The following is a 72,089-nucleotide window of genomic DNA, read 5'->3' on the forward strand; positions in this document are numbered from 1 at the left end:
GATTTTACTAGAAAGTAAGAAATTAAATCAAATAAAAGGAGTGAACACAAGAAATAAGTCTGAATGATGGCAAAGAATTCGGTGACTATAAAAATGTGTTATTTGGCCTTTTAAAGTGATGAAGAAAATGTTTCTGCTGTCCTCTATAACTACTGCTGCATTCAGTCCTCTCTTGCATAGGTTTCCCTCTGACACAGCACATACATTTAAATTCAGAAACTAAAGAATCAAGTATTTATGTATGATTAATGGTCAGAGAAGTTTTTCTTAAACTTTAGGGCATGTAAGACTTATCTATATTTCGTAGAAATACAGATTCCCAAAGATTCTGATTTACTTGTTGTAATAGATATGTTACAGCCTGTAGATCTACATTTTAACACTACATTTTAACATTAACAGCAGAAATAGAACTAACAATCATAAATCAATCAAACTGCCATAGAATTTCAAAAGTATTTTGTATAGCATGGAAGAAAAGAATGTGATTTCCTGAGATATGAGGAATATTTCAAAACACTCTTCTTGTCTTCAAAATCTTATTTAATGTGGGAATTAGAAAAGTAAAATAAACGCAGAATTCCCTTACACAATTTGATGATGCATATTAGGTAAAGGGTTTTCCATGAACTCAAATTTTCTCTGCAACAGTTCAATAGATATAGAAGTGAGACCATTCATATTACGTCTGCATGATGAGGGTGTTTGGGGCAGCACACTTCAATTGTCATTCGGGATGCCTGCATCCCATCCCAGTGTACTTGATTCCAGTCCCGGTTATTTTGCCCTGACCCAGACTTCTGCTAACACGCACCCGGGGAGGAAGCCAGCAGAAGACAGCTCAGGTATTTGGATCTATGTCACCTATGTGAGAGATCCACACTGAGTTCCAGGCTCCTGGTTTCAGACTGTCCCAGCCCTGACAGATCTAGGCATTTGGGGAGTGAATCAGAGCATGGAAGATCTCTTTTCTTCATGTGTCTTTCTCTCTGTGTCTCTCTGCCTTTCAAATAAAATGAAAATAAATAAATAAATAAAACTTTTTAAAAAGAAAGATGAAAGTTGTGGGCATTCCCTAAAGATATCTGGGAATTACAAAAATAAATAAACAAATAAATAATCTATAATCTCCAAAAACATCCCAGACATAGGTAGCACAAAAAAATGCAGATGGAGCCAAGTAAAATTACAAGCAATCATCTATTTTAATGAACAAAAGCTGGTAGTTTCCTACAGTTTAGCCTAGTATCAGCTGTGCAAAATATCTAAGCCATATACTAAGTCCTAAACCAGAATCACTGACACTGGGAGCTAACAGTGACATTTTACAGCATAGAATATGAAAAAGGAAGACTGGTGAGGGCAGAATAATCATGTAGTTTGAAAATAAAATTTTAAAAAACCCTCAAGTAGCTCTTCAGGATATATTTCACACAATGGGAGAAACAAGTGAAAATGTGAGTCTCCTTTGGAAGTAAAGCAAAGAAGGTTCAATACGCTTTCTAGCCTTGGGGCTTTTCCACATTCTGCTTATTTTTCTGGAATATTTTGTGCTAGTCTTCTAAGTGGTTTCCAGGCTCAGACTAAATTTTTTTCAATCATGCAGTTTAAAATGGGTACTCCCTGGCCCATTCTCTCTCACAGAAGCTGTTTCTTTTCCCTCATGCCACACTTTACAACTTGTATTCTATTACTTGTGGTCTTTGCTCATGCCTCCACTGTCTCTCTCTCCATGTGTTATTTTAAGTTTAAATAGGATAAGAACGATGTCTCTAGGCAAAGGATAAAATTTGTTGAATGAATTATCTGGTTCAATCTTGTTCTCATCTCAATAATATACAAATCTAAATCCCTGTTTTTCTTTCCATTTCAAATATTAGAGATATCTCCAATGTAATCTTACCAAATAAAGAACACGAAAAAGCCATCCCATTTGCAAAAGGAACTTAAATAATTAAATTGCATGTAAATAATGAAGAAGATTAAAAGAGACATAACTTTGTAAACTATTAACATCATACACAATATAATATTTTCTTGTCAGCAAGATATTTTGTCATGTTCTACAAACAAGACACTTAGCCTTCAAAACTTGGAAACTTATGTTAACTTGGAGGAGGAACTTAGCAGTTTAAAGAGCAAAAAAACTGTCAAATTTGACCAAGCAAAAAGTGAACTTATTGCTTGAAATGGAAAAAAAAAAAAAGTAAAATGTGTTGCTTACATCATTATCATTAGCATTTATGTTACCACACACCATATCTGTGACTTTGGCACCCCATTTCAGAGTACTAGTTTGAATCACAGCTACCCTACTTCTGATCAAGCTTCCTGCTAACACATCCAGGAAGGCAGCAGAAGGCCCAACTACTTGGGCCCCTGCCACCCGCGTGGAAGACCAGTATGGTGTTCCTGGCTCCCAGCTTTAGCCTGGCCCAGACCTGGCTGTTGTGGCAATTTGGGGAGTGAACCAACGGATAGAAAATCTCCCTCTCTTTCAGTCACTCTGCTTTTTAAATAAATCAATATTTTTAAAAAAGCCTTCTTCCTTTAGTGAGATAATAAAACATTGATCTGAGCTAGATTAAAATCAACTGTATGGGCATAACCACTTTTAAAATCCCAACTTTAAAATTATGAAAATGGTTTAGAGAGTCCTGGTCAATGGTATTCTTGCTGTTGCTGCTGCTGCTGCTGCTTCTTTTACCAATCTTACATTGATTATCATGATTATATCAATTGAATAAATGTCTGATTACAGTAAAGGTTTATCCAGCTACCTAAATAATAAAAATGTGGAAAAGAACCCTAAGATGAAGGTTTTAGGTGGCTGAAGAACTCTGGACTCCAACAGGGCATCCATCTATGGCTGGGTTACTGTGATAGCACATAGCTTTCTGCCTTATTCTTCAGGAACTTTGGAATATTAGCACTTTCAGTTTCTGCCATATTCTCATAAAGTTACTCTTAGTTTTAAGCTGTGACTAATTCAATGCCCAGGAAATAATACAACATCCAAAAAATTTTAATGAAAATTATTACTCCTTCATTATAAAAATCAGAGATCACAACTGTAATCTCAAATTGTGTCAAAACTGCCATAGAACTCTTTCAATGTGATGAATTTCAGTGCTTGTAATTCTGATTATCAGAGCTGCACATTATGTCTTACAGGTAAACAATTTTTTTCAAGCTTATTTCCAGTTTTTTTTTTTTTATTTGACAGGCAGAGTTAGTGAGAGAGAAAGACAGAGAGAAAGGTCTTCCTTCCATTGGTTCACCCCCCCCCCCAAATGGCTGCTACAACTGGCGCTGTGTGCCGATCCGAAGCCAGGAGCCAGGAGCCAGGTGCTTCCTCCTGGTCTCCCATGCGGGTGCAGGGGCCCAAGCACCTGAACCATCCTCCACTGCACTCCTGAGCCACAGCAGAGAGCTGGACTGGAAGAGGAGCAACCGGGACTAGAACCCAATGCCCATATGGGATGCCAGAGCCACGGGCAGAGGATTAACCAAGTGAGCCACAGCGCTGGCCTCTTATTTCCAGTTTAAGTTCATGGGTCAAATCTGCTAATTGCCAAATTGTGACTGTGATTACAAGGATACTGTATCTCAGCAAGTGTAAAATAGAAGTCATCAAAACAATAGCACTGAAGGCATCTTCATCCTGCCTTCAATCTTCGCATTCTTTTTCCTATTGCCTGAAATGCTCTTCTCTAGAGAGCCAGGGCTCCTTTCTTACCTTTCAGATCAGCAGTTGTTACTTTACTTTGACCCTCCTCCAAATTCTTTGGCTATGAAGTGCTATGTAGCAAGTGTTTTAAAGCACAGGCTTAGAATTCAGGTCCACCCGGGTTGGAATTCCAACTCCAATTCCCATTAGCGGTGCAACCTGGCATAAGATGCTGGAGTTTCCCTATCTCTGTTTCTCTACCTGTAAAATGGGGAATGCAAAATACCATGCTTAAATGATTATTGTGATAATTCAATGGGTTAATATATTTAAGTGCTATGTATTATTATTTTTAAGCTATTAATCTAAAACAATAGTCAACATTTTAGACACAGTTCACGCATTATACTTATATGGTTTTAGAGACATTGGTAAGGGTCCTTTGTCTTAAAAAACACCTTTCCATGTTCATTTCTTATTGTCTTAGTGTCTATGATCATAAATACATGTATTTGCCTTAAATCCTTTATGTCTTAGAATTAACTTTGTGGTTGAAGCTTGAAAGAAAGGTTTAGGTTTGATTTGTATTTATGCTTCTCCATCTTCTCCAGTTCCTGTTGTATTTTCCCCACCTTCACCCTTGAACAAAATAGCTAGAGTGATCTTGTTAAAATGATGCTGTTTGGCTGTCATTGTGAAGCAAACCACCCCAAAACTTAGCAACTTAAAACAACCATGATTGACTGCATGTATTTTTCTCGTGAGTATGATTGGCAAGGATCTTCATCTGCCGATTTCATCTGGGCTTATTGTTGAAGCTGTATTCATCTGGGCTTAAGCTAGATGGTAAGATCCAAGATAGACTCAGTTACCCAGCTGGCAGTTGGTGTGACTGATGGCCGGGAACCTCAGGTCTTCACACAGCTTGCACCCTCCAGTAGGAGGACCGGCTAGACCCCTGATTTTGATTAAACGAATGGTAAAATCATGCACCATATTTTTCAATCTACCACAAATTCATCCTCTGATTATAATTACTCACATTCCTCACACATGTAAAAAGTGCTTGCCCTTTCCAGATCTCAGCCATTATAGTATCAGCCTCAGACTGCACTATCTCACAATGTGCAATTCAGATATGGACCAGCTGCAGGTGCTGGACTGCATTCCTTTTGAGCCAAAAATCTATATATTAAAAAGATAAATTATTATTAAGAAACTCAGCATCAAATGGTGAGAGAGAGAGAGAGCAGGTCTGATTTGTTCAACTCCACTTATACAGCTCCTCCAATTTTCCAAGTTAAAAGGAAAGCACACAATCAAACATCTATTTATATTCAATTTCCCCTAGTAGCCAATGTTTCTGTCTTAATAGATCTCCTATCCTAAGGATAGGAGATTCCACCTCTTGCTGGGAGGAACTATAAAATATCATAGTCATGTTTTCCAATCTACTACAAATGAAGAAACAAATCATAACATTCTCTTCCAAACTCTCCAAAAATTTTTCTTCTCAGATTCAAGTCCCTTGCTATTCTTTGAGTACACGACATTCCTACCTTGCTCTTCCATCTGCCTAAAAGACTCTTCCCTTAGATACCTACAGAAGTCACTCCCTTACCAACCAGGTTCATTGTTCAAATTCCACCATTTCATTAAGGCCTCCTTGAACACTTTATTTAAAATTGAACTAATCCCTCACAACCAGAATCTGGAACTCCTTATTCCTTACTCTTAACCTTTCTCTAGAACTCTTATAATCACTAATATACCTTGGAACTTATTTCATGCCTATCTCCGCTTCCCTCAACCCTGGTCGCATAATGACAGTATTTTTAATTGTTCTGTGCTTTTGTTCACAAAATCTAGGAAAGTTTCTGTCATAGAAAACATCTTCAATGAATTCACATATAGATATCTGTCAGGTTTGCTGAAATATTATTTTGCAATACACTAAATCACAAAATGGTAGAACAAACAAGTTTATAAGATCCTTTTTCTTAAAACAAGTAAAGGGGGCAGGCAAAATATAGAAAACATCTAAATTGATGGAGAAAACAGGCTACCCAGGAGAGCCCCAGAAGAGTTTGGGAGTGGAGATAATAAATATATAAAACTGGCCATAATCTTATTTCTAAAACTTGAATGGAAGATATATGGAAAGCATCTAGGAATAGAGGAAAAAACATACATTTGGAGTAAATGCTCTCAGGGTTTTTTCCAATACTTTTGCTTGCTTTAAATAAAATTCTGGGAACTTAACCTCTCTTACCCTTCAGTTATGCATTTCTAAATTAGGGAAAATAATCTTAGTTCATCTTCCTTCTCTCAGAAGGTTGATATAACTATCAAATGAGATTATGCATGAATATGTGCGGATGTACAAATATAGGCTGAATATGATGGTGATGTGACCTCTAATAGATGGCACTGTGATAGCTACAAAGGCAGGATATGCCAAAAAGTCCCTGGCAAGCACTCTGCCAAGAAAAGTTGAGACATAGCCATCTTCAGTTTCAGGTTTACTAATTCTTCATCTGGGATGCAATTACAATGATTGGTTTTTAAATCTGTTATATATTTTGTGCGTGCCATGCCCTTCTCATTGACTTGGAATTCAACTGTAGTCATTTACCCTATTTAATTAATTTTATTTTATTCTGCATATTTGGAATTAGGGACTCAGGAATGTCATATGCAAATATATGCAAAATATCATGCAAATTAGTATTTTGAGCCAAGAGCTAGCTTCTTTTCTTTTTTTTTTTTATCAACAGGAATATATCATTGGAAAAAAGATCCCTCTCAAATGTCTACTGGGCTTTAGCTGCTTCATCATTTAATAAGTGTTTATAGCTACAAATGATAGGACTATACCATTGTATCATATTTAATTTTGGTGAAGCTTATAATCTGAGTAGCTTGGTGTTTCTGAATTTATCTTCCTTGGTGAACAAATCTGTTTCTGTAGTTTTAGAAAATTAGCTAGGGAACTAGGATATGGAAGGGTGGAAAATGGGAAGAAGTGGCTTCTGTCTTTCACACCTGAGATACCATAGATCAAACCCCCAATTCATATGTTTCTATGGAGTGAAATGAGAATACTTTGTTATCTTCATAATTAAATGAAGTTTAAAGAAAGAGGTAGCAAATTGGTGGACTTTTCTGTTCCATGTTGGAGAAATCATTTTATGCAGTAATTATATAAAAGCTCTCAATTTCTGAAATTTGTAAAGAATTTGTCATCCCAAATTTTCCTTGAATAAGCTATACTATTATTTGGAGTATATTTTAATAAATAATATATACTCACAAAGTTCCATTTAGTGTCATATTTTGATGTGGAATATCCAAAACACTGTAAAAGAAAAGAAACATCTAAATTATAAGAAGTTCCTTAGGATGGCAATCTTTATTAATTTTTCTCATTTTAAATCATTTTTGTTGTTTTGACTATAGTAAAATACAGTTTATATATCTATTCTAAGGAAGATTATATTAATATGCTTTTGAAAATTTCTCAAAAACCTGACTTCATGTAGCACTTCATAATTCCCCTCATCAAATCCTAAAGACTATATTAAAACATCTGTTTTTAAAATATCTTGCTGACAGTAGAATGCTCTGCCCCCAGGGAGTCTCCTAATTTTGCATAAAATTTACATACTCATAAATAAGTTAACACGTGGGGGAGGGCAAGTATGCAAGTATATCAACTGCAAACAGTGCAGGTATTTTCCATATATTGTTTTTATAATTGACATAGAACACAGAACCATAGAAGTTTTTTAAAAATTATTTTTATTCCCCACAATCATCCCTTAAATGAGATTATTAATTCTCTAAAAAATTGTCCCCTCTCAATTTTCCCTACCCTGTCCTCAAAAATCCAAGGACAGCTCAAATTGCTTCAATATTCAGAAGCAAAATATATTGCAGCTCTGTGCAAATAATGGCTAAAGTGTGGCATATATGCAGGTCTGTAAAACTAAATTGTGTAGTAACATATGTGTACACTGGATTATGGGACATCAGAGTAAGCTAGATCCCCTTCTTATGCTCTTATGCTGGCACAAAACAACTTCATAATTATGCAATCATAGCATATGACATGACCAAGATAAATAACAAGAGTACATCATGCTTTCTTCATTCATCAACTATGTGCCTTCAACTCTTGAGTTTGAAAGGGAACAGCGCCTCTAATGTTTATTCTTATCTGACACTAGCTGAGGAATATTAGAGCACAATGGGGAAGTTACTCCATATATACAACTGTCAAATATTGCTACAGATTATATTGTTAAAGTCATACATTACTATTTTACAAGAGTCTTTCTTTAATGTAATGACTAGGAACTACCTCCCTGCTCCCCACTGATGTATAATGTCATATACTAAGCTACTAAGAACAAACTATGTGAGATCTTGATCAATGTGGTTTCAGGGAAGACAGGAAGATACCTCCATTCAAGTTACCTTAAACCTACCATTGGATAGTACACAAAGTTGCACAGTGAGAGGTGTATATTTTTTCTTTCAGGAAGATGTGACTATAATAAATGTTTATGCACTCAATGCTAGGGTGTGTGGCTATTTACAATTCTAATTGTTATTCAAATAAAAGTATTTGTGGAAGAAATTAACACAGAAAGCTATTATCTGTCATTTATAATAGTACAGGAATTCTCAATGTGGAACTCACTAACCACAGACAGAATTTAGGGAGATAATAATACCTCTTAATTGTATGCACGTTTTTGTTTAAAAGGATTGAGGTGAATAATTGAAGGAAAGGCACTCATAGATTTTTAAATATTCCCAAGTGAATACACACACAGACACAGAAACTAAGAACTAATGCCTTTGTGTGAATAGTCTTTGGCAAGAAGATTGGATCAAGATCTCAAGAGCTTAAAGCACCTCATAGCTAAGCAGCATGCAAGGAGACAAGGTCCCAGGATGCCTACAAACAAAGCAAATGGACATAAAAAGATGCTGAAGGCATAGGACCAACTTCACTGTCTTCAGAAGTTATGCAAGCCAGACAGAGGCGTCATGTATTGACTGAATCAATTTTCACTCCTCAACAATGGTCCTCAGCTATACTGTTTTTCTGTTTTCGTTTTTGTAAATACCTCATTAGACAGATCAGAAGAGGTTCCATCAGAACAAGTAAGCCAACACCAAGAATTGAATCCCAAAGACTGACTCCAGGGTAGTTTACATTTTCTCTGTTAATTAGAATATTTTCCTTTGCTTATGACAGAATATCCAACAGAAGAAGGGAATTTTATGGGAGTATTTTAATGGAAAGGTCATGAACACATAGCGTTAGGAAGTAAGTTTTGATTCAGGGAAAAAAGCAATATGTGACAAGAAAGCTGTTTCCTTATTTCTCAGCTCCATCTCCCCAGCTCTGTTTATGGCCACAAGGCAGTTGCTGCAACTTCTTTGTTCAGATTCATTAAGTTCAGGCCCAGTATAGCCAGTAAAATGCCCGAGATTCAGTCTTCGTAAAATGCACTAAGTTACACATTCATCTCAGAATCATTGTTGGAAAGGAGATAAAATATACTTATCAGCTGAACAATTCCAGCTGGTCCACACCTGATCCAACTACATGACTGGGAATGGGGATAGTGATCTGTACAAAGCCTGGGGTATTTTTTATCAGGACAAAAGTGAAATATATATAGCTATCAAAAAACAATTTTCTAGGAAATGAAAGGATACCTCACAGCCAGGAAAACACCCCAGGTTCAAAATGAAGAAACATCAAGATCTAGGAACCAGTGAGCAATGCAATAGATGAGAGCACCATGGGCTGAAATACTTTTTCCTGAACAATAGGTAAGAATCTTGTTGAAGCTGCTGTGGCTTATGGTCAGAAGGCCTCTTGATGTGGTGGGCAAACCCAGGTGGAAAGGCATAGACTCAGGTATTAATGCCACAGATCTGTCTACAGGAAACTGCTATGGCAATAACCATGTAGTTTTAAACCTTCCTTTATTGACAGCCTGGCTCCAGCAGGAGTGGATATTGAACTTATAAGCCTTTCGATTCATTCTTTCTTGACTTTCAATTTTATTTCAAAGTAGTCTCCCACGCCCTTGCCCCTTATTACTACTACTACTACTCTCACACATACACACACACACACATGCACACACTAGGCTTGGTCAGTGAAACAGTGGGAAAGTTTTTAAAAACATCTTTCTGAGATTTTACTGCACTTGCAAGCTAACGTGTCATACCACTATCACTTCATAGATTCTGGTAGAAGGCTTAAAGATTACTGAATCAAAAGACAGTTTGTTGCCATGTCAATAGCAGAAATCAGAGAATCAGCATCAAATTCCCACATGATTATGCATGAAGAGCTAGCGATACCAGCACAGAGTGCAGTATGACAGAGAGGACTGTAATCATTTATACTGGACAGTATATATTCATACCCTTTCCTGGGAAAAGGTACTATCTCATCATCCAAGGCTGTTAACTGTAGAACTGTCCTTCAAAGGATATCATGGAACAAAGTCAGTTCACCAGCTCACAGGCTGTGTAGCAACAGAAGAGACCTGAGAAAAATTACCTCCCAATAATACCCAACTCCATTCATCTAGGCATCTTACCAAAACTTTACTTTTAAGAGTTATGGTCACCATTCATGTCCCTGAGTGTTTGACCTTGAAAAGAGATAGGAACAGGGTAAAAAACAATATGGGATACCTAGAATTATTGGAAAATATCCTAGTGTTTTCTCTAGGAGGAAAATACCATTATAAAATTTAAATATATGTAGAGGAATAAGTCATTACCATTATTAGCTTTTAAAATAGCTGTTATGGATATCAAATGTTGGTGTTCTGAATTTGCTAAACATTTTTACATCTACTGGCTTATTCTTCCTATACAAAACCCTGCATGACAGGCAAGTTTGTACCTACTGGTCCACTTTACAGCCTGAGACACAGAAAGGTTAAAGCATTCAAGACCACACAGGTTATATTTAATCATCTAATTAAATATCAACATCATTAATAATATACAAATATAATTTACTACAGACTTATAAGTATGCATATATTACCCAACTTTTAATACATTATATATACATACATATAATATGTATATACACATATCTATGTCTGACAAATGTAACAGATAAAATTGAGCAGAAGATTTGAGGGAAGAATTGTGATCATAAGTCACCATTTCAAAGCAGTGCAAAATTTTCAAAAGGTGGACCACTGAGTTGTTACTCTGAATTTTAATCCTGGTTGGTAATAACACTCACCAATTTGTTTATGCTCTACAACCTTAGACATGCTTATCAATGCAAAGATTTATTTTTTTTAAACCTCCTAAAGCTCCTCCAACGACACACATTTCCTTAGTGAATCAACTATTCTGACAAGCTGAAATTACTCCAGAAATATAGACACTAATTGTTTCATTGTATAATTCTATAATAATAATCAAATGAAGCAGAAAGATTTACCAAAGTGAGTATACCCAAATCATTTGACAAACATCTGCTAAAGAGAGCAGCTAAAAAACTTGCTGGAGGTGAAAGGAAGTGTACCTTTTATATAGAGACAAAAGCCTATCACAGAGTGCCACAGTGGGATGTGTATGTGTGTGTGTGTGCGTGCGTGTGTTTGAATCTGTAACATGGTAGCAGATTGTCAAAAAGGGTTAAAGATGATGTTGGCCGTGACTTCTTTCAGCTCTCAAGAGTGTGGCAAAATGCATTATTTGGCGTAATCATGACACAGATCTGCATGTGTATGTCTTCAATAATTCATGTTGCAGCTTGTCTCACTGTGGGGACAGATGTCAGTGAAACCAGTGACAGCCGATCATGCTGATCCCACGTGCGGCTGATCCCAAAGTGACACTGAGCCTTGACTATATGCCCACTAAGTTCCATCAGAGCTAAGAAAATATGAGTTAGCAAGTCTGGTGTAGTTACTCATTTTACAACTATATGAAATATGTATAAGTATGTACATATTAAAAAAATCACCCTACTTGCATATATTTTCCTAAGGATTTGAAAATATTTATAATTTGGACTAGTTGTATGTGGTAATATTCCTTACATTTGAATTTCATATTTATTAGGCCACGTAAAATATACATAGAAAAAGTTACTGAAAAAAATTATTATTCATTGTTATGTAGAGAAGTGTATATGTCTTCTAGTTGCTTTATAGAATGACCAATCTTGATTAATATAGCATTCCTAATTCATATGTAGTAATGATATGTGGCAAAGGTTACAAATTCAGAAGAATAGGTCATTTTGATCTCCACAACTAGTGTTTTATTTTTTTATGATTTATTTATTTATTTAAAAGACAGGCTGATAGATGGAGAGCCAGAGAGAAAGAGAGAGATCTTCAATCTGCTAGTTCACCACTAAATGCCCACAACAGCTAGGACTGGGCCAGGACAAAATCAGGAGACAGGAAATCCATTTGGGTCTCCCACATGGCTGGCAGGAACTTAATTACTTGGGTCACTGTATCCTTTCTCTTAGGCACATTTGCAGGAAGCTGGATCAGAAGTACAGTAGATGAGATTTGACCCCAAATACTCTGATATATGATGAGGATATTCTCAGCAGCTGCTTAACCTGCTGTGCTATAATAGCTTCTCCTTTCTTTTAATATGAGGCATTAATCAAAAAAGCAATCCTATTCCAGTTACTCTAGGAGCAATACAAATGCATATGTCAATGTCTGAGTATTATAATACAAACTATAGAACATGGCTTAGAATACAGAAACATATCTCTTAGTTGAAGTTAGTCTGATCCTAATGCATTAACCCACAACAAGTTTCATGTTAAGAGGCTAGAATAAGAGAATGTGCCTGGAGCTTGCAAGTCTATTGCTTCTACTAATACCTCAAAATACTTATCTTCTAGCTATCATAAAGAAATAAAGAGCTACCAGTTCCAAAGCCTTCTAAAAGTCAAAGTACTGTGTAACACTTTCAAATTCCAGTATGAGCTTCATGTATCCATTTCTTGAATAATATTGGAGAAAAATGTCAAACTCCACTTATAACCTGCAGAATCTCTGATTAGTGACCAGAAAATACTATTTGTGGATAAATATGTGTGTATATATGTGTGTGTGTGTGTGTGCTTGTATGTGAATTTGACAACATCCAACAGAACAAGACATTGATATGTTTACTTTAATCATATAAGTCCTTTTGTCATTTTTAGTTGTCCTTAGATGTGAGGCATTTGGTTAGATTTTGAATCATTTAATTGTTCTTAGAACTTATGTTGTTTTGGAGAGAAAGTTACTGGCTTATTCTTAATGGCTCTCCTAATCTGTTCTCCATCTCTAAGATTAATACTTTTTGAGAATGATATTGATTTTTTATTATACCAGGATTAGCCTGTTTTTGAGATACACGCCAACTGAATCAGGGAACCTCATCAGTGCTACCAGGCAAATTGTTGCCCAACACTGGGTACCATTTTTCTTTGGAGGTGCATTTACATAAACATTTTTAATCACAGCTCTGTAAAGAGACACGATATAATAATTCATGACTTTTAGGTAATATGTCATATGAATCTTAACATATGGCACTGCACTGTACAATGGCAATCTTGGCTTCCAAAGGGATCTGGAAAACATCCAGTGAGAAGAGAATAAGCCAAACTTGATAGAAAACCATATCGATGCTAATCCAGGTTTACACCTTTCATTCAGACTCGGAACTCTCTAGCAGATGGTTCAGTGTTGAAGCACTAATGTTAGCAAAATGTCAAAACTATTTTGCTAGACTCCCCAATTGTTCATACAGAGTATTCTTCAAGTACTGAATATCAAAATAGTATTTATGAATCGGAGCATTCGGGTCTCTGATCACAAGAACAGGGTTTTAGTTTCAATTTCCAAAGACAGTCTGGCTTTAGTCCCTCGGAACTTGGCCAATAAGCTTTTACAAAGGAAAATCAAATTTTAGAAATTTCTTCCCTTATTCTTTAGCCAACAAGGACTTACTCAAAGAGACAAAGGAATGCAGAATCATTTGGCAGACAGCATTGCTAGTGGCTGCTATATTGATTTAATCTTCCAAACAAATGTCATGAGATAGACTCTGAGTCAGTTTCTTATCTTTGGGTTCATGGACATAGAGGAAAACATTAAACTGGCTTCAGAGAGTCTACTAACCATCAGAACCTAGAGGCAAGTGTGGGAGTAGTGTGTATGAGCACGCTTTTCTGTGGGTACACACATGTACACTGAATATGCAGGGTGAATCACTGAATGCAACCCTCCTGTAGGATGTGGGAATGATTTCAGTGTGGTATACATTTAAAAACAAAAATAAATATCTAGACAAAGACATATTTAAACATTGAATGATCACCCAGTGCCTATTAAGATCTATTCTGTCTTTAATGTATTTTTTCCTAATATTCAGAAAATATCTTAAGAAGTAAGAATTAAGAGTCTTTTTTCAGAAACATCTAACCATACATGTCTCAGAGATATTTGTCCAGGTTTCCTAGTGGCTACTCCAGATTTTCTTTGTATCACATCCACACCTTTACTAATCTTTTTTTTTTTAAGTATAACCAGACTATGATCCCAACTGCATAGACTGCCAAGTCTATGACAGCATAAGAGGACATACAAGTAGAGGGCCACTTTTGTATAACATTCCTTCTCTCAAAAATTTTTTATGCCAAGTGTAAGGGATATCAATATTACTCTCCTCAAAACGTGCACTTTTCTTTGCATACTTCTTACAGCAACCACTATTGCATTGAAGTCAACATAAACTGATAGCAACTGCACAGTTGCTACATATGGTATTTAGAAACATACAGTTTCTACCATATTTACTCAAGTCCTGCCCATTAGCTCAAGGCAAAGCACATGGGTGTGCCTCCTCTGTAGCCAGTTCACCTCCCACAGCTGTTTACCCTGCTCTTCCATGCATATGTCCCAGGAATCAGGACACTGATAGAAAAACTCATGAGTAGCACCTAAGAGTTACCATCAAATCAAAACTGACTAGTTATCAGTAAAGGCTGATCTCAGATTTGAAAAGTGGTGTAATGTTCACATTAAGTCAGTCCATTCAAAGCTAATCCAGTAGAGTGGACCTGTATTATTTTAATGTCAGTGCTTAAAGGATTGCCAGGTTGGACTGACAGCTTTGTTCCAACATGTAACTCTTAATAAGTGACTACTTGCTGATTTCTCTCATTTCCAAGTCCTAATTTGCCTTTCTCAATATGTCTTTTATGATTAACCATGGTTTTATTTTCATATTTGTTCATTATCAATTGCATTGCTGAAGACTGTCCATATTTCTTTAATGTTGTGACAGGAATTCTTTGCCGAAGCTAAAAAAAAAACAAACAAGAATGAAACAAGCTAAGAGAATAACACTGTATTCCATTTTTTCATTTAAAATATGTTACAAAACAGCTTTCAGTTTAAAAAATTTTGACAGTGTATATTCAATTTTTCAACTAACAGATGCACGTACATAAAATTATATGATTAAAATTCAGTGTCAGGGGCTTTAGTCATTTAATTTGGGCAAACTCGAGGCACTGGTTCATAATATTGCTCTTGAAATATTCCTGTTTAATAATGAAAGAAAGGGGGATGTCTACAAAATGATAGTATTGAGGCATTTATTCAATTTTAAAATAGTAATTCATGTGAATATTTTAAAACAGAAAATTGCTATGACTTATTATAAATGGACATTGTTTATTTTTGTTTCTGTTTTCTTAAATAAAGCCACAAAGGAGATTGAGTGAGCCATCTATGATCATTTAGTGTAAGGAGAAACCAAGTCACATCTTAAGACTTCTGGTTCAGTTCTTCACTCTAAAACCTCAACAACTGATAATGTGCTTATTAAGAAATATGAAAACACTGGGGCTTGTACTCCACATAAGAAAATAAGGGTATTGAGAAGCATTTGTGAAGTTTGCCTAATGTTCTTATGAAAGTTTTGAGAAAGATAGAGACTAAGTGGGCATAATGAAGGCAACAGGGCCAATGCTTATAGCAGACTATTCCAGCAAGAAACACAGTTTTGAATCGTGAAGTCTAGCTTGAAAGTGGTCTGCATCAGCCCCACTCAAAGTGTCAGTCTAAGAATGTAAATCAGCTATATCAGAAATACACTTTGGTTCAGCCACATTTTTCTTTCCATTACAGACATTCTCAAGAAATAAGCAATGTGTTGACTTACATTCTAGGGCAAACACCTTACCACATGATGGACTAGAGAAAACAGTTTGGATATTGTCACCAGTTGGGCTAACCACATTTTGTGTAGCATCTGTATAAAGAAAGATTACTTAATGCATCACTACTGTGGAATATTTGTTTCCAGTCAAGATTCTAAAATTGCTTGTAAATAACAAATAAGGAACTGATTTTTTTTCTAATCAATCCTATCTTCATATTTATGAATAATTATGGAAGTTTTTTGTTTTTTTTTTTTGACAGGCAGAGTGGACAGTGAGAGAGAGAGACAGAGAGAAAGGTCTTCCTTTGCCCTTGGTTCACCCTCCAATGGCTGCCGCGGCCGGCACGCTGCGGCCGGCGCACCGTGCCGATCCAAAGCCAGGAGCCAGGTGCTTCTCCTGGTCTCCCATGCGGGTGCAGGGCCCAAGCACTTGGGCCATCCTCCACTGCCTTCCCGGGCCATAGCAGAGAGCTGGCCTGGAAGAGGGGCAACCAGGATAGAATCCAGCGCCCCGACCGGGACTAGAACCTGGGGTGCCCACGCCACAAGGCGGAGGATTAGCCTGTTGAGCCACGGCGCCGGCCAAATTATAGAAGTTTTAGAAAAGTATACCACTGTGAAGGGAAAACTTTATGTAACAGTAAAATAAAATTGAGGAAGTGAGCACAAAAGACCAAAAGTTCTCATGTGTTAGTTCTATTATCTTCAGTGATCTTCCTGTAAATGACAGGCACGAGCCTATTGTGGAAGTTCATTTCCACTTCACTGTTGATTGATCTGTTCCACACCCAGGGTTACAAGTCAGTGAGTGTTTGCCATTTTCCATTTAAGAATGAGGGCCTTGAACTTGCAAGCACCCGCCTGTCTTAGCTTAGCAGGTGCTCGCTTGTGTCTAGCTTGTGGGAGGGCAATAAAGTGAATGGCATCTGAAACATATTGGTCTACAGGTAGTATTACATATATGGCTAAAATATTTCAAGCCAGAGATATATAAACTTCAGGAGCAAAATTCCATCTTCCTACAGGAAACATAGGCTATTTCCTGTTCTTCTACTTTAGTAAGATAATCAGATTTACACCACAGACTCCAACGACTTCTCACAGCCTGTCTCCACTTTTGTATTACCCAACTTTTCCTTATTTCAATTAAAACACCCAAGAGAGCTTCTTGAGAGAGAAAAGATTTATTTCAGCTTACCATTTGAAGGTTTGCTGTTCCAGCACCAGGAAGCCCCCATCACGTGGTGCTTGGTGGAGGAGGCAGTGGTGGAGCAGGTGAGAAGGAACAACTACGTGGTGAGCCAGGAGGCAGAGAGAGCAGCAGCGCTGAGCACAGCCTAACCAACGCTTGTGTGAGAACTGTCTTCTGCGACAAGCCTCCAGTGACTCAAACTCCTTCCACCAAGGCCCGGCGCTCAGCTGTCATGATTAGATCAGCCTCCATCCTCAATCCAACAACAATTCACAGAAGACTTCAGAGTTTAAACATCTGCATGTGTTTGGGGAGCCAAGTCTTGCTCCAGCCATAGCACCTTTTTAACAGTCAGAAATACCAGACGCATCAGTTACCTGAAATCATTCCCGAAGACAGCAGTTTTGGAGTGCCAGTCCCCTTCTATATGGAGCAGTAACTTGTCACCCAGGTTACTTTCATAAAAAAAGCTTCAACATTGGCTAGGTGACTTATATAAATTTACTTTGCCTTTTTCTGCCCAGTTTACCAATCTGTGAAACATGTGAACACAAGATTGACTTCTAGAGAAAGCATTATATGAAATAACTGAGTAAAGAGCTTGGTACAGCATCAGTAGTTAAGAACTCAAAAGACATTGCTATGAGACCATGTGATTCTACTTGAAGAAGGGGCTTTGTTTTATAAATGTGCCAAGTTAACCAAGGTTCCAGGGTTCTAAGTAGCAGGCATTACTTTTAAGCAGGCACTAACCTTAACAACATGTGTTTTCCCCACAAATAGAAAATGACCACTAGCCAATGATATGTTACATGTAACATTTTTGAAGAAAAAAAAAAAGGAAGTATATTTTCCCCTTAGATTCCAGATCTTTTTGTTTGAGACAGCGCTCCATCAGAAACAATGGCTTTGTTATGAGACATTTTATTCTAGGAAAGGTGCTATTGAATATTCAGTACAGCTCCAGGCTAGTGATTTTGTAGTTAGGTTTCTTGTCTTCCACGAAGCCCTTGACAAAGGTCACAAACAATTTGCTCATTCCTCTTATTAAAATAAAGATGGAAAGCTCTGATGATAACTCTGCCCAGCAGCTAACTTCATCATCTGTAGCGGTTTCAACATATGCTTGTGAGATAATGAAAAATATAGCATTAAATACAGTGGCAGATTGAATCTTGTTTCAGGGTAAATATAGTAAGTCATTTTTTTCCTTCCTCATTTCCTCAGAACCTGTTTAGCATTACACTGTTAATATCATCACTGATACATGACAAAACCATTGCATAATATACTGCGTTTCAGACCAACCCCCACATAAAAGTGAGCAACGGGAAACTGTGAACATTAATCCAACATTCAAAATAATGAAGTGCTCTAAGCCAACCCTCTCCAAAAGCCTTCCACTCATACAGCTTTGTAGAAACAAATGGTTTTATAAATCTGACATGCTTTTCTAGCACCATTTAATATTATGAAAACCTCATTTTTGTGAGCTATAGACAATAATAAAAAGTTTTAGAAGGCCTGTTTTGTAGATAACAGTAATAAAAATCTATGTAATTGCTGATATTATTTTTTCCTAAAAAGTAAGTTTTTATTCTAAAAAGAATGAGGTTCGTCAATATTGAGAGGAAAGGAAGAATTATTTAAGCTTTAACCTTCAAGATGTAGGAAAAGGCACATAATGACTTTGAGCAATCAATTTGTTCATGGTAACTAGTTGTCTGAGAAAATTGTATGTATTTGATGACTATACATAGTTTGAATTGAAATTCAATTTGTATTAATAAATAAGTAATTATAAATTATCATTGGTGATGAAAACCTCTAACTGCTAATTTGAAAGAAAAATCAGGTAAATTAATAATAATTCAATATGTATGGTATCAAATATTTCAGGAAAATTTTCTACACATATGTACACATACAAACCTCTAAAATATCAAGAGATTAAATTAAAATATGGTTTTCAAGAATGGAAGTATTTTTCACTTTACTAAGATAAAAACTGAATCAGTTACTGACATTTTGTTGATATTGTCCTTTTTTGTTGGTGAATCTAGTGACATCTGGGTGTTTGCTGCTTTTATGTCACAGCCTGGCTTCTGTTGCCATACCTACGTCCCTCACTGTAGATGCTGAACATGCTATCCGCTCATGCTTCTATTTTATCAGAGGTCAGGCAAAGTTCCTCACTCGAGCCATCCCACCTACGCTGTTACCATCACATTCCCCTTTCAGACGTGGCGTTAGGAAAAACATCTTCCCTCTACTGGCTCTCATTTACAGAAGCAATAAATGGCTCAGCTGCAGCCATTACCTCAGGATCTAATTAAAACAGGGAATTGCAGATGCTGTGGATTTTTTTTTTTTTTTGATGGCTAATGATACAAGCAATGGCATGGAGCACATATGTTCATTTTCTATCCTCTGACAAAGACCACGGAGAACCCGAATGTGCAACAAGCATGGAATGTTGCATATTGTAAGGTTATTTGAACTTAAATGATTTTAGAAGAAACAAAAATTAACCAAATGACTTCATATAAGGGAGTCAAAGGTTTAATATCCTCTTTTATTTAAAGTTAGAATCCTATCACATGGATATATAGATCCAAAAATACTTCCTTGAGCCAACCTTTTCCATGTGTTTATTTCTAGCATTCATTTATCTTTTAATTGGGTATTTTTGTACAAGTCAAAGTTTACATGTAATATGTATGAAAGCTATAAATCACAACAAAACAAGCACCTCTCAACATATCACCTGATTTATTGTTTCAAATGTCAGTGATATCACTTGTGTTTTTTTAAAATGTTTTGCTCTATGCAGTTCAAAACACTAATTGCCCTTGTGAGTTCTTTGAAGCATAGATTATTTGGAAGTGTGTTGTATGTTTTTATGATATTTGTGTGTTTTACAATATTTTCTGTTGCTGATTTATAATTGAATTCCATCATTGACAGATAAAATACATTGGACAATTTGAATCACCTCGAACTTACTGACTTATTTGATGGCCCATAACTTTATCTATATGGTAACCATACCACATGCACTGTGGATTTTGCTGTTTAGCGTAAACTCTCCTACAGATTTAGGTGAAGTTGGTTGTAGTGTTGTTCAAGTGTATTTTCACTTATCTTCTGCTCACATATTCTATCAGTTATTGAGAACAAGATACTTAAATATCCAGATGGACTTGAGGTTTTGTCCATTTAGTTATGCTCAGTTTTGCTTGTTTTTTTTTTGTTTGTTTGTTTGTTTTGCTTCATGTTGTTTATTGAAGTGAGGCTGTTGGCTGTATAAAGCTTTTAAAATGATTTTTCCAGGTAGTGAATTGACCGTTTATCATGAATAAATGGCCCTCTTTATCCCTGATTAGTTTTGATATCTGGGTAGATATGTCTCTAGGTATTTTTGTTTTTTCTTCTCTGTGGTATCTTTCTTGTTTTAAGTCTTTTAGTTTTTCATATTGAGGTTTTGATTAGAATTCCTATGAAATTTCAGATTAATTTCTGAAGACAATGACAAGAACCTGATAAAAGATATCCATACAAAACATAATAAAACACCATATTCAACAGCAAAACATTGAAAGATTCACCTCTAAAGTCAGAAAGCTAATAAAGATTAATTCTTGGTTTTAAAGATATGTTGATTTAAAAAGCAGAATTAAAGAACTAGAGAGAGAGAGAAAGAGCGAGAGCAAGAGAGAGAGAGAGAGAGAGAAAGAATCTTTTACCCATTAGTTCACTCCCTAAATGCTTGCAACAGTCAGAGTTGGTCCAGGCCAAAGCCAGGAGCCTGGAACCCCATCCAGGCCCCCATGGTTGTGGCAGGGACCCAAATATTGGGTCATCATCTGCTGCCTCCCAGATGCATTAGTAGGTAGTTGTTCAAAAGCAGCAGAGCCAGAACTGGAATCAGGCATTCTGATTGGAGATGTTGCTTCCCAAGCTACAGTTTAACCTGGTACGCCCCAACAACCACCACAGAGGTCTTTCTTACCAGTATTTCTACTCCATATTGTACTGGAGAACCTAGACAGCTCAGTTCAACATGAAAAATTCATGTAAAACATAGGGGTAGAACAGGAAAAAGCAGCAGTCGTTATTAATTAAATGATACATTTATCTACTTAGGAAATCCAAAACAGATTTCCATATAAGTTATTAAAAGTAACAAGATAATTTAGTGAATCCACTGAATATGATATTAATATTCAAAATTTTCAGCAACAAATTTTTAGAAACTATAATTTTTAAATTATAGTATCTATAAAAATAAGATATCTAGGAGTGAATCTAAGAAATGATGGACAAAAGCTCTACTAAGGAAAGTTATAAAAATGTATTCAAATGTAAATTCTAATTATTGGTGAGGATGCATACAAAACAAATTCTTATATCTTAATGGTGGCTATGTATGATAAAATAATATTGTAAAATGTTCAATCAAACTTTGTAGAGTTAAAAAGCATGTAAGAACTGATATGATTATAGCAAAATAGATAAGAGAAATAATCAGGAACATTCATATGCAAAATTTTGTGGTAGGCAGAATTCCAAGATGGCAGCTAATATTTCTATACCCTGGAGTACACACCAGTGTAATTTCTTAAGTACATACCTACATGAGAGATGTTTAATATGCAAATCAGGATATGAATTACTTCCAAGGAGAAAGATGTTAGAAAGGATTATAAAAGATTTTTCAAAGGTATTGGTTTTAGCTTCTAAGTATTGAGTATGATGAGCAAGATTATTTTATTATTTTTAAACTCTGTCTATATGTTATATACATTCTTTTACATAGAAGATATATTTCACCTATAAAAAAAGGTTTCGAGGCCGGCGCCGTGGCTCAACAGGCTAATCCTCCGCCTTGCGGCGCCGGCACACCGGGTTCTAGTCCCGGTTGGGGCACCGATCCTGTCCTGGTTGCCCCTCTTCCAGGCCAGCTCTCTGCTGTGGCCAGGGAGTGCAGTGGAGGATGGCCCAAGTCCTTGGGTCCTGCACCCCATGGGAGACCAGGAGAAGCACCTGGCTCCTGCCATCGGAACAGCGCGGTGCGCCGGCCGCAGCGCGCTACCGCGGCGGCCATTGGAGGGTGAACCAACGGCAAAAGGAAGACCTTTCTCTCTGTCTCTCTCTCTCACTGTCCACTCTGCCTGTCAAAAAAAAAAAAAAAAAAAAAAGGTTTCGAAGTCCAGGAAGTTAATCTTTTGTCTTCCTAGATTATACATTGGGTAATAAGTTCATCAAGCAGAGTTAAAATTATGTAAGGCTCTCAGAATGCATTTAAATACGGCACAGCAACAGCAGCCATGGCAGTAGCCATCTCTGCACTCTTCTTAGTGACGGCAGTTGAGGAAGATTAGCAAAGTGAGCCAGGAGCCTAGCGACCCAAGTGTCATCTTTCTTCCTCTGTATCCTATGCTTTGCATCTTCAGTCTGTGCTGTGTTGGGGAGGTAAAGCTGAGAGAAAATCCAAGAATTAATGACAGTGAAAGAGAAAGATACAGGTGAAAAAAAAAAATGTGGAGAGTGAAAAATTTTAAAACCCTTTATATTTTTTGAATTAATTAGAAAGTGAATGACAAATTAGTGTTTGACTAGCAACATGATTGTGGGGAAATATTTATCCAATTGAAATAGTCAGCTGATGTCCATAATATTGATCTTTTTTACTCATACATTAAAAAAAGATTTATTTTGGCCGGCGCCATGGCTCAATAGGCTAATCCTCCGCCTGCGGCGCCAGCACACCAGGTTCTAGTCCCGGTCAGGGTGCCGAATTCTGTCCCGGTTGCTCCTCTTCCAGTCCAGCTCTCTACTGTGGCCCGGGAGGTCAGTGGAGGATGCCCCAAGTCCTCGGGCCCTGCACCCACATGGGAGACCAGGAGAAGCACCTGGCTCCTGGCTTCGGATCAGAATGGTGCGCCGGCCACAGCACATCAGCTGCAGCAGCCATTGGGGGGGTGAACCAACAGCAAAGGAAGACCTTTCTCTCTGTCTCTCTCTCTCACTGTCTAACTCTGCCTGTCAAAAAAAGAAAAAAAAAAAGATTTATTCATTTATTTAAAAGACAGAACAACAGAGGAAGAGATAGAGAGACAGAGACAGAGAACTCTTTCATCTGCTGGTTTACATCTCAAATTGCTGCAATAGCCTCGGCTTGGCCAGGCCAAAGCCAGGAACCAGGTACTCCATTCCTGGTCTCCCACATGGGTACCAGACACACAAATACTTGGTCTGCTTTCCACCGCTTTCCTGAACATATCAGCAAAAAGCTGGATTGAAAGCAGAATAGAATACCCACTGTGGCATAGTGGGTAAAGCTGCCACCTGCAATGCTGGCATCCCATATAGGCACCTGTTCAAGTCCCAGTTGCTTCACTTCCAATCCAGATACCTGCTAATGAGCCTGGGAAAGCAGCTGAAGATGGGCCAAGTCCTTGGGGCTCTGCACCCACATAGTAGACCCAGAAGAAGATCCTGACTTCTGGCTTTGGATTGGCCCAGCACTGGCCATTGCAGCCATTTGGGGAGTAAACCAGCAGATGGAAGATTATTCTCTCTCTCTCCCTCTCATTTTTGTCTTTTAAATAAATAAATAAGTCTTTTTTAAAAAAGCAAGCAAGCAAGCCAAGTAGCTTAAACTCAAACCAGCATTTGGATATGGATGCTGGAGTCCAAAGCAGTGGATTAACCTGCTGTGCCATGATGCCAGCCCTTCATATATACAGTGAATGGTGTTGAGTTCTCCTTGAGTCAGTGGCTTTAACTTAGTAAGAACCCTGAGAAATTCCAGCAAATCTGTATTCTTGATCAACTATTGAAAGGGCAAGGCATTTCTGCATGTTTACACCAATTCTCCAGATTTACTTCTGCTTCTCCAACACCAGTTCTTCAATATGACTACTGAGAATTCTCTGACCTAGACTTAAGACAAGAAAACACTTTGCAGTAAGTTTGAATGGAGATATGCAGGCCTCTTGTGTTCTTATCACTTTGAACAAAGTACTGCTCCATCAGAATGTCCAAAGCTTAATTCTCATAATCAACTACTAAAGACCACTGTGTGTCTCCAAACTGCTAGACTTTTTTGTCATTTTCTATTTTGCACATTAATTCTGGTCATGGAGACACAGAAATGGGTATAGGCAGGATGTTACTATATAACTTACTGGTGTGGCTCAAAAAAATGATAGAAAATAATTGGTTATAAATAATTATCACTAACATGGAGGAAAAAATATTTCATCAATTTTCCCCTTTCTGTGTAAAAATGCTCATAGTCAATTGCTGTAAGGATAGAGGAAATTATTTTCACTTGGTGAATCCTCACTAAATACCAAAGCACTATGTCACTTCATCTTTTCCATTTTGACTCCGACTGGCCTACCCCAGCAGCAACAAAATTCATCTGTGTAGACTAATACAGAATTTTATAACCAGAAAATTCCAAAACATCATGTGGTTCAACCCAGCCATAAAACTATATTTGGAATAGTTGTCTAAAAAATCATTTTTATGGAGCCACTAAAAAAATTGGAATTTTTTCATAGACAATCATCGAAAAGGTATATTAACTTCCTGAGTTTGAGAAATAATTCACTTTTTAAACATCTGAATTCTGGGGCACGTGCATAAAATAATTAAGTCAACAATCAAAGTGGCAAAGAACATGTGAAATGGAGATTATAAAGAAATAGCATTTCTAAATGTGGGCAATTAGCTGTCCACCAGGAAACCAAAAGGAATTTACGTAGGAGTTCAGCATCCTACACTCTCTCTCTAAAATTCTATCACTAATTTCTCAAGTGATTTTATTTCTCTGACTTAATCACTGGACTTCCTATTAGATGAGGACATTTGGTCATGTCCAAAGGGCCCATGGAATAAAATCTGGCAATTAAGTTTTAAAGAAAATTGGTCTTGGCCGGCGCCGTGGCTCAACAGGCTAATCCTCCGCCTTGCGGCGCCGGCACACCGGGTTCTAGTCCCGGTCGGGGCACCGATCCTGTCCCGGTTGCCCCTCTTCCAGGCCAGCTCTCTGCTGTGGCCAGGGAGTGCAGTGGAGGATGGCCCAGGTCCTTGGGCCCTGCACCCCATGGGAGACCAGGAGAAGCACCTGGCTCCTGCCATCGGAACAGCGCGGTGCGCCGGCCGCAGCGCGCTACCGCGGCGGCCATTGGAGGGTGAACCAACGGCAAAAGGAAGACCTTTCTCTCTGTCTCTCTCTCACTGTCCACTCTGCCTGTCAAAAAAAAAAAAAAAAAAAAGAAAATTGGTCTTAATAACTGAAAATGGAATGGAATATACTGCAGGATTTCAAGGAAAACATGAGATTTTTTTTCTCCTTTTTTTTTATCCTTTCCAGAGCTAAATACTACTATTCTCATGCCCTTTTGTCAGTCTGTCATTTCTTTTCTTAATCCACTTATTTCAAAACACATTCATAGTTATTTCTTCAGAGATTTCCATGATGACAGATTAGGGAATGACATCATATTGCACTAGGCTAGGGATAAATAGTAAAAAAAAAAAAAAAAGTGTAGGACGTGCACTCTCAGGGGAGAATTGTAGAGGAAACCACACTGGAAATCCTACAAGAGGAAGACAAATGCTATGGACCTGTGTGGAGGGTGTAGATGCACAGCACGAACATGGGCACAACACATGACAGCAGCAGCAAAGGTGGAACAGGCAACAGCTTGGAGACAGAGATGGCACCGGACTGCAGCAACCAGTGGTGATATAGCTGGAGGGAGAACATGGTGTGAGTCCAGACTGAAGTCCTGGGGGCTAGCAGTTGCGCGAGGAACGAGTAGAAGTAGAGGGGCATGTTTATCTCGCTCCAACTTCCCCACAACAGTGCCTGCTGCCTGGTTGAGAAAGGGTGGGTGCCCTTTTGGGTTTGAGTGGGATTTGTGGAAGCCTTTGTGCTCACGTACAGCAACTGGCTGAAACAGGATACCGACCTTCACTGCAGTAATGGCTGCAGTGGCGGGCAGAGAGGGACATTCAGCCAGTGTTCTCATCAACGTATCCATCTTCAAGACGATTTCTTCTATTAAACGACTATGTTTATATATAATGTTCTCTTATACATTATTCCATTTCATTATGAGAACAAATTAGAAGGCATGGACATGTGTTTTGACACAGCAGGTTAAACCATTGCTTGTGATACCTGTACCCCATATTTGAGTGTCTCTATTTTTTTTTTTTTTGAAAGGTAGAGTTAGACAGTGAGAGAGAGAGACAGAAAGAAAGGTCTTCCTTCTGTTGGTTCACTCACCAAATGGCTGCCACGGCTGGCGCGCTGCACCTATCTGAAGCCAGAAGCCAGGTGCTTCCTCCTGGTCTCCCGTGAGGGTGCAGGGGCCCAAGCACTTGGGCCATCCTCCACTGCCTTCCCGGGCCACAGCAAAGAGCTGGACTAGAAGAGGAGCAACCGGGACAGAATCCAGCACCCCAACCAAGACTAGAACCTGGGGTGCCGGCGCTGCAGGCAGAGGATTAGCCAAGTGAGCCATGGCACCGGCCTCATGCCTTTATTTCCAATCAAGTTTCCTTCTAATTTTTGTGGGAGGCAGCAGGACTGTAATCCCTGCAACCCTTGTGAGGAACCCAGATTGAATTCCTGGCTTTGGTTCCTGGCTTCAGTCTGGCTCATCCTCAGCTGCTGTAGGCTTTTTAGAAATGAACTAGTGGGGCTAGTGTTGTGACATAGCAGCCTGCAACACCAGCATCCTATATGGATGCCAGTTCCTGTCCCAGCTCTTTCACTCCCAATCCAGTTCCCTGCTAATGGCCTGGGAAAAGCAGCAGATGATGGATCAAGTGTTTGGGGAGTGAATCAGTGCATAGAAGAACTTTCTGTCTTTCTCTTCCCCCTCCCCATAACTCTTTCAAATATGTTTAAAAAAAAAAGGAAATGAACCAGTGGATGGAAGGTCTCTCTCTGTTGCTCTGCACTTAAAATAAAGAAAAATTAATAAATATTAAGAATAAAATATCAGAGTTAATAAATATATTATAAATATATATTTCACATATATTTATTTCATACACACATATATGTGTATGTATACACATGTATGTATGTATATATATATGTGTGTGTGTGTGTGTGTGTATTCAGCCCCTATAGGAAAAAAGGGAGGGGACATAAAGTTATGTGGTCTCTCCAAGATCATACATAAGTGACTGAGCCAAGAATGGAAGTCAAGTTTTTTTCTCACGTGCCCAACATGATTTCTTAATGCTACCTGATCTCTTTAGCTATAGCTGCTGGTCCCTCCTAATCACTCACTTTCCACTGACACTCTAAACTCCACATATATTCCCATGTAATAATGGTTATGAGATTTCATACAAATCCTCATGACCTAATCCTAACTGCCAGTGTGTTCTGTCTCTATATCCCTTGTAGTCATTGACTTCCTAATGGCATGTAAGATAAGTGGGGCTCTTATGTGGAAATAATCTGAAGGTGAATGAACAGGATTATGATACCTCTGCCATCAGGAATTCTGTACATTCTCCTCATACCCAACAGTGAATTCATGACTATTTCTGAATATTTGACCTTATTACATCATTCATTAATGCTCAAGTATTTGGGATCCACGTGCTGAACTGGGAAAGTAATTACAAAATTTCAATTTACACTTAAAATGTAGTCAATTCAGGGTGTGTGTTGTGGAATAGTATTTTAAGATGCCACCAAGAATACCCATATCCTCCATCAAAGTGCCCATTCAAATACTATTTTGTGCTTCCAATGTAGCTTCCTGTTAATGTGCATCCTGGGAGAGGGCAGATGGTGGGTCAAGTAGGTTGGCCCTCCAACATGTGTGGGAGATTCAGATGGAGTCCAGGCTCCTGGCCTCAAGCTGGTCCAATCCTAGCTGTTTCAGGGGATCCGGGAGTGGGCCAGCAGATGGATGATATCTCTCTCCCCATCCCCCACTCTGCCTTTCAAACATACACATTATTTCAAATGTCATCCAGTCAATTATTATAATTCTTCTTTCAATCAGAGGCCAGGTAGGAAATCAGTCTATGTATTTAAATTGAGGAAATTTAATACACAGTTAAAGGGTGATGGAAGAGCTGAGAAGCCAACAAAGCAATCACTTCTAGGGCTGGGTGATAAAGAAAGAAAATCTTATCACCAGAGACTAGAGGCCAGGGTGGCCTGGGAGAAACTAGAACTCAGTAAAGGTCAATTTAGTAGGGAACCATCTACTACTGCAAGGTGCCCTGAAGATGTTCTAGTGGGAGTTAAATACTCCGGCTTTTTCCATCCTTTCTTTTTCCTATTTCTAGCACCATGATCTCCCATTGACCAAATCTATCAGAAATCCAGCTTGCAAATCTGACAAACATAGTTTTAAGGTTAAGGGGTCAAAAATACAACAGATAATAACCAGCTTACTCCCCAAGGCATAAAAGAGAAATTTAGAGCTGTAAACTGATTATAAAATATGTCCATTTTACTTTCCTGTTAGAAAATGAAAGTGATCTACAAATCTCTGAGTAGCCTAGACATTGTAACATTTGGTAGATAATGTAGTTGGTTAGTGAAAATGTTGCTAAGTATAGAAAGTGATATAGTATAAGTACCATCATATTTTCTCATTACATTCTTTCAGGAATAATAATGGATATCATTACACAAAAATATGCACTATAATCATATAATTTATTTGGACTTCATAAAGAAAGAATTTTTTGGATGTCTTAATATATTTATATCTCCAATGATGTATTGATTCCATAAGCATTCACTTAAGACCTACTATGCATTGTGCAATTTGCTAGTCCCCAGAAAAACCACTATTTTCAAAAGGCAGAGCCAAGTCCCCAAGAAACACAGGAAAAGATTACTGACACCATGAACAGGAGTGTCAAATTGTTAAGTCAGCAACAGGAGTCACTGTGTACTTACATCCCATGTGGGATCTGTCCTTAATGTGTTGTCTAATGTGCAGTGATGCTATAACTAGTACTGAAACAGTATTTTTACACTTTGTGTCTCTGTGTGGGTACAAACTGATGAGATCTTTACTAATTATATACTGAATCGATCTTCTGTATATAAAGAGAATTGGAAATGAAAAAAAAAACCTGGTGTTAAATTGGAAATGGCATAGAAAATTAATTAATTTAAAAAAATATTATGTAGGATCTCTGTCTTTAATGTGCTGTACACTGTTATTTAATGCTATAACTAGTACTCCAACAGTATTTTTTTTTCACTATGTGTTGCTATATGGGGGCAAACTGTTGAAATTTTTACCTAATATATACTAAACTGATCTTCTGTATATAAAGAGAATTGAAAATGAATCTTGATGTGAATGGAAGGGGAGAGGGAGCGGGAGAGGGGAGGGTTGCGGGTGGGAGGGAAGTTATGGGAGGGGGGAAGCCATTGTAACCCATAAGCTGTACTTTGGAAATTTGTATTCATTAAATAAAAGTTGAATAAATGAAAAAAAAAGAATAAAGCATAAGATACACAGATAACATAGATAACAGTGGGAGTTGCATACAAATAAGGAAGCAATTCATTTCTCCAGCTGGAAAAGAATCAGAGAAGACTTCACATAATATGTGACATTTGAGTGAAATCTGAAAAGATAATAAGAAGCAAAGCAAATGCTGTGTCTCTCTAAAGCATGCCCAGGCTCTTTTCCCATACCCAACAACACTCATTACAATGACTGCTTATATACCAATCTTGGAATCAAGTCTGTATTTCTGGATCAATCTCAACACTGAATCACCTGGATACTTCCTGAAACTAATGCCTTACATTTCCATCCAGTTGGCAATGTGGAAACAGCAGAAATAATCAGGATTTTAAAGATCTTCAAGCAAGACACTCTACAGTATTATCTTCCTTTCCTGTGATTTCCAACTCCATCCCTTTGCTATCTTGCATTGCAGAAGCTACTAGACATTTTACAGAAGTAACTTTTTAATCTATTTTATTTTCCAGTACAATTCAAGAACCATGCAGACCTCCAGTTCACACTGGAACAAATTCATTGTAGTTATAAAGAACTTTCCAAATTTTGGAACAGGATTTAGATAACACTTTATCTACTGGAAACTGTCAATATTCAAGATATTGATGGTCTTATCTTTGTCACTCCATCTCTGGAAGATAGGACTGCTAACTCTTGCTTCTTGAGTAGACCTTCTGTGATACACAAACCAGAAGATAAATGGCTATGCCTGTTTCAGGTTCATGTTTAGAATATTATATATTTATACCCACAGGAGACAAGATAGTCTTCTAGGATGAAAACCATTCTCAGGGTTCCAAAGCTCACCCAATTTCACAAATGTCTGCCCACTACTACTGACATAGCATATTGGATATGCTTAAAATCTGAATTTTCTTTGGTATGCAATTTAAACTAACATCTCAGAGTTACAGACTCTGAGATGACCTTTTCCTGTCATCACAAGCCAAGGAGGCCTTTTCCTTTTATCAAACCTTATAGCCAGACCCAGCATAAAATTTTCTTGACAAACATAAGCCTATTTATCTTTTGCTATGAAGAAAAAGGAATTATCTACATCAACAGAGATTCATGAAGGCAAAGAATGATCCCATTGCTTAAAATGAGTGCATTCTACCTTTCTTACTCAGGCTGATTTGTCCCCTTTCCCGCACTTGCAGTTCTGATTGAGGCTCCCTCTTCTTGGGTCTAACCTCGTCTCTGCTCATAGCTACTCAGCAGCACATAAAGCACTGCTAAAGGCAGAATCACATTCTAATGTTAGCTTTTGTATTAATATGTTTGTCATTGGCTCATATTAAACCTGGTTTCTTTTTTTCTCTTGTAATACAATAAGAGTTTCCAGACTGTCTTATAGCCACTGTACATTGCACAAATCCATTGTTAACTTCAAAACATTTTTCAAAATTATGATCTTATGATCTCCTATTTATGTAGATATGTCTGCCAGTGGCACGCCCATAAAAAAGTGGTTTGGGAACACGAAGTAACATAAGGGTATAGAAAATTCTTTGCTATCTGTCCTAGCTTACAAAGATCACCAAATTTATGAACTTTGGTATTACTTATGACAGTGGAGAAAAGAAACAGAACTTATCACCTCCAGGTATTAAAATATCTTTTTGTCAATTCATTGGCAGTTTTTATATGTCATACAGTTCCTCCATAGTATAGTTGTTGTAAACCATGTTGTTCTCTAAGCATCTTCAGTGTGCAAAGTTTGGCTGCAACTATAGTCAAAATGACTGCATATTCCCCTCTGGGTGCAGCTAGTTCCCATTGTTGTCTCCTCACTCTAAAATGAGCCCTCAGACAGATTAAGTGGAATCAAAGAAAAAAAAAAGGCTTGCTGATGAATAAGGTGCCCTTTCTTCCAAAATTTCTGTGGGTCCCCACATTTGTGTGGATGCTTCTTTGATTTCATGGCCCATGGAATGATAAAGGCAGATGAAAGACATGATGTAAAACAAAAACAACAACAACAAAACAGAAAAATAGCTTTTTTTTTTTTTTTGGACAGGCAGTGTTAGACAGTGAGAGAGAGAGACAGAGAGTTATAGACAGTGAGAGAGAGACAGAGAGAAAGGTCTTCCTTCAGTTGGTTCACTCCCCTAATGGCCGCTATGGCTGGTGCTGTGCTGGTCCAAAGCCAGGAGCCAGGTTCTTCCTCCCAGTCTCCCATGCAGGTGCAGGGACCCAAGCACTGGGGCCATCCTCCACCGCCTTCCTGGGCCACAGCAGAGAGCGGGACTGGAAGAGGAGCAACTGGGACTAGTACCTGGTGCCCCAACCGGGACTAGAACCCGGGGTGCCAGTGCCGCAGGTGGAGAATTAGCCAAGTGAGCCACAGCTCAGGACAGTATGCTTTTAATTTTTCTAAATTGGTTGATTTTTTTGTGTCTTCCTTATTTTTCAACCCTATCACTTTAAAAATCCTAGTAAAGATAAAAAAGATGGCTTACTGTCATTGTCAGTGTCACTTATAAAAATCATCTGCTCATACAGATGAAGGAAAGCTGCTCAAAGTGTGTAAGAAATTTTACATATTTTTTCTCGTAATGTATAATATATTATTTTTTAATATTTGTTTTTTTATTGGGGCCGGCGCTGTGGCGAGGCGGGTTAACACCCTGGCCTGAAGTGACAGCATCCCATATGGGCGCCGCTTCGAGACACAGCTGCTCCACTTCCGATCCAGCTCTTTGCTATGGCCTGGGAAAGCAGTAGAAGATGGCCCAAGTCCTTGGGCCCCTGAACCCACATGGGAGACCTGGAGGAAGCTCCTGGCTCCTGGCTTCAAATCAGTGCAGCTCTGGCTGTTGTGGCCAATTGGGGAGTGAACTATCGGATGGAAGACCTTTCTTTCTCTGCCTCTCTCTGTGTAACTCTGACTTTCAAATAAATAAATAAATCTTTAAAAATTTTTTTTTTATTTATTTGAAAGACAGAGTTAGAGAGGAGAGACGGGGCGGGGGAGGAGAGAGAAAGTCTTCCATCTATAGGTTTACTCTCCAAATGGCTAAAACTGCGGGAGCAGGGCCTATCTGAAGCCCAAAACCAGAATCCAGGAGCCAGCAGCTTCTTCTGGGTCTCCCACAAGGGTGCAGGGGCCCAGGCACATTGGGCCATCATCTACTTCTTTCTCAGGCCCTAGCAGAGAGCTGGACTGGAAGTGGAGCAGCTGGATCTCGAACTGGCCCCCATATGAGATGCTGACACTAAAGGCAGTGGCTTTACCCGCTGTATCACAGCGCTGGCCCCATGTAATATATTCTTGCACTAAACTTGATATAATGATTAGGGGCAAGGGAGATATAAAGCTATTTAAAATATCTTCTTAAGATTTTAAATAAACTCATTGATTAATACCGAGAAGGAAGCAAAGTTTATAAGTCATATGGTAAAAGCAGCATACAGAGATTATCAACTCATTGACACTTTAGTATTACTTAGAATCAGTAGTAATAAATTGTAGGTTGAAGCAAATAAAAGGTTGAAAAGCAACTGACTGAAAATCTTGTAGAAACCAGACTTGAATGATCATATGTTTTGTCTTCAGATTTTTATAAGCATGAGATTTATAACCACGAGGCACATAGGGGCTTTCTCCCCATAAAATATAAATGAGGCAACATTAAACCTGGCTTGAACTCCAGAAGCTCTCATTTATAATACTGTCTTTATGTCTTAGATCATTTTATCTTAAATTATTGCAAAGTATTAAAGAAGATTGTGAAGATTTTTCATTTATGATAAAAGTGGCCTACCAACAAACTCTGATAAGAAGCGCTTATCTATGGCACAGAACTTACAGGTTCTTTATTATTCATCAGACAAGGTTTACATTTGATCCCAGTAGCAGAGGCCAAATCAAGTCCTATTTATTGCTAATATCATCTTAAAGTTTGAGTCTTTACTCTTGGATCCTTTTTTTAGTGCAACTGAAATGAAAATGCAAGTACAAAGTAACTTTTCTGTCAAGAAAAAGGGCTTATCAGAATAAAACTAGTTGCTCTATTTTTCACCATAGCTGTTCTCATCATTGTATCTGATAGATCCTTCTTCCTTGACAGTGGAATTGTCATCATATGCCTTCTGTGTTTACATATGTGTAAAGATTAATTATATTAAAAACCATGCTTGCTGCAGTTGATTTTGGTTCCCTGCCCACTGTGGAATATGTCAAGCATACTACTCAGCTACTGGTACTACTGTTCTTGAGCATTAGGACAACAATTATTCTATATGACGATACAATATCTATAATTTAACTGGGCTGAACGTAAATTTTTTTTTTTTTTTTGACAGGCAGAGTGGATAGTGAGAGAGAGAGAGACAGAGAGAAAGGTCTTCCTTTTGCCGTTGGTTCACCCTCCAATGGCCGCTGCGGCCGGTGCATCTCGCTGATCCAAAGCCAGGAGCCAGGTGCTTCTCCTGGTCTCCCATGCGGGTGCAGGGCCCAAGGACTTGGGCCATCCTCCACTGCCTTCCCGGGCCATAGCAGAGAGCTGGCCTGGAAGAGGGGCACCCGGGATAGAATCCGGTGCCCCATCCGGGACTAGAATCCGGTGTGCCAGTGCCGCAAGGCGGAGGATTAGCCTGTTAAGCCACGGCACCAGCCTGAACGTAAAATATTTTTATTCTGATTTATTCAAGTTTTGGGAATCTAGGTGATCTTTTCAGGAGACTATAACAGAGTGGAGTCATGCAAATAATTCGTATGGACCATGCTTTTAGAACTATATCACTTCTAAGTACACAGCCCTGTCCATGGTGTGAAGTACAACATAGAAGAGAAATTTCTGAATGGGAATAATACTAGGAAATAATTTTTCCAAAGTACAGACTATCAAACCACCAAGGAACTTAAACAGCTATCTTAAATCTTCAAAATGTTTTAATGAAAACAGAGAACTATAAAATTTCAAAAGAAATGGTGGCTATTCAAGCTATGTTTCACAAATCAGATGCTCTTGACTACTCTATTAAGAGTGTACACATTAGCAGTAGTGCTGCTCACATATTATATATACCTAATTCATATATCTGATATCAATTATCTGTATAATGATACATAGTAGTTCCTCCTTATCCAGTTTTTATTTCTGTGGTTTCAGTCACCCATGGTCAATCTGTCTGAAAATAAGAAATACAAAATTCCACAAATAAGCAAATGTGAGTTTTAAATTGTGCACTATTCTAAAAAGTGTGATAAGCCGGCACTGCGGCCCAATAGGCTAATCCTCCACCTTGCGGGTTCTAGTCCCTGTCGGGGCACCGGGTTCTGTCCCAGTTGCCCCTCTTCCAGGCCAGCTCTCTGCTGTGGCCAGGGAAGGCAGTGAAGGATGGCCCAAGTCCTCGGGCCCTGCACCCCATGGGAGACCAGGAGAAGCACCTGGCTCCTGCCTTCAGATCAGCACGGTGTGCTGGCCACGGTGGCCATTGGAGGGTGAACCAACGGCAAAGGAAGACCTTTCTCTCTGTCATCTCTCTCTCACTGTCCACTCTGCTAAAAAAAAAAAAAAAAAAAAAAGAAGTGTGATAAAATCTTGTGTGTTCTATTGCACCTGAGATGTTAATATCCATTTGTCCAGCATTATCTATGCTGTATGCGCTACCTATTAGTCATTTAGTAATGTTATTGATTATCAGATTGACTGTCACAACATTACAGAGCTTGCGCTTAACCCCTATTTTAGTTAATAACAATCCCAAAGCACACATTTTTATAATATACAATCATAATTATTCTATTATTGTTGTGATTGCTTATCGGCCTTTTGGCTAAGATAAAGTGTATTTTATTATTGCTGTTGTTAATTTCTTATTGTGACAAATTTATACATTAAACTCTATCATATTTATGCAGGAATATTTATGAAGGAACGATAGTATACATAGAGTTCAGTACTCTTTGGAATCCCATGGTTTCAGGCATTCACTGGATGCTTGGAATATATCTCCTGTGAATTAAAAGGGACTAATGTAATTACAACAGAATAAATATTAGTTTCTGAGTTTGCAGCTGTGCTGAGAATCTGGTATGGAAGATCATACAAGGCATAGAGATAATTATGGGATGTACAGTCAGCTTATGTGCAAATAGTGCTAACAAAATGGAACTTCCTTCCAGCTCTTGCATTCCAAAGATGGTATTAGAATTTTAATGTATCTAGAAACGGAATTTAAGATCTGTCACAATGTTAGCAATGTGGTGCAGTGGAGATTTTTCCCCCAACAAATGATGCTAAATGAATTGTGTATCTACATAGGACAAACTAACTGAATTGCTTCCTTACAACATACACAAAAATAAATTTCAAAGAGCTGAATATCAAAATATAAAATGCAGAATAATACTTTTGGGAATAAATAGAACACCACCTCTACTTTGTTAGTAAAATAGGCAAAGATTTCCTGAACAGGACACAAAATATTAACCATGAAATTTAAAAAATGGACAAAAGGGTCATATTAAAATTTATACTTGGGGGGTGGCATTATGGGGTAGTGGGTAAAGCTGCTGCCTGTGATGTCAGCACCCCATATAGTTGCCACGTCAAGTCCCAACTGTTCCACTTCCAGTCCAGCTCCCTCCTAAGGGCCTAGTAAAAGCAGTGGAAGATGGCCCAAGTGATTGGACCCCTAACACACATGTGGGAGATTTAGATGAAACTGAATGGCTATCTGGAAAGTGAAACAGCAGATGGAGGATCTGTCTCTCCCTCTCTGTCTGTAACACTAAATCAAATAAAATTTATACTTGGTGTTAAAAATCACCATTGAGAGAGGAAAAAGCCATTAGATAATATTAATTATAAATATGTAACAAGATTCATATCCAGTGTGTATTTATATATATGTATATATATATATATAATTAATGAGCAAAAGGCACAATCCAATACAAAAATGAGTGAAAGACTTGAGCAGCCACTTCACAAAAGACATTGAATGACTAACAAATCTAAGTAAGTAAAAAGATGGTCAACTTTGCTAGCCATCAAAGAAATGCAAAATAGGTAATTAGGTAATACTTTCATACACACACACACACACACACACGAAGGGCAAAAACAAAAAAAGGTGAGAAAAGACCAAATGCTGATGAGAATTCAAAGCAACTACATGCTTCGGAAAACTCCTTAATATTTACAAAAGCTGAAGGTCGTTATGGTCTCTGATACAGTAATTCTAATCCTAGGTAAATACACGCATGTGTCAACAAACGCTGTGTTTGGTACGTTTGCGTATTCATACTATTCTCAAACTGGAAATAGTAAACAGCCATCACTAATGCAACGGATGAGTAAACCACAGTATATCTAGGCAGTGAAATATCAAACAGAAAAAGCATAAAGAACCTCAACTTTACACAGCCAGGTGGATGGAACTCAATGAAAAGACAAAACGTGAAAACAAAGAACGCATGCAGTATTTCATTTAGCCAGTCTCTTAGGAGCCCGGGCGTCAGGTACTTTGGAGGCCTGCGGAGCGCCATACTGAAGCAGACGAGAGGTCTGGCAAGGTTCTGGTCCGTGCTCCAACATCGTTACATGGGTTTGTGCAGTACGTATACGGAGAGACGCACAATAAAAAGCTAAAGCTGAGACAAATATCAGGAGTAAAGACCCCAACAGGCCAAACACCGTCTTTGAAACCAAGGAGCTGCTCCTGCACTGCACACTCCCTACCCCCGCACTCGGAGGTGCACGCGCATGCACAATGAAGAGGAAGCCTCATTGGCTGCATTTCCGGAAGCCAGGGCTTAGCACCACCCCTTCCGGTCCTGGTCCTCCCGCCTTCCCGCCATCCCACCTCCAGGACGCCAGCTCTGCGGCTGCGACCCGGTGAACTGAGGCCGCAGAGACAAACGGTGTTTGGGCGTGGGCTTGTGCGCCTCGCCCCGGTATTCACGCGCTGCCACCATGAATATCCGCAACGCTCGGCCGGAGGACCTGATGAACATGCAGCACTGCAACCTGCTCTGCCTGCCTGAGAACTACCAGATGAAATACTATTTCTACCATGGCCTTTCCTGGCCGCAGCTCTCCTACATCGCCGAGGACGAGGACGGGAAGATTGTGGGCTACGTCCTGGCCAAAATGGAGGAGGATCCAGACGACGTCCCGCATGGACACATCACCTCTCTGGCCGTGAAGCGCTCGCACCGGCGCCTCGGCCTGGCCCAGAAGCTAATGGACCAGGCCTCCCGGGCCATGATAGAGAGCTTTAGCGCCAAGTACGTGTCCCTGCACGTCAGGAAGAGTAACCGCGCGGCCTTGCACCTCTACTCTGACACCCTCAACTTTCAGGTTAGTGAGGTGGAACCCAAATATTATGCCGATGGGGAAGATGCCTACGCTATGAAGCGGGATCTCTCGCAGATGGCAGACGTGCTCAGACAGCAGCCGGAGCCGAAGGAGAAGGGCGGGTGTGTGCTGCTCTGCTCCGCGGAGAGCCAGGACAGCCAGGACAGCGTGCTTCCTGGGTCGGCAGACGCCTGCCAGCAGGAGAACGCGGCTGCTGCTGCCAGTGGCAGCGCCAGCAAGGAACCCAGCACTGACGTCCAGAGCAGCTCAGAGGACTTCAATTCCACCTCCTGGAGCCTGCCTGAGGTATGGTCTCCTCTCTGACCATTGCTTCCCCATCCAGAACTCCCTGCACCAAACCTGGGGCTGCCCAGTCCCATCCTATCCTATTCCATTCCAGCCCTGCTAGGTTTCACAGTAAGAACAACTGGGGGGGTCTCAGGGAGCAGCGTAGGCTGGGTTTGGGGAAGACTGTTTGCTCACTGTTGGAGTTAATAGGACATCGACTCATAAGCTGAAAGTCCAGTAAAAGAAACAAGCATTTATTCTGCTTTTTTGGTATGAGTTAATAAGTGAGACAGAATGATAGAATTAGAAAATCACCATTTTGTAACTCTTGATGAAATAATAGATGCGCCAACAGTCATCAGTAGCTAATACTATTAGGTCAGAGCTGGAACACTTTGTAATGATGGATTAGATTGACAACACTTGAAGTCAGTTGTCAATCTTAACAGCACTAGAATAAGAGACAAATATGTGCATCCTAATGTATTAAGAAGTGCACATTACCCCCCAATGAATAATTCTTGCCAAAAGACAATGGTGTGTCAGCTCTAAGCACCATTTTTATAGAAAATAGAGGGATACATTAAACCATATATCATGATTCAATCAGCCAAATCCAGAATGAACAGATTTCTACAGAACAAATGTTCTGGTTTCATTAAAAAAGGAAGAATTTGGGGCCGGCGCCGTGGCATACTAGGTTAATCCACCTGCGGCGCCGGCACCCCATTTAGGCGCCGGGTTCTAGTCCTGGTTGCTCCTCTTCCAGTCCAGCTCTCTGCTGTGGCCTGAGAGGTCAGTGGAGGATGCCCCAAGTCCTTGGGCCTCTGCACCCGCATGGGAGACCAGGAAGAAGCACCTGGCTCCTGGCTTCGGATTGGCACAGCGCCGGCAGTGGCTGCCATTTGGGGAGTGAACCAACAGAAGGAAGACCTTTCTCTCTCTCTCTCTCTCTCTCTCACTGTTTATAACTCTACCTGTCAAATAAATAAATAAAAAATCTAAAAAAAAGGAAGAATTTTCTACTGAAATAAACTTTACAGATAATACGAATCAAACTTAACTGTTTTGAACATTTAGCTTCTGATTCAGATAAAGCATTATAAGACACTTGTGAGATAATCAGGAAAAATTTGAGCAGGGGCTATATTCTACTGAGGAACTGTTAATCTGTCTAGGTGTGCTAAATGGTATTATAAAATGTCCTCATCCTTTAGTGACATATATTGAAGTAATTATAGCTGAAAGAATTTGATAACTAGGATTTGTTTTAAAATATTCCAACACACACATACCAGAAAAAAAGCTTGGGGGAGGGGAAGTAAAATAAGAATGGCAGCCAACATGATAATTATAGATGTTTGGAAATGGGTACTTAGAGAGTTCTTTATGCTATTATTTACTCTTTTGAATGTTTGAAAATTAACATGAAATGTTAAAGAGCAAAAACAATTACTCCTAGTACACACTTAGTAAAAATACTAAGAAGCAACTGAAAATAATTTTAAAAGACTAATATCTAAGAAATGTGCTCAATTGTAATAACCCCACAATATTTCTTCCATCAAATAACTTTGTATAACTTTAAAAATTTCAAGGGTCAGTGAGCCATTGGCAATTTGGAAGCTTTAATTATTCTAGTCACCTTACCATTGAAGTCCAGTCATGAGTGACATATACTACATGTATTGAAAATTGTTATTTTATTTTACTCTCAAAATTTGTTATTTGCCAGGCATCAGGCCTGGAGCTGGGTACTCAGATCAGGAGAGGCTATTATTTATATGCATAGTATACCATTTAAGAATCAATGGATTGTACTGGTATTTTTATATATTTAAATACTGAAACCCAGGCTGGCACCATGGCTCAATAGGCTAATACTCCGCCTGCGGTGCCGGCACACCGGGTTCTAGTCCTGGCCAGGGCGCCGGATTCTGTCCCAGTTGCCCCTCTTCCAGTCCAGCTCTCTGCTGTGGCCTGGGAAGGCAGTGGAGGATGGCCCAAGTGCTTGGGCCCTGCACTCGCATGGGAGACCAGGAGAAGCACCTGGCTCCTGGCTTCGGATCGGCACGGTGCACCGGCCGCAGCGGTCATTGTGGGGTTGAACCAACAGCAAAGGAAGATCTTTCTCTCTGTCTCTCTCTCTCTCTCACTGTCCACTCTGCCTGTCAAAAAAAAATTTAAAAAAAAATACTGTAGCCGGCGCCGTGGCTTAACAGGCTAATCCTTCACCTCGCGGCACTGACACACCGGGTTCTAGTCCCGGTTGGGGCGCCGGATTCTATCCCGGTTGCAGCTCTTCCAGGCCAGCTCTCTGCTATGGCCCGGGAAGGCAGTGAAGGATGGCCCAAGTCCTTGGGCCCTGCACCTGCATGGGAGACCAGGAGAAGCACCTGGCTCCTGGCTTCGGATCAGCGAGATGCGCCAGCCGCGGCGGCCATTGGAGGGTGAACCAATGGCAAAAAGGAAGACCTTTCTCTCTGTCTCTCTCTCTCTCACTAGCCACTCTGCCTGTCAAAAAAAAAAAAAAAAAAATGGTACTAAAAATTTCTAGGAACACGACCAGAACTTACAATGTGGCAGGTGCAATTTCAAGAACTCTCTATAAAGTGTTGTTGCATTTAATCCTCCTAATATCTCAGTGAGGGAGGTACTGTTACTCCATTTACAGATGAGGAAATCGTGTCACAGAGAGGGTGTGTGTCATACAGAGAGTGAGCAAAGAAGGGGGATACAAACTCAACAGAGTCAGACTCCATGATCCTGAGTATTAAACAGGACAGTTCCTGTAAACTGCTGAGCACAACTCCCAGAGTTAAAAACATTTTGTAAATTTTAGCCCTTAATATAATCCGTAGTAACTATTCAGTTTCTTTTTTTCTCCACAGTAATCAGATGATAGAATTTTGTACATGAGCAACAGTTTGCAATCTTGGAAGGGAGATGCATCTTAATGATTAAAATAGCTTTCACTGACAAGCTGAATGTCAAAGCATTCAGCTGCATCAACGCTCCTCAAAGGGGAAGTTTCTGGGGAGCCATGGCAATGAAGACAGGTCAGTTCAAAACATGCTGCTTGAGGCAGCAATGCTATCAAACTGCTGCTCATCTCCTGACAAAAAATATGTGCTTGATGATTAATAACAAAAAAGAAGAAACACAAAAGCTTAGCATTTTCAGTTGAGCTGGCAATATTGAGTTAACTAAGGTTACTTCAGTAACTCTCCCTTCCTGGTTTATTCTTCCTGTCGCTAAGCTGTCATTTTAACAAAAAGTTGTTAAATGTTCACATGAGCATTCACTGAAATAGACTGTTCTTAATTTTACCAGACAACTAATTATAACTGGAATGATATAATGAAATATGGAAGAAAGTTAGAGACTGACAGGTCTGGTGAATTCCTAGTATAACCTTACCCCAGATATGCCAGAAACCATAGATTTCAAATGCATCTGTATTCGATGTAGATTAAGAGGGGGTTGGAAAGAAATAAAATATTGTTTTGAAATACTAATCAGATAGATACATTGTCGAATTATTTATAATCACTAACGGTGTCACATTCCAATCAGAGCATGATGTACATTTAGGGTGACTGAAATACTAATTTTGTCAGAAGTAACTGATAAAAGCAGAGATTTATCCTAAATTCTATACTTTCTTTATGCCCCAATATATAACATCTAATGGGGCCGGCACCGTGGCTCACTTGGTTAATCCTCCACCTGCGGTGTAGCACCCCATATGGGCACCGGGTTCTAGTCCTGGTTGCTCCTCTTCCAGTCCAGCTCTCTGCTGTGGCCCAGGAGGGCAGTGAAGGATGGACCAAGTGCTTGGGCTCCTGCACCTGTGTGGGAGAACAGGAAGAAGCACCTGGCTCCTGGCTTCAGATCGGCACAGCGCCGGCCGTGGCAGCCATTTGGGGAGTGAACCACCGGAAGGAAGGCCTTTCTCTCTGTCTGTCTCTTCTCTCTCACTGTCTATAACTCTACCTGTCATAAAAAAAAAAAAATCTAATGAACTTTTTGGTAGATGAGGGAAGGAAGATAAGATATTTAAAAAGTTCTGGAATGGGCAGTGTTTCAGATGGCCTGAGCAAAAGCCTTTGTGAAAATATTCTGCCAATGCCATTGCTGTAGCTTAATGTCTTCAGAGTAAAATAAGATTTCTGTAAGTAAAGCCATACAGATCTACCTTATGTTTATAAGGATATTTTAAACAGTCATAGATGACACCTTTAAAAAACTATAGTTGTAAAAATTTCAATAAGTCAAGAAATTACATCTGTAATGTTTATATTCCAATGGAAATCTTTCTGGAAAGTATCTATACCTTAAACTATTATAGAGCATTTATTACAAGTTATTGCACTTTTAAATCTTAATTTCTTAAAATTATCAAATGATATTTACTGAGTTAACTAAAACAGCTTTATAAAATTTATTTTTTATACAACTTCTTTTGTCTGCATATATGAACAGTGTTCATAGCAAATGGGAAAAGGTAATGGTGACAAGTCTTTCTGACCTATTCTTCCACATTTTATTCCTGTTCCACTATAACAAAAAAAAAAATAATAAGATAAATGGAAAAAAAAAAGAAATGGGAGAAAATAACGTATGCATCATTTCCAATTACCTGATGTAATTAAGGTACTTCAAATGATGAATAAAGAGACATAATGGGTATTTTGGTTCTTTTCCAAGACTCACAGAAAGAAAATATGATATATAGAATTGGACACATTTCATCTAACTTATCAAGAGTTAAAGAGATCCTTCATTTCTTTAGAATTGAAATAAATTTCCTTGGATCATTTAGAATTTGAAGTTTCTGTAGGTTTAAAATAAGTTCTTTGGGATACATTGCTGTCTTTCTGGGTTCTTCCTCTCCTTTCTGTCATCAGCAGCGGCCTACAGGTACCAGGAAGGGTGCATGTGTCTTCATGGCAGTGACAGGAGAGCTCTTGATCCACCCTGTCATAAGAAATCTCACTGATTTCCATGTTGATATATGTGGTCCAGATTGGTTATGGGATTCCTTACTGATGTGCTGCTGAAGTCTGTCATTGGTTTTTTCAAAGCCTCTTTTCTTTCCAAAGTATCAGAGCCTGTAACCCTTCCTTGCTCACTTATTTTCTTCTCCTCAACAGATTTGCAGGCCCTCATGTTTCAGTCACATCTAATCCTTGGACCCCAGCTTAGTCTGTCTGCTCTCCAGCATCTACACTGGGGTCATCATCCCACAGTGACTCAAATGACTTCTCAATCTCAACGCTCAACAACTGTCCATATACTGTACTGGGATCATGAAGGAAAACCTGGACAGAAGAGCCTGCTGCACAACAGCCAAGGAAGTTTGAAGCCGGCTATTAGAGAACCTTCCTTGGCCTGCTCACACCATGCCACCATTCTCTCCTGTTTGTAGTAGTCCTGTGTTGTGTGTGGTTATCCTGTAGGGTTGTCTCCTCCTAGAATGCTGAACAGGTAGCAGGGTGAACTCTTAAAGCTCCCTAGCTTTCAGTTTTTGCCATTATTTATTTCGGTGTTCACATTGAGGGGGTAATCAGGATCATCAAGTCAGACCTCATGCCCCCTCTCTCGTCTTATATGGCAGAAGTGTCCTATTTCCTCTTCCTTTCTCTGGAAACTCCCCATTTATCCCATCCTCCTCTTTCTTAAGGAGGTATTCTCCTTCCCCTTCCCGAGGGAGAAGGTGCTAAGTTAGGGCTTCTGCTGTGCAATCAGAACTTGGAGATTTTAAGAAAAGGATAACCAATAATTAAATTGAATTTCTAACTGCTTGTTTGTGTCAACTTTTTTGTTTTGTGTTTATTTTTCATGATGTAGCTTGTCATTTGTAGAGTACCTGTGATGTTCAGGCACATTGCTAGTGCTCTTATATTTAGTCCTTCCACAACCCTGTGGGGAGGTATTTTTATTCTTGTGCAGATGAGGAAACTGAAGCCCAGAGAAGAAAAGTAAACATCCAAGATATGAACCCAAATCTGTGAATTCAAACTTCAAATTCTTTCTGCTTCACTATTCTTTGTATTTTATTTACAAAACTTTAAAATATCAGTAAAAGGGAAAACCTATTGTTTAGGAATGTTACATGTTGACTCAATATGTAGAATCTATGTGGATTGAAAATAGCTGTGAAACTTACAATCGCCTTCTATTATTTTTTCTCCAGTAAAAATGTTAAAAACACAGTGCTGTGATCTCTGCAGTGAAAGTCATCAGATAAATCAAGTTACCATTACTAAGTGTTGTTTTCATGTTCACTGTGGATTAGTAAACAATGTACTGATTTCCATGTTTAAGTTTTTATGAAAACTACTACATATGTATTTAAGTCAAAGCCGTGACATTAACCATCTGATGACAAGAGATCAGTCTGTTCTCTGTAATCATAATCAGCCCTGCTAAGTACTTCCTACAAATCCAACCCTACACACCCTGAGAATGTCTGCTTAATGGTAAATGATTGCCTGGGGCGGATGGAAAGGTTTTATTTTCCCCCCTACATAAGAAGGATTTGCCACATTGTGTGCCAACACAAACCTCTCATCTATCTTTTCCTTCTTTCCTTTTTTTTTTTTTTTTTGAATTTCCTCTCAACTCCAAAATTCTTTCTTTCCCCTCAAGCATGTGTTTATCTCTTTATTTTTAAATATTACAGCTTTCTAACATCTGTCTCTAGAGCAGCATAATCTTACTGATGAAATATTCCATGTTTTCCTTGAGCCCTTGTCAATATGTCTTTGTGTTAACAGCTCAGCAGATGGAGAAACAGAAGGAGTAGCCTCAGCTTACCTGAGTGATTTCTTTCCAGCAACTGCACATTGAGTGTCTCTACTAACTTGATGATAGAAGATGGAGCAACTGTAAAATAAGAAATGATATATCTAACTTTTGCAATGTTATTTACTAAAACCATTGACTGCTTTTCTTCATTACCATTATATCTCTTTACCCAGTCTCATACCAGAAAGCAGATTATTAGCAGCCCACCTAGTATGCCTATTTATATAGTGTAAGTAATAATATTGCTTTGGGTGCAAATTAGCATGTTTCCAAGTGGTTCCAGGGTAAAAATGGTGAATTAACAGCAGCAGTGATTTTGGGGTTTTTTGCAACAATGAAATTGTGGGAGCCTTTAGAGCTGCTTTTTGTAATAGTATTGTTCTTTTTATACAGGGTAAATTGTTTTTCTGTATGGGCTGGCTGATGTAAACTTAAGGATAAACCTAGACAGACCAAAGCAAGCCTCTGAAATAAAAATGTAGAATAGTTACCAGTGTGAATACACTTGTACTAGCCATAAAGGGTGCTTCATACCGTACTCTTTATTCTCTTGCGTTTTTAAAGAAACTGCTCAGTGGGCCCAAGTTTGTTATCAAATTATTTAAAGATGTTAATCAACAGGATGCAATTTTTTTTTTTTGGTGGAGGAGAGAAAGTTGTGAATAAAGCCTGTGAGTTATGTTAGAGTGATTTTCCCTTTAGAGATAAGAGCAAGATATGATCATCTGAAATTAAACATAGTGGGGTATGAATGTAGATGCTGAGGAGAAACAAGAAGTGCTGCTAGGATTTAAACTAAAGCCAAGCAACATTAGAAAGTATCAAGATTCTCAAATAGCTGAAAGGAACTTTCCTCCAATTTTTACATGCAGTTAAGTCATATGAGGTGATAATGTTAATTCAGATTTGATAGGTCTGGAGTAGAGCCCAAGTACATTTCTTTCCTTTTTTGTTTTTTGTTGTTGTTGTTTTGTTTTTTGAAAGATTTATTTATTTTATTTGAAAGGCAGAATTACAGAGACAGAGAGACACAGAGATCTTCCATCTGCTGGTTCACTCCTCAGAATGAGGGCTGGGCTAGGCCAAAGCCAGGAGCCTCTTCTGGGTCTCCCACATAGGTAGAGGGGCACAAGCACTTAGGCCATTTTCTGCTGCCTTCATAGGCACATTAGCAGGGAGCTGGATCAGAAGTGGAGTAGCTGGGACTCAAACTGGTGCCCATATAGGATGATGGCATTGCAGGCCATGGCTTAACCTGCCACACCACAATGCCAGTCTTTTGATTGCATTTCTAAGTAGTTCCTAGTTAATACTAATGGTTGCTGGTATAAGAACCACACTTTGACTAGGAATGGCCTTAATGCTCATCTGCAGCCTTGGCTCTGCAATCCAAAACACTTGTCACTAGCCTTTGGGTTAGTTTGGATTAGACTTTAAATAAGCTATAACCCCACTCTTAAATACATGCTCACACAAATTGTTTGTCTTTAGTTGTGTCACATAAGGTCAATAGCCTAATAAAAATCCCAGACATGTTTCATCAAAATATGACAAAAGAAGTTTATGTATACAGTGTGTGTGTTTGAAATGTATTGCTAGTAATTAACATTACGTCTTATATAGGGATCCTTTGATATTCTAATTTCTCCTTATCTTTGGCTTCTATAGAAGTGAATTTCACTTCTCCAAATGTATTGTGTGCATTGGTCAATAAATTACCCCTTCACATTGAAATTATTTTTCATGCTGACATTTGACAGGATTTGGAAAGGACCAATGATTCCTTTTTTATTTTAACTTTTTTTTTATTTTAAGGAATACCAGACCTTTATATAGTTAGAGGTGATATGGAAAACACATTCAACAGAGCTAATTCCATTCAAGGAAAATAATTACTAGCTCATTGTTTATCAGAGTATAGTTCCTATGCCTATGGCATCAGAATCACTGGGTGCTATGTTAAAAATGCAATTTCTTGGGGCCAGCACTGTGGTGTAGCAGGTAAAGCCACCGTCTGCAGTGCTGGCATCCCTTATGGGCACTGGTTTGAGTCCTGGCTGCTCCACTTCCGATCTAGCTCACTGCTGTGACCTGGGAAAGCAATAGAAGATGACCCAAGTCCTTGGGTCCCTGCACCCACAGGAGAGACTGGGAAGAAGATCCTGGCTCCTGGCTTCAGATCGGTGCTGCTCCGGCCATTGCGGCCCCCTAGGGAGTGAACCAGTGGATCAAAAACCTCTCTATCTCTCTCTCTGCCTCTCCTTCTCTCTCTGTGTAACTCTGACTTTCAAATAAATAAATCTTTTAAAAAATGCAGCTTCTTTGACTTTGGCTCAAATTTACAAAATTAGTCCTATATTTTTAACGGACCTGTAATTGTTTTACAAAGTATCATCTGAAAAACCCTGGTAAGTATGAGGCATTGAATTCTTCATAATATGAAGGGAGCTCTAACCATAGTAATATACTAGATTTAAATTAATTCGTCAAACCAAGCAAAAAATTCAAGAAAATATAACAAAACTTTGGTTCATAGTAAAACATAAGAGGGGTTAGAGTGGTGCACAGGAACTCTGCTTTCGACTCATTCTCTGTAAACATAAAACTCAAATAATTTAAAAACAAAATTTTATGTATGTAAACATTTGATGTGATTGTGTATATATTTTATATAAATAATATATCATGCGTTTTATTTGGGAACATTCTTTTTATGTCATTATTAGTCCCCCTGCCTGCTTTTTTTCAAGCAAACAGTAGCTACAATGTGGTAACAGTGTTAGATAGCACAAGCATGAAGAGTGAGAACACATAAAAGCACACTATGAAATTTTCCTCCTTTGTTTCTAGAACAACATCAACAAAATACTATGATGTCCCATTAGGGACCAGATACCTGGTAAGTCAGGAGCCACATGCCCTTCTGCTCATGTGTCAGTAGCCCCTTGTACCCCATCATAATTTGGGCATTCTGAGTTAGAACTTTCTTCAATTCCATACTCAGCCAAAAGCCAATGAAACAGACCAGTGGACTCATCAAGGTCCTTTATACTTTTTCCATGACGTGAATGCTTCTTGCAAATTTTGAGACACAGATCATTTCTCTGAGTTACCCTTGAAGGGAAACTTAAACACTGGGTTTGCATATATGGGCATGGGAATTAGATCTTGTGAGGTCCTGGGGCAAAAAGCCTTTTCATTATAAATCACTCATAGATTGCTTTCCCATTAAGATAGATTTTTCGCCTTTGGGATGGGGCCATCACTGCAACTGCACATATAAAAGCTCACCTAGAGAACACAGTCCTTAGCAAGTTGAGTAACTCACAAGGAGCAGTTTAATAGAGTGGGAAATGGCAGACCTCAGAGTCTAATGTTTTAGGTTTTACTCCTAGTTTGAGTTATTTCCACCTAGATCCTCTGGCACATCAATTTCCTCACTGAGAAAACAGAGATAAAAAAATTTCCATGCCCTCAGGGTTATTATGTAATGAGGTAGTAAAAGAAAATTGCATTATAGTTTGTAAAAAGACATGTAAATATTATTGCTAACTTTTTTAAAAAGTAGTTTTAATCCCCAAATTTAAAGCAGTGCAAAATAAAATGATAATTTTTCCCCTCTCAGAAAAACAAATCAGTGTTTCATAGAATCTATTAAAAAAGCAACAGTGTTGGCAATAACAAATATGCATGTGTGTGTGGCTATTTAAAGAATGAGGTAATAAAGGGAGTGAATTCCTGTGAATGCAGCAAATCAACTTTTTATATGGTCATTTAAAAAGAAAAGCTGGCCTTAATAAAAGTTGTTTATCTTTTGCTCTCTAAAACTTAAACAATTTTATGTAATAGAATGTTCATGTAAAACTGTACTCATTATCCCGTTTACATGAAGTTATATACACACACAAATGTGACAAAAGTTTTCAGACACTCAAAACTTTATTTTAGAGGTGGAGAGAAAGGTTGACAGAGCTCTTTCATTCACTTATTCCCTAAATTCATGCAACAGCCAGGGCTGGACCAGCCAAAGCCAGGAGCTCAGAATTCAGACAGGGTCTCCACGTGAAGAGCAGGGACCCAACTACTTGAGCCATCAGTTGCTGCCCCTGCAGGTGCACATTAACAGGGAGCTAGCATTGGAAGCAGAGCTAGGTTTTAAACCAAGGCACACCGATATGGGTTGCAGATGTTCCCAGCAGCATCTTTTTGTTTGTTTTATTTATTTGACAGGTTAGACAGTGAGAGACAGAAAGGTCTTCCTTCCGTTGATTCACTCCCCAAATGGCCACTAAATCTGGTGCTGTGCCGATTGAAGCCAAGAGCCAGGTGCTTCTTCCTGGTCTCCATGTGTGGGTGCAGGGGCCCAGGCACCTGGGCCATCCTCCACTGCCCTCCCGGGCCACAGCAGAGAGCTGAACTGCAAGAGGAGCAACCGGGACTAGAACTGGTGCCCATAGGGGATGCCAGTGCCGCAGGCGGAGGATTAACTAAGTGAGCCATGGCTCCGGCCCCCCAGCAGCATCTTAATTGCTGAACCAAATGCCCACCCATACTCAAAACTTTTTAGTAAGCCATGGTAGTACATAAGAGCAAGCATCTGCCTGGTTCACCATCTCCAGAACTCTAAGCAGTGTTGTCTTATAGTCCAACTTTTATTAGTGAACACATACAAAAGTTAATTTTTTTCTGTTAAATAATAGATGTCATGAATAATTTTGAACAGTGTGCACTCCCTCACATATGGAAGCTTCTAGGAAACACATTTTTTTTTTTTTTTGACAGGCAGAGTGGACAGTGAGAGAGAGAGAAAGGTCTTCCTTTTCATTGGTTTACCCCCCAGTGGCTGCTGCGGCTGGCGCACCACGCTGATCTGAAGCCAGGAGCCAGATGTTTCTCCTGGTCTCCCATGCGGGTGCAGGGCCCAAGGACTTGGGCCATCCTCCACTGCACTCCCAGGACACAGCAGAGAGCTGGACTGGAAGAGGAGCAACCAGGACAGAATCTGGTGCCCCGACCAGGACTAGAACCTGGGGTGCTGGCGCCGCAGGCGGAGGATTAGCCTAGTGAGCCGTGGTGCCGGCCAGAAACGCATTTTTCTAATTGTTTCTTTGGTATTCAAGATGTTTTTGCATTCTGGGACTGGGTGCCTTACTTAGTAAGATGGATTCTAGGTGGATGATAGAGACAAGGTTTTTGTTTTTGTTGTTGTTGTGGTTTTTTTTTTTGTTGTTGTTTTGTTTTTTTTGTTTTGTTTTTTTGTTTTGGTAAAGTGGCAGCAAGAATAACATGAGGGAAAGGTAAGAAAGAAACATCATAAAAGTTCAGTTTAGCAGATCATTTTTGAAATGTAAATATAGGTGCCAACACTGGCTTAGCAGGTTAAACCTCTGCCTGTATCCCATATGCATCTGGTTGCTCTACTTTCAATCCAGCTCTCCACTGCCAACCTGGGAAAGCAGTGGAAATGGCCCAAGTGCTTGGGCCCCTGCACCAATATGGGAGACCTGGATGAAGTTCCTGGCTCCCGACTTCAGCCTGGCCCAGCTCCAGTCATTGTGGCCATTTGGGGAGTGAACCAGCAGATGGTAGATCTCTCTCTCTCCTTCTCTATATCTTTGCCTTTCAACTGAATAAATCTTAAAAAAAAAAAAAATGTATATATGATAGAAAATGAAGATGCAGAATCTGAATGCACTGAAGTTATTCATGCCTGCGTATCCCTTATAAAGCCATAATCCATGATTTATTTTCCAAATTTCATATATGTTCTTTAATTATATTCTTTACCTCATAGTTATTGAGTATTGGAAAAGGTAGATTAGCTTATATCCAATAGTTGGAACCCAGGTTAGGTGTTACATCTTTTGCATCTTTCCCTGGACTATACTAAGTTAGAGGATGTGGCATCCACTAACTTTAACTAATGGTTAAACTCATTCACTCTGGACTAACCTAGTTATATCCTGAGGCATGTGCTTTGGAAATATTCATATAACTCCATGTATCCTGCTTTATAATGATGGCAACTGAATCAAAAGTAAATCTTTACAGGCTAATTGGAGTGCAATGAAATAGCCTGAAATGATCATTTGTCAGTATCTGATAGAAATTTGAATTCAGAGTTAGAAAATCAGTTTAGGAATGACAGTGTATAGCGGGGGAAATTTCAGCTGTTAGAAAGTCAAATATTGTTTGTCAAATTTATACTGGGCTCTCTTGTCAAAAACAAAGTATGGATCATTTTTATCACTGACTGGAACTTTCATTTACACAATAAAGGGAGTAGCTTTCAAAACAATTGGGCCCCTGAATTAAGAACAAAGTTATGGATTATAGTTTAAGTTTCACTTGATCTTAGCCAAAAGACCAAGAAGCAATTATAGTTTAAATATTTTGCATACTAATTCATTTCTGACTGAAAAACATTTAGTCAGTTTTGCTAAAAAACAGAAGTTTCTCTCTTTAGTGAGTAAAAAGCATAATTGTGGCTTATCTTAGAATGTAAAGCTCTAGAATCACCCTGTAATACAAGACTTATCCCTGGGAATTCAAAGCTTTATGATTATAACCTTTTCTGAGATGCGGTATACAATGTCTTATATCTGACAGGGATAGGCTAAGCCAAAGGCATAAATGAGTTTTTCATTCAACCCTGATGCACAATATTCAATTACTGTTTGGCTAATAGTATACAATCCTGTCCAAAACTAGAATTCCTTCCCAAAAACATCCATACTCCTATGTTACTTTTTTGCTTACCTAATCCCCATTTGCTCCTTCTTCCCAGAATTCAATCAATCAAGACTATCTTAGCTGGTAATAAGCAATATTTTTAAATTTACATCATATTATTGATAACGGGTGGCCTCCATTTATAAAGAGTACATTTAATTCAAATGAATCTCAGGTAGAATAAACCTACTTCTCAATATAATTTTTATCTCCTATCTAAAATGAGATTCCATGGATTGTTCTACTATTTTGGGCCAGAGTTTTTCAAAAGAAGGGAAGAAGGCATTTCCTGTCTGTCAGCGAGTGCAGAAACATGGGATTAAGCAAGCAAGCAATCATGTGTTTGTTTGAAGCCAAAACTTTCTGCTCTGTGCCTTTCCTCCAGCACTTTTTTTGTTCCTTCTTCCATATCTTTAACAGTTGCAAAGTCTTGATATCCATATTCATAAAATAGACATAATTGTAAGGTGCTATGAGGACTAAAGTTTAATAACAAATTTCTGTAAATTACCTAGACCAATATCCCGGGAATATTAGGTATACAAAATATTGGTTCAGCTATTTTCCTTCTAGTTTGTGAATAAACACAAACTACTCATTCCAGGCTGGGGTTTTATTTTGAATAACCTTTAGGTAAAAGATGATTGACTGCTCATAGGCTGTTTATTTACCCAGTCTCCTCTCTTTGTTATACTGCCTCTGAATATACCCAGGGAACCACAGGTTCTCAAGAGAAAACATGAATGAATGAAAAAGAAGTCTTCACAGATGAGGAATTACTGAGCCAATAAAAATGATACTATATCCTATTTTACATCAATAGTGGTAGAACAAGATTTATTTTCAATCAAACCTAATATATATATATTAATGTATATATTATATATTGTATATATAATATACTTAATACTATATATTATTAAATATATATTAAATATATAGTATATAATATATATTTATATATATTTATATATATATATATATATTAAGAAAAAAAACACCCTGGGCTGGTGCTGTGGCATAGTAGGTTAAGCTGCCAACCATGCCAGCATCCTATGAATGCTGATTCCAGATCCTACTGTTCCATTTCCAATCCAGCTCCCTGCTAATGTGCTTGAGAAAGCAGCAGAAAATGGCCCAAGTGTTTAGGTCCCTGCCATTAACATGGGAGACTGGGCACCTGGCTTCAGCCTGGCCTGGCTCTGGCCATTCCTGCCATTTGGGGAGTGAACCATCTAATGGAAGATGGATCTCTCTTGATCTCTGTCTCTCTTTCTCTGTCTCTGTCTCTCCCTCTCTCTCTGTCTCTCTCTCTGTTTCTTTGTCTCTCTGTGTAACTTTAACTTTCACATAAGTAAATGAATCTTTAAAAAATAAAAAGGAAACACTCCAAAGCTATTTAATTTGATGGCAAAATACTATTTTCACTCCCTGTTTTCAAATCTAAAAGCCAAATATTTTCCTAACATGTCTTGCACAAAAGATAAAAATAAGAAGCACAAGTAGGCTGGCGCCGTGGCTCAACAGGCTAATCCTCCGCCTTGCGGCGCCGGCACACCGGGTTCTAGTCCCGGTCGGGGCACCGATCCTGTCCCGGTTGCCCCTCTTCCAGGCCAGCTCTCTGCTGTGGCCAGGGAGTGCAGTGGAGGATGGCCCAAGTGCTTGGGCCCTGCACCCCATGGGAGACCAGGAGAAGCACCTGGCTCCTGCCATCGGAACAGCGCGGTGCGCCGGCCGCAGCGCGCTACCGCGGCGGCCATTGGAGGGTGAACCAACGGCAAAAGGAAGACCTTTCTCTCTGTCTCTCTCTCACTGTCCACTCTGCCTGTCAAAAAAAAAAAAAAAAAGCACAAGTAAGGAATATAGTAAATATTTTAACCCAGATTTGTCTCTTTAATAGAAAAAGATTCGTTTAAAAAAAGCATGGGCCAGCATTGAGGCCCAGTGGGTGAAGCTGTTGCCTACAACACTGTTATCTCATAGTGGAGCACCAGTTCAAGACCTAGCTGCTCTTCTTCCAATGCAACTCCATGCTAATGCACAGGGAAGGCAGCAGAAGATGGCCCAAAGGCTTGGGTCTGCCACCCACATGGAAGATCTGGGTGGAGTTCCTGGCTCCTGGCTGTGGCTTAGCCCAGCCACAGCCACTGTGGCCATTCTGGTAGTGAATTAGCAGATGGAAGATCTCTCTCTCTCTCTCTCTCTCTCTCTCTCTCTGTGTGTGTGTGTGTGTGTAAGTATGTTATAAATAAATAAATCTTAAAAAAAAGGGGGGGGAGCATGATGATTACCAGTGAGATCTTGCGCCCTAGGTAAATTAGGAAATACAACTAGAATAATATATGCAATGCTTTGAAAATGCCTCAGCACAATAGGGTTTTGATAAGTATTTATACTTTTCAAAGAACAAAAATGCTTAAAATACTATTTTATTCTTTGTGCAAAGCAGAGTCTGCTTTCCCTATTAAAAATAATAAATGAGCAATAATCTCCAAGAAATCATCTTGACTAGCATTAATGACTAGTTTGGTAGTTAACAGCCTGAAGCATAGCCAGAGGCCATTAAGGTTCTTGGGGCAAAAAAAGGTTGGAGGATTGTGGTTTACCAGTAATTAACTATAGCAATGACTCAAAAAAAAAAAAAAAAACCTAGGAAAATAGATAAAATTTACTCCGGACAATTCTATGTTTATATATTCTTACTCTCCCATGTAGCACCTTTTTTAATAAATAGGAAAAGAAGACAATGTCATCATTTCATGAACCAGTTGGATTAGAAATAATTCATGTAATGAAATGGAGAGACTCAGGGGACCAATTAATGTCTTTTCAAGCTTGGGCTATATAACTATAAGAACCACTTAAAAAAAAAAAAAAACTCAGTCTACCACATTAGTTGATTGTTGGTGAATTGAAACTCAATCATGAGATCATAAGGATTGTTTTAGGGCTTTGTTTTAAGTTTTTAATCCTATCTCGATAAAAGTAAATACATAAGGATTATAAATAAACCAAATCTGAAGTAATATAGATTGGGGGAACCTCAAGAGGGTCAGGAGATAATGAAGATTATACTTCAATATTGGGATTATGATGTTAGTTCTTTATTTCAATAAAAGTGGATAGAGATCTTTCATATCAGGGACAGAGCTTAGCTGTAAGGACAAAGTAATCTTCTGGGAATTATGCATACAGGCTTGACATCATTTTTATTGGATGGCTGATGAACTGGAAAACTCTGGGATAGCCAGGCTTTAATTTGTAATCTTAATTTTCATATAAATCGGTACATTTCAGGGGGAGGATGTGGGGGATGTGGGGGACATTGGAGCTTGCTAGCCCTGCTGTAATAAGACAGCCCTCAAGCACAAGCTAAAGCACTAACTCATCCAGTATCGGATTCTGTCTTTTCCTCTATCCATCTGTCTTCCATCTTTACATCTATCATTTAACAAAATTTACAGCCTGCAAATACCAGAGAAGCTAATGTTAGTGCAATCTTCCCTCTACCTCTTCTTGGAATGATCTATAGTAATCTACTTATCATAGACACACACACTATAAGGCACAATAATTTAGTCTTCAACCAGGAAAATGACTGCAATTGTTCTGCAAGCATACATTAGAAAGATTTTTTTTTCTTTCTTTTCTTTTTCTCTTTTAAAAGACTACAGGGAATGAGAAAGTACTAGTTTCCCTTCATAACACAATCATCTTGGTGTTTCCCATTTATACTTGCATAGCCATGGGGTTACATGGGGGCAAAATATCAAACTAGTACATAGTGGTTATTTATTTGGACATAAAGAAATTTGACACATATATTTACAATATAGAATGCATATACCTTTCACATTCTAAAAGAAGTAAAATGTTATTGGATGGAGATTAAGTATAAAAATAAAATATAATTTTCTTTTTAAAAATAAAATATTAGTATACAATTAAATAGAATGGAAATTATTATTATAAGAATATAATAGAATTTTATTAGTATAAAAATAAAATAGATTTTTCTAGCCTCTTTTATCATAAGGAAAATGAAATCTTTGTTCAAAATTACCCTTTTTTGAAAGTTTTATTTTCGTATTTATTTGAAAAGCAGAGTGGCAGAGAAGGAAACTGAGAGGGAGAGACGGAGGGAGAGGGGTGAGAGAGAGAGAGAGAGAGAGAGAAATCTCTTCCATGGGCTGGTACACTCCCCAAATACCTGCAACAACCAGGGCTGGGCCAGGCTGAGCCAAGAGCCAGGAACTCTACCCAGATCTCCTGTGTGGGTGGCAGGAAACCAAGTACTTGTGCCATCATCTGCTGCCTCCTGGACATATTACCTGGAAGCTGAATTTGAATAGCCATGGAAAATAAGTAATATATTCCTTTCCTATTTTGTTGTTATTGTTGGAGGTTTCAAATGTCTCCCAGTTCTATCAGATCAAGTTTGCATTATTTTTTCTCATTCCTTTTACACTTCTGAGGGATTTCTTATAAAAGAGGGGAAATTATACTCCTTAATTTAATTTCTAATTTGAAACTGCATGCAACCTTTTGATTTTCTAACATCCACATGCATAAGGAACACATAAATCTCATATTCTACCATTTAAAATAAAAATTCCCTGGTCAAAGTAAAAAATTCAGAACCTGTTACACATAAGAACATCTCCCACGTTCTGAATATCAGAATGGATTTGGTTAAGATTTTCCCTATGATTTAGAGAGTTTTCATTTTTCAAAGACAAATCATCTGTTCTCAAGACTGTTTCCTCTGTGTTCTGATTTCTTTCCAGAGGCTCAGTCCTCCGAAATGCAGTTTCATAGTTTTAGAGCAGAAAATAGATTCTCCTGATCATATCTTTTTATCCTCTAAAGCTCCCAATTTACTAGGGAAGGAACATGAATGATGATAAAGATAAATACGGTGACCGTAATCCCAATTGGGAGCACACTCATCTCTTAAACAGTTCTGTCAACTTGGATTTATCTACGGGGACAGAATATAAAGCATCGTTTACATAAATAACAGGGAGCTTTGAGTTGGGCAAATATCAGGGATGAATAACTGCTCTGAAGTAGACCTATTAAATCAATCACAAGGGCTCAAACAATCAGAGAAGCATTGACTACTGCCATACAAAAGTTGATCACAACATAATCTTCCTCTGCTTCTTGATGAGGTAACAAAATATGCTGGTTCATGGAACAGCTGGTTTCATAAGGAAAGCAATAATGAAAAAAGTCTTCCAGAACTCTCAATGCTTGTACATAGACACAGGATTTCCAGTGAGAAAATTAAAATGCTAATAAGATTTATACTTGTGCTTGTAGATATCCTTTAGTCTCATACATGTTCTATTACAATTAAAATATAAGAGAGACCATGCTATTTTGTTAAAGTATCATTATTTAAAAGTGAGAGGGTTCCTATTATGTGAATTGTATCTACTCTTCCCTTCTTCATTTCCTTCCTCCTTCCCAGTTTACGTGTAGATGTTTTAACCCCTAGTACTCAGACCAGAACTGCATTGGACAGAAAGTTTTTTAAAACATAATTCAGTTAAAATGAGGTCAATAAAATGAGGTCTTAATTCAGTATGATTGGTATCCTTATAAAAGAAAAGATCAGGGGACTGGCACTGTGGCGTAGCGGGTAAACCCACCACCTGCAGTGCCAGCATCCATATGGGTGCCATTTTGAGTCCCGGCTGCTCCATTTCCGATCCAACACTCAGCTATGGCCTGGGAAAGCAGTAGAAGATGGCTCATGTGCTTGGGCCCCTGCACCCATGTGGGAGACCCGGAGGAGGCTCCTGGCTCCTGTCTTTGAATCGGTGCAGCTCTGGCCGCTGCGGCCAATTGGGGAGTGAACCAGTGGATGGAAGACCTCTCTCTCTCTAACTCTGACTTTCAAATAAATCTTAAAAAAAAAAAAAAAAAAGAAGAAGAAGAAGAAGAAAAGATCAGGACACAGATACATGTAGTTTGAGAACACCTTGTGAAGATACAGGGGGAAGATAGCCATCGGCGAGCCAAGAAGAGAGACCTTAGAAAAGCTCTCTGTCAATTACTTGTTCTTAGACTTCTGGCCTCCAGAACTGGGACAAGAGATTTCTGTTGTTGAGCCCATATATCTGTGGTACATTTTTATCACAGCCCTAGAAAACTAGTATACTACAGTTCCCTTGCTTGTTTAAAGATAAAGAAGTGAAGATAGAAAGGCCCTAATCCTCCCTGCCTTGTTCAGAAAAAATTCTGACACTTGAGATGAACACCTAGCATTTCCATGATTCTATATGGAAATCCGTATTCCCTAATTGTTTAAATGTTGGCTGTGAATTTTCTCCCATCCCATCTTCTCTATTAAACACAGTGAAAAATCACATGGCGGGTTGGAAAGGGCTTGCCATAGCCATGTAAATCAAGCATGAAAGCATATTCCCCATAGAAACATCTGTTTTAGCAGTGAAGTAGAGATATAAGAGATATCTGCTAATCGATTTCAAAGGGGGTGTCAAGAAGAGAAATGTGCAAATTATTAGGACAAACATCGATGGAATTGTGTATGCTATCAGTTTCTTTAAATGCACCTAGAAAATGAGGGAAAGAGGCCTAAGTTGAGGGTGTCTTATTAAAGGTGGCAACTTTTTGTCTTCTCCAAATCTCCTATCACTTTCAGTGTCCTTATAAGGGATAAGTAAGAATCACATCTTGCTTTCAGGTTTGTGTGAAAAGTTACTGTATCTCACTTCTTATCCAATGAGAGGGAAAAGACAACTGAAGTAGCCTTTGGGAACCAGGACGTCACTCAAATGAAACAAACAGGTGCCAGCAGTCTACCTAGCAACACAGCCTAGGAAAAGAGCCTTGTTCAAACAGTAACAGTCTTTCAAATGGCTAAGTAAATTTTAGGCACATCAAAATCTACTCAATGCCCATTGATGGCCATGTGACCATACCAATTGAAATGATTTACTTCAGAAAGTATGTAAACTACAGATTTGTTTAAAAAACAGTAAATAATGGCCTTGTTTCCCAAGATTTCTTACACATATATTCAAAATCTATGTAAAGTATATGCTCACAGCATATTATCATTAACTATATTAATTATCAATTATTTAACCATATTATTTATTTGATTTAATTAATATTTGATTTATTTGATATTTGAATGTATTTAATTATATTTTTTTATTTATTATTAATGATTATTAATCACCACATCATTGACGCATGATTGGGGAATGGTCTCCATTTGAAGGCAAACTGCCCATGGCTTGGGCTGACCTATCTAGTCCTGGGCAGGAAGTGACCCAGAAAAGATATGAGTCAGTCCCAAAAGCGTGCTCTGAATGAAAATTCAAAGAACATCCTGAGAAAGAATTCAGTCCATGAAGAAAACTGCTGCTGTGATAGAGACATGAGATATTGCTGCCAATCTGATGACAGTTTCTTAGAGCAACAAAAGGGACATGGGAGACTCAGGGAGGAAGAAAGAAATGCATCCTCTTCTGGACATGTACTCAACTCTGTTCCTTGACATAGGAGACTTGGACTCTCAATATTTTTTTTCAGAAAACTTTTATTTAATAAATATAAATTTTGAAAGTACAATTTTTGAATTATAGTGGCTTCCTCCCCCCCCCAACCACCCTCCTACCTACAAACCATCCCATCTCCCACTCCCTCTCCCATCCCATTCTTCATCAAGATTCATTTTTAATTATCTTTATATACAGAAGATCAACTTAGTATATACTAAGTAAAGATTTTAACATTTTGCACCCACACAGACACACAAAGTATAGAGTACTGTTTGAGTACTAGTTTTACTGTTAGTTCGCATAGTATAACACATTAAGGACAGAGATCCTACATGGGGAGTAAGTACACAGTGACTCCTGTTGTTGCTTTAACAATTGACACTCTTATTTATGACGTCAGTAGTCACCCAAGGCTCTTGTCATGAGCTGCCATGGCTATGGAAGCCTCTTGAGTTCACAAACTCCGATCTTATTTAGACAAAGCTATAATCAAAGTGGAAGTTCTCTCCTCCTTTCAGAGAAAGGTACCTCCTTCTTTGATGGCCCATTCTTTCCTCTGGGATCTCACTCACAGAGTTCTTTCATTTAGGTCATTTTTTGCCACAGTGTCTTGGCTTTCCATGCCTGAAAAACTCTTGTGGGCTTTTTAGCCAGATCCGAATGCCTTAAGGCCTCTCAAAATTACACCTTTAACAAAGCTCTTTTAATTTGGCTGGCGCCGAGGCTCAACAGGCTAATCCTCCACCTGCGGCGCCAGCACACTGGGTTCTAGTACCAGTCGGGGCGTCAGATTCTGTCCCGGTTGCCCCTCTTCCAGGCCAGCTCTCTGCTGTGGCCAGGGAGTGCAGTGGAGGATGGCCCAAGTGCTTGGGCCCTGCACTCCAAAGGAGACCAGGAGAAGCACCTGGCTCCTGGCTTCGGTTCAGCGCGGTGCACCGGCTGCAGCGTGCTGGCCGTAGCAGCCATTGGAGGGTGAACCAACGGCAAAAAGAAGACCTTTCTCTCTGTCTCTCTCTCTCACTGTCCACTCTGCCTGTCTAAATAAATAAATTTAAAAAAAAAAAAAAAAGCTCTTTAATTTGCCCTCAAACAGAAATGGACCATCCACAAATTAGGGTGAGGTCTAACCATTTGCATGAAACAGCCTTCCCCAGTCTCTTCATGTGTTGTGTTGAGTCCAGTTTCCTCATAGGTATAACTTTAAGGGAGCTTGATCATATCAACCCAAAATCATGCTACTGGGGTGAGCATTTGGTTAAGCGAGTTAAGTTGCCACTTGCAACAACAGCATCACATATCAGAGTGCCAGTTCAAGTCCTGACTGCTCTACTTCCAATTGTGTTCCCTGCTAATGTGACTGGGAAAGCAGCAGATGATGGCCCAGTGCTTTGACCCCTGCTACCTACATGGGAGACTTGAATGAAGTCTGGGACTCTTGGCTTCAGGCAGACCTAGCCCTGGGTGGGGTGGACATTTGAATAGTGAACAAGATCTCCCTGTCTCTCCCCTTCACCCTCTCTGTCATGCTACCTTTCAAATTAAATAAATAAATATTTAATAAAATAAAATAAATCATGTTACTTTGAAGTTACACATATTAATCACTTTTATGAGGTAAAGCAACATATAGCACGTGAAATATAAACATATGAACATATGTGTGTATGTGTGAGTGTGTAAGAGTACTTCAAAATGTTCATGGAAAATGAAATTATAAGATTATTTGGCTCCAAAAATTTTTTTCATAATATACATTTGCACGAACACTTTGAGGATCCTTCTTATGCAAGAAGTACAAATGTTTTCCACCAAAATAAATTTATTTTTAATTTTGTTTTCCATGAACACAAATACACTAAATTTATGATAGATATTTCTATTAAATATGCATATATTTAAATAACTTCCAACAGTGCAATGACACAACTAAAATACGATATGTTGTGAAGAATTTGAGTATTTTGTAAAAAACATACTTAAAATTTGTCACATTAGCCTTAGTAAACAACTGCTTATGACATTTCATTTTCTGCCTAGTATGATTTTGGGTGTTTTTAGATTTAAACACTTAAAGCCAAAACTGAACAAGAATAAGTCGGTCACACTTTCTATGAATAACCGTTTTGTTTATAGGAATATTACCAGTACCTGTCACACAATAGGAACTCAATACATTTAGAAAGAAGGAAAGGAAAGAAGGCAAGGGAGGGGTGATGAGAGAGGGAAGGGAAGTAAGGGGAGAACAGGAAAGATTTCAATGTTTAGAAGAAGGATTTAGATCTTTTGTGAAAAAGTCCTAATTAAAGTTATTAAAAGCTAACATCTATAAGAGAATTTCAAGACATATTACATAGGTTATCAATCAATATTAAAATTGTATTTTTCAAAGCAAAATTCCTGATGCTCTTATAGCTCACATACACATTTATACGATAGATATATTCTAATACATTGTTGAGTAAAATTACATATGTAGTGCTACTAATACAAGGCCAGATAAGCCAACTCAATACAGAAGTTTCTTAGCATTTTCAATTTTTAACAAGAAATTAGAGCTTCTTCAAAATAAGACTGTCTCCCATTCCAGACAAAATAATTTTAAACTGCATTTAGAATACAGTAAATTATGGAATGAATACTAACTATTCTTGAAAAGGGTATCTTTGCCCTACAAAGCTGAAGTAAATTCAAGAACTTATTGCAAGTTGTCATGAATATATGTAGAGTCAGCTACTTCCTACATTGTCTCTTGGGTAGATGTTTCCTTTGTGATTTGAAGTCTTATCTGGCAATTTTGCACTTTTCCATTGGTATCCAGCCTTTATCACAATCAGATGCGGAGTATTTTTAACTTATTGTATTGTCTTCTTAAAGACTTTGAGCTAAGGATTAGCAGATGGTTCTAGCACCAAGAAAATAGACAAAAGTAAAATCATGCCCTCTAGTTAATCTGTGTTACAATTTATTTGAATTCTGATAAATAGGAATTCACATATTAACCAACAAATTTTAACATGAACAACTATACAAACTAATCCAGGTGCTTTGGAGAAATATAATAAATAACACCAGAGATGGACAATTGGAACTTGCTATTTGGGATGCCCAATCTCATATTGGAGTGTCTGGTCCAAGTCCTGTCTACTTCACTTGGAATTCAGCTTCCTGTTAATGCACACCAAGGGAGGCGGCAGATGGTGGCTCAAGTACATGGGATCCAGTGGAGTTCTGGGCTCCTAATTTTGGTCTGGTCCAGTACTGGATGGACGTTGTGGGCATTTCAATGGATAGAAGATCGTAGTTTGTTTTTCCATTTCTTTCAAATTAAGTGAAAACACATAAATATATAAGAAAGTAAGTAGCACAAACATTTAAGGAATTTATAAATTAATGTAAATAAAAAAATAATTTAAATAGGAAAAAATTAATGACAAAAAGGAACAATTGAGAAGTGTTTGATTAGTACAAGAGAGCAATATTTTAGGTACTTGGGGTAAGAAAAATCACTAAGTACAGGACTAGTGAAGGAACTATTCACCAAAGAAATGCAGTGAGTAGATTTCAAAATAGTAGAGAGATAAATGGAAAGAATTTTTTTAAACAGTTGGAGGAAAGGATATGCCAGCCATATTCTTCAGCCACCTTCTATAAAAGTCATGCACAATAATGTTAAACATTCATGAGTGCTTTCTCTGTGCCAGGTACTTTATAAAGATTATTTCATATGAACCGAAAACACATTTGACTTGGGTGCCAAGATGACTTTAATTTTATAGATAAAGATGCTGATGCATGGATCAATTTCTTAATTCATTTAAGGTGACAAAGCTAATAAATGGCAGAGACAGGGTGCAAACCCATGTACGCCTCTAGAATCACAGGCTGGACCACTGAACTATAATAGCAATGTTATTGCAATGTTATTGGAAATTGTCCCTTTCCTCTCACTTCTACTCCCAGGGATTACCTTCATGGCCCTTATCATAGCCAATATGAAAAGCTATTACAACTGACTTACAATACGGCTTCCCTCATGTTAATATGTGTATCTCCAGTTTACCCTTCAAAATGCTTACCTCATGTGCTTGATCATTAATTCCCTATTTAAAACTTGTTTGGGACCTCAACTCAATTATAATTACACATAGACACTCAATTTTACAAACTCTTTTGATGTCCTTATATAAACTCAATTTGCTTTTCAACACTTTATGCTCAGCACTGCACACTCTATTTCATATCAGAGAAATTTGTGGACTTTCTTTTCTTTCTCTCTAGATTTTCAATGACTTAAGGATAGAAGCAGGAGTTGGTGTTGTGGCACAGGGGCAGCTGCTTCTTGAGATGCCAGGATTCCCTTTTGGACTGCCAGTTTGAGTCCAAGCTACTCTGCTTCTGATCCAACTTCCTGCTAATGTGCCTGAGAAGGCAAGGAAGGCACCATGGTTCAGGCAGCTGGGCCCAGGCCACCCATTTGAAGAGCCACATAGAGTTGTTGGTTCCTGGCTTTGTCCTGGCCCGGCCTTGGCTGTTGTAGCCATTTGGGGAGTGATTTAGTGTAGGTAAGATCTCTGTTTCTCTTCTCTCTGTTTTTCTCTTTAAGTAAATAAATAAATAAATCTTAAAAGTACAGAAGTAGCACCTTCTCACCTTCCTTATTTAATAGTTCTTAGCAAAATTCCAAGCATATGGTAGACATTAATAAATTCATCTTTATTGGATCTGTGAAATCAGCATGTTCTAAGCATAGTGAGCAGCACATTCTTACTGGAAGAGGTGAAAATATGGATGGAAGAAGTGACAGAAGTGGCAAGGTAGTTGGGTCAGATTGTGGTGGTATGTGCATCACTGCCATAAGAAGTTTAGACCGCAAATAGACAAAATTCTCTTTAGGTTGAAACCTGTGTTAAAATGTAGGTCAAGGTTTGAAACCAAATTTCACTGCAATTCTCCTTCTACAGCCAATTCTTTTCCTCCACATACAAATGCAGCATGCATTTTATGCAACATCTTGGGAAAATCTTCTTCTTCCTTCCTTCAAAAGAAGCAGATCTCAATGTCATTCCATGTCATAATCACAGCTTCTCAAAATAGTTTTACTTATTCAGTGCCTTGGGAGTACTTGTTCCTATTAGTATTGATATCTCATTTGAGAAGGCACAACTGATCATCATTAACAATATATTATCATTAGTAGTATAATATGGTTAAACCAACACATTCCCATCATCTGAAAGTAGATGGGGAAACCAAGCTGATCAAGTTCATGGCTCATTGGCATTGGTGGCTGGTTCTGCAGCATGGAATTTAGACTTATTAGAACCTGTCACTCACAGTCTCCATTGCTCATAAAATTTTACCTAGGATGTTACACTTGATCTTAGCCAAAAAGCCAAGAAGCAATACCTAGGATGTTGAGTCACATCAAGAAGTGAGAGTTACTCTTAGTTTAATTTCTTCAAAAATTACTTATTTATTTTCATTTTATTTGAAAGGCAGAGACAGAGATCTTGCATCTACTAATTCACTTCCCAAATGCCTACAACAACCTTGGCTGGACTAGGGTGAAACCAGGAGCAGAGGACTCTATTCAGATCTCCCACTTGGGTATCAGGGACCCAGGTATTTAAGCCATCATCTGCTCTTTCGTGGAAAGTGCATTATCGGGATACTTGGTTGGAAACAGAGGGGCTTGGCCTGAAACCACCATTCCAATATGGTATGCAGATGTTTTGAGTGGCAATTTAACAACAGCATCAAACACCAGCCCCTAGTTACCCTCCTTTGAGGAAACAGAATGTCTTTTTATCTACAATATGAGAGTAAGAACCCTCATGGCTATACACTTGGCTAATATCACAATCCAAATAGTTGCCAGTGCTTACTTCTAGTTGCTTTACCATAAACTGGGGAAGAATACTTATTCAGCGTATCTGACAGCTTTTATTTTTAATCTTTAGGGTTTTTTGTTTGAGGTGTGAAGAGGTAGTATCTACTTATATAGACTACATATGAAAAAAGTTAAAGTATAAAGCAAGATTTCACATAAGGACATATCTTTTATAACCACGCACTGTAGGAGGAGGATTAGCCTATTGAGGCACGGCACCGGCCTACAGCTTCATTTTTATTCTCAGATATACCAAAATGCTTAGGGATATCCTCTTTCATTAGGGATAGAAAGTAATGTTGGACTTCTTCAGAAGAAACTGGATGTAAGGACATACATAATGATTTGAACAAAGCCACCGATTATAAACAAAAGAAATTGGTCTTCCTAGTAAATAGCAGAAATTTCAAAGACTAAAAGACACTGATTTTAATAAACAGTTGCTAGTTTGCAATTAGACATGTATATAAGCAATTTTTTCAACATGCCAAAATTCAGTTTGGATGTTCATTGTCCCTATTCTTGTTTATAGCAAAGTATATATAAGTATATATAAACTTCTATATCTTCCGCAAACTCTGATTTAGAAAATCAGTATGTGCCCTCCACAAGTACTGGCGAATTATTTGAATGTGGTTTGCACAACCAGAGTATTCCATATTCTATATTTCTTTCCCTCATGTGTACAGTGAGATCAAAAGGAGACTCACAGTAGTATGTCCAAAAGGTTTATGATTCACAGGCTCATAAGCTTAGCAGATGAGCTGTGCTAGAAATGGGCTCAGCAGCTGGTGTACAGTGAAACTCATATCTGAAATTTCTACTTTTACAAAGAGAGTTTGTGCAGGAAAGAAATATAGACCAGCTGTTTATCCAACTCCTCATTTGGTCTTTATCTATTCTCATTTGATTGAGTTTTATTTATTTGATATAATTTCTGGGTTGACAAACGGCTAGTTGTACAACTTTATAAACACAGTGAGTAGAGTGGTTTAGAGCATGGGCTACATCCAGATTTCCCAAATTTGGACCATGGTTCTACCATCCATTTATGCTTGGGCAATTTTCTTCACCCCCCGTGTCTCCCATTCCTTATCTACATGATGATGAAAATAGTGGTATCAACTTTCTAAGGCCATTGTGAGAATTAGTTGAGTTGATAAATGTAAACGTTTAGAATGGCATGTGTCCAATTCTAAGCATCTCCAAGATTTTGATATTATTAGATTTTTATTCCCTCAGATAATATGAGAATCCCTTCTGCATCTTCCTACTTCCCATAGTGTCTCAGTAGAGTCAAGAAAAGTCAGCATCACAGGAGAAAAGAGCAGTCTTTCCCTGTGATTTCTAAGCATTAAATCAACCAACTTTTTAACACCCAATATCCATGGTCTTACCAGTCACAAAACTTATTCTTTACCATGGTTCAAATGAAGTACACTAGGGTGGCCATTTTGCACAGAGATCCAAATGTCATTTGAGATTCCTGCATTCCATACCAGAGTGCAGAGATTCAAATCCAATCATTACGCCTGACTCCAGCTTCCTGATAATAGGTACCCTGGGAAGCAGCAGGTGAGGGCTCAAGTTGGATTCTTAATACCCACTAGGAGATCCAGATTGAGTTCACAACTCCCAGCATTGGCTTGGTCCAACCCCAACTGTTTCAGGCATTTGTAGAAAGAATCAGCAGAGTTAGGACTTTGTCTCTGTCTCTGTCTCTGCTTCTCTCTTTCTGTCTCTCCGCCTTTCAAATCAAATGAAAATAAAAACTGAAATGAGGTCAGCTTCAGTAGTCTCAACTTAGCAAGTTGTCAACAGAGGTAATGCAGAATTCAGTACTAAGGAGATTTTCACTGTACTTTCACAGTAATTTATACTAAGTATTCACATTTTGAATTTTTTATACAACTATGTTTTCTTTTTCTTTTTATTCCATCAATATATTCATAAAATACAATTTATTTTACCCATTTAAAAAAAGTATAGTAGTAGATAACTAGGGGAATTTAACACTAGACATAATATCTGAACATAATATCTTTTAAATCAAAACAACAGGTTAATCCTGGCTTTGGAATCAGAGAAATCATATTAAAATGCATACAGTATGATTCATTCAAAACCTGAATATAGTAACATATAATCCTATAAAGCTACAGAGATTTTAAGAACAGGGCAAAAAAGGTAAATCAAACCTGAAATGAATGGATTAGCAGAAACGGAAGAGTTACTGTAATACTCCATTGTGTTGAGTAATGGAGAAGCAGATTTTGTCAAATCTTGCTTTCTAATTCCCATCTGGAAAAACCTTGCTCTGGAAATGAACAGGTTTGACATCTGCAAAGTTAAAAAGCCTCAATAATTGGAATCGGTCTAATCCCTCATTCAACAGCAGGTCCTTTATACACAATCATAAGAAGTGTGGAAAGTTGCAAATGGTTAGATTGCACCAGATTGGTCCTCTACCTGGGTTTGGTCCTACTCTTTCTGAGCTTTTGCAGAACCTGGGTTAGCTGGAGTAGATAGTCATGTTGATAAGGAATAAACACAGGTCAAAAATCAGGTTTGTGATGTTAAGTGACAACTGATTTTTAACTCCATGAACTACCAAACGGAGAAAGTTTTCATTAATAGTTTGTTATGCACCACTATGCACATTCTTTTATTAAAAGGGTATCTAGTGTAGTGTTTGCTTTTCTGAGATTCTGAAATGAGGACAGACTGCATGCTAAAGAGGAATGATAGTGGGTGGAAGGATCAAAAGAAATAGAAGTAGTTGAAATGAAACTCAGTGGTTGTAAACACTGGCTATTCCTGAGATTTCAGGCATTCTTTGGAGAAGCATACCCAATTCATGGCTCTGAAACTCACTCTATGTTCACAACTCCAGATTTGCAGTGTTCATTTCCATACTCACATGGTGATACAAGAGGAAAAAAGATGACATGTTAATTACATAATCAAGGAGCAGAGTTGAGTTTACTAGAAATTGATTTTTAAAATATTGCACATCTATGACCTTGTAAGTTTTCTGATTTTTGAAAATATTGATTTATTTAATTAAAAAGGAGAGAGAACTAGAGAAATGTTCAGTCCATAAGTTTACTCACCAAATGACCACAACAGTCAGGGCTGTGCCAGCTTGAAGCCAGGAGCTAGAAACTCCATCCTGAACTCCCACTTGGGTGGCTGGGGCCCACATTAGCAGGAAGCTAGACCAGAAGTGGAGCAGCTAAGACTCAAACCGGCACCCATGTTGCAATCTTAACCCACTGTACCTCAATACTGGCCCCAGGTTTTCCTATGCATATTTATAAACTTGCAAGTTTTTACATTTTTTAAGATTTATTAATTTGAAAGACAAAGTGACAGTTCATATTTTGCATTTTATATATGGTTTTATTGCATATTTGTTTTGCATATCTATCTATCTATCTATCTATCTATCTCACCTTGTTTTCCCAGGGGTATTGTTGCTCCAATTACTTACAATCACTCTATGCTATTAGAAGTCTAAAGTCACATTTGTATTTATGCTAGAACCTGACACTAGAACAACTGAGCATATTACATTTTACTAGTGTTTTTTGAAAGATGTTACACATACTCACACAAAGTAAATAAAGAACTGCGATAATTGATTATGTTAGCATTCATATTGCTGGAAATAAGACAATTTGAGATTGTTTCCCCACTTACAGTAAAATTGCTTTTCAAACTGAGTAATATATGTGAATTTTTTTTAGTTTCTAAAACAACATACATACACATTAGTTGTCAGTATTCTTATACTTCCATAAAGGTGGAATGATTTGAAAATTAAGTGCACAATGGTTAAATACACTTTTATACTCAGAAGAAAGAAAAAATCCCTTTAAATTTATTTCAGTTTTTTGCAAATAAAAATTTTAATCTCTCATTTTCATTAAATCTTAATTTCAGTATTACAAAAAAAAAACCAAAAAACAAACAAACAAAAAACTCACAACACTGCAAACTCCAAATGCAGTAACCTGTCTCCCACTTAGGCTTCTGATCTCAATCCCCACCATCATAAATGCTCAAATCTTTAAAACTGAATTTCTTCTTACCATATGGGATCTGAGAGTAAGATCAAACCCAACCTAGACAAATGCCATGCAGCAAGGCGACAACTGTTCCTGGAGTCCTGGGCAATGCCGAGGAGAGTGCCTGCCAGGGCCTACTGTTTTCAAACGAGTTTCATTTCTCTAACAATTTAAATCTGCCAAGAGGAAACTGAGACAATCAAGCTCCATGCCAAAAAGCCCCAAGCTTAAGTGAGAGATGCATCCCTCTCTTTAGCCTGCTGATGAGAGAGGGAGCAGAGGGAGAGGAAAGGATAAAGATTTGTAATGAGTAGGACAGAGACTCAGGATGTGACTGGAATGCCACAGCGAGGCAATTGCTGGCCCTGCTTGGGTACTTTGCCGAGCTCCAAGTCCAGAACAGAGAGTGCCCTCTTCCTCTGCCTGCACCAAGCCCCACTATGTTTGGGGTTGAATATGGTCTGGAACCGATCTTTCCCCTTCCCCTCCCGGACCTCCCATGACTGTGTCTCCAAAGAAACATCACACTTCCCTCTGGTCCAGATTCACACCGTGAAGTCATGGGCCATAGGAACTTGCAGGGAAAATCCAATATTACACCTGCTCTCGGTTTTCTGGCCTTTATATCATCTTACACTCACCCAAAAATAAGGAGGATAACAAGAAAGTCATCCTACCATACCAACTCCAGTATGTGAGGAGTCAAGAGATAAGGAGAGGGCTGGGAGTTGCTGTGTATCCCAAGAGCCATATGCACTGAGGGTGGACGAGAGCCTCCTCTGCTGACCTGTAGCCTCCTGAGCCCTCATGTTTGAGCAGTGAGAGACCCACTGTTTATGACCCAAGCCCAGATGTCAAAAATCTATTATTCCTCCAAGCAGACACCTTCAATGGTATTATGTTGAGAAAGGTTGTTGTTGAAAACATACACATAAGCCACTATGCATGCTATTGTGAGGTATGATATTCTCAGAATCACAAGACTAAAACCCTTCTAGTAGCTGCAATAGGATCTTGTGATTCACAGTGCTCTGGATTCAAATCTAAGCTCCCATCAACTAGTTGTACAACTTTGGGCAATTTATAAATTATTTGAATTCTTGGTTTCCTCATTCTAAACAAAATTCAAAAATGTATTTCACATGGCAATTCTGAAGATAAAGAATCAGATGACTAAGGTAAAGTACACAGAACTGGTGACAAGTTATCACTTATATATAGTATATAACAGCTATCAGTAGTTTACTATTTGGGATAAAAATACAGTACTAAGTGGTGTTGCTTATTTTTGTCTTAAGACAGTTGCTGGAAATTTTTTTTTAAATTTCTATTTGTTTTAGGGGTTGGAATCGTGGCATAGTGGGTTAAGCTACCACCTGTGACACTGACATTTGGGATGCTGCTCCACTTCCAATTCAGATCCCTGCTAATGCACTTGGAAAAGCAGAAGAAGATGGCCCAAGTGCTTGGACTCCTGCCACCCACATGGGAGATCGGAAGAAGCTCCTAGCATTAGTCTGGCCTGGCACTGGTTGTTGTAGCCATTTGGAGGGTAAACCAGCAGATGGAAGATTCTCTCTCTCTCTCTCTCTCTCTCTCTCTCTCTCTCTCTCTCTTTCTCCCCCTCTCCCTTTCCCTCTCTGTGTAACTGTGCATTTAAATAAATACATACATCTTTAATTTTATTTATTTTCATTTTATTGAATTGAAATCTGCATCTTCTACATGGGTCGTATGGACCCATGTACTTTAGCCATCATCTGCTGCCTCCCAGGATTGCATTAGCAAGAAGCTGTATTGGAAATGGAGGAATAGGACTTGAACCAGAAATCCTTGATAGGAGATGCAGGCATCCCAAGCAGCAACTTAATTGCTTTGCCAGATTTCCACCCTATCTAGAAATATTTTGCTTTGAAATTATTTCAAGAGATTTTCTCTCCATCATCTTTACTTAATCCTGGAAAATCCATTACTTAATACATGACATAAGAACAAAGAAGAGCTTTATAATTGCAACTGAGAGTAAATTTGAAACAGACACTGTGTTGGTAATGAACTAAGATGACCTTTCCAGAGGACAATTTGGCAATTTATATATAAACAATCAGAATCCTATTTTCTAGAGATGTGTCCAAAGGGCATGATCAAGATACAGCACCAGTGATGTTCACTGCAAGTTGTTAAAAGTCAGAAACCATTTGTTTGTCTATCCACAGAGGATTGCTTAAATACATTATGAAACAACCAGTAGAGCATTATGTAACCTTTAAAAATATTGCAGGAAAATGTTCAATGATAGGAGGAAATAATCATTTAATCAGAGATAAAGCACACTGGACAAACAATACTACAGTATCCCATTTAAAAATATTTCACAAGGAAAAGATCATATTTTTGGATATACCAAAAACATTAACATCTTTGTATTAGCATGGTAGGATTGTTGGTTATAGATGATTCATTTTAGTGTTTTTGCTTCTGTTTTACTGCAATTTAAATTATTTTTCTGATAAAATATAATCTTTAGACCTTATAAAAGAGATGGCTAACATTTTTCTGTAATAGCATAGCCAAAATAAGAACTTAAATAATAATCTCAAAGCTAGATTCACTTCGCCATCAGCGAAGTATACAGTAAGTAGAAAAAACCTCCCTTTCAGACCAAAGGGAAAGAAAGTTTTAAAGTGAGAATATAATTTTCCTCATGGGCATTGTCTACCTTAGAAAAACTACTACAGAACATGCCTGTGACTATAGACTTGTCGTTCAGGC

General features: G+C 38.5%; 1 protein-coding gene across 1 annotated transcript; it reads left to right on the forward strand.

Moving 5' to 3' along the window:
* Nucleotides 1-37,596: 37,596 nt before the first annotated feature.
* On the forward strand, nucleotides 37,597-38,307 carry NAA11 (N-alpha-acetyltransferase 11, NatA catalytic subunit). The gene has a single exon (XM_062198918.1). The coding sequence runs from the start codon at nucleotides 37,600-37,602 to the stop codon at nucleotides 38,305-38,307; it is 708 nt and encodes a 235-aa protein (XP_062054902.1). The 5' UTR covers nucleotides 37,597-37,599.
* The last annotated feature ends 33,782 nt before the right edge of the window (nucleotides 38,308-72,089 follow it).

Source organism: Lepus europaeus, chromosome 8, assembly GCF_033115175.1.
Source record: "Lepus europaeus isolate LE1 chromosome 8, mLepTim1.pri, whole genome shotgun sequence".
In the NCBI taxonomy this organism is placed as follows: domain Eukaryota; kingdom Metazoa; phylum Chordata; class Mammalia; order Lagomorpha; family Leporidae; genus Lepus; species Lepus europaeus.

What these genes read in the sequence shown, in the direction of transcription:
- NAA11 (XM_062198918.1), top strand. Translation starts at nt 37,600, where the DNA reads ATGAATATCCGCAACGCTCGGCCGGAGGACCTGATGAACATGCAGCAC.